The following is a 53,098-nucleotide window of genomic DNA, read 5'->3' on the forward strand; positions in this document are numbered from 1 at the left end:
AATTTCCAGACTTTATTGGGGAGGCGCCCGCTGCGTGAAAATGAGGCTTTGCAACTGGCAAAGGATTCAAGCAAATCCATCCATCCATCCATTTTCTGAACCGCTTAGTCCCCACGGGGGTCGCGGGCGTGCTGGAGCCTATCCCAGCCGTCATCGGGCAGTAGGCGAGGGACACCCTGAACCGGTTGCCAGCCAATCGCAGGGCACACAGAGACGAACAACCATCCGCACTCGCATTCATACCTAGGGACAATTTAGAGTCTTCAATCGGCCTACCAAGCATGTTTTTGGGATGTGGGAGGAAACCGGAGTGCCCGGAGAAAACCCACGCGGGCTCGGGGAGAACATGCAAACTCCACACAGGGAGGGCCGGAGGTGGAATCGAACCCGCACCCTCCTAACTGTGAGGCGGACGTGCTACCCAGTGCCCCACTGAGCCGCCCGATTCAAGCAAATCCGCTAAGCATTATATCAATATCGTCCGTCATCTCGGGAGCCGTGATTATTGCGTATTCAGACAATTTTCCAGTAACGTTTTTTACCCTGGCCTACTTTTTCTTTCTTGTGTAAAATGTCAACTTGCATCCATTTTTGGAAAGGCGCAGGCAGAACATTAGCTCACTTGGACAACATCAAACAAGAATGGTAGCAATGTGTACAAAAATGAATCGTTCTTTTAGGTTGATTTCTGAAAGGAAAAAAAAGAAGCGTGGCTTTAGTTCTGCTGCTCCAGTTGAGTTCCTCATCGGCTCAACTAGGTACAAGCATAGTTGTGACACTCGAGTCGACATTGGGTACGTAGGGAGTATAACTTGCAGGAAAACCGCAGCTATCTTGTAGGAATTTCAAAGTGGACTTTGGCGACACTGAAATCAATCCAATCCGTCAAGCAGTGCATTTTCCATTTCCACTAGTCCGCTTGTGGCTCTTTTATTCAGGGATTGTACTGAAGAGTGATATTCCTAGAATATGGGTCAGCCATGTTGTTTTCTTGACAGCTGCAAGCGGGCGGCACTGGTGCAATAGACTCTCGTAATTGTACAGGTCAAACAGAGGACAGGAGCAGAGCAGAAATCCATAAGCTTTTGGCTTACATTGTACATTATTATTATTCATTTGCCATGATGAAGTTTGTTTTCCGGTGCTGCCTAAAACGCTCCTGAAATTGCCATATTTGGTGCGTTTTGTATCTATCTAGGCCAAAGGTGCTGCGAATGCAAACAGCAGCAGCAGCAGCAGCTCAGCAGAAGATGATGGTCGTAGCACCCATCCAGTGGTTTCGGGTCAGTAAACACCGGAGCGCTCGCCGTTCCCGCGCAACTGCTAAATCGGTCAGAGCCTACAAAGAAAGCGGCGCTGTGGATGCGTAGTAAACCTGCAAAACCTACAAAATCAAGTACAAAATACAACCAAAAAAAAAAATCATCATCAACGTCATCCCTTAATAAAGTGCCCCTTTATGGTGGTGGGTCAATGAAAAGATCACAATGATACAAAAGCTTGGTAGCGGTTGTGGACTGCACCTAACCAAAGCCATTTATTATGCTTGGATTATAGTTCCTGATAGAAAATAAAGAAGCCTCATTCTTAAGATGGTTTGCAGTTCAATAATAAGAATAAGAATCATCTGAATTGACAGAAAATGTGCTTCCATCAGTGTAGAAGATTTTGTTTATTTGGACTGGGGTGGATCTGAAAAAGAGGAACGGTAGAGTGGGTGGGCGTGTAGGAGGGAGGGGGGAGAGAGGAAGGGGGGGGGGGGGTGAACTGGGAGGTGCGGCATCAACTGGCATACAAGCAGCAGCAGCAGCAGCAGCAAGCTGGCTTTAGGGCTGGCTCTATTGTTCCTTGTGTTATTGGTGCCAAATATCATTGTCCCTCCCTCATTAAGGAGCCAGGAAGGAAAGAGAGACACAGAGAAGAGCCAGTCCAGTCCAGTCCTCCGTCCGCCATCCACCAGGATTACCTCTTGGATACGCTAGGGTGGACAAAAGCAAAGCATAAGAAGGCACACGCGCAGCACACTTCACCTCGTGGCTGCCTTGCCTTCTTCTTTTTCTCTGCATTGGGAAGTACAGTGCCTGCCGAGCCAGCCAGCGAGCGGTGGCGGGCGGGCGGCAGTGGCCATCGGGCTGTTGGGAAGATGGGGGTGCTGAAAAGGGGAGCCTTGCTGTGGAGCTTCTTAGCGCTGCTCTTTCTCTCCATCTGGGAGCTGGATGCACAGGCAGCAGTGGGAATTAAAGCCACCTACATTTGGCAAACAGGTATGTTTCTACTACTGAGTCAATTTTGATTTTATTTTTACATTCAAGCGTAACCAAAAACTTTGTGCAATCTTTGCATATACGTAGTTACTGTGCACTTAGAGGAAATGGTACTATTCTCAAAGAGGACCAAGTTGGATCCCTAGTGATTCTGATGTTGCAGCACATGACACGACGATGTAGGTAGGTAGGTAGGTAGGTAGGTAGGTAGGTAGGTAGGTAGGTAGGTAGGTAGGTAGGTAGGTAGGTAGGTAGGTAGGATCTGATCTACTGCAATCAATCCCTCAGGTCAGCGCTCAATGTCTTGGAGCAGCTGGGACGCCGCTTCTATTGGAGTCATTTATCACACTTTGACACGTGTGCAATTGATGACAAATGTGTACGGGATGCATCGGAAAGCAAACCAGCCCAGCCCAACGTCTGTTTTGCTTTGGGGTGAAAGTCAAAAGGGCAATTTTCAAAGATGAAGGGATTGTGTTTTGAGTGGCAAGCTGTGTGATGCACAATTCCACTGTTGTTTTGGGTGGTGCCTTGCACCACTCAAGGCTCATTCACTCTGAGCACATGGTCAGATGGACACAATACTAATGCATGCTCCAATGAGCAGGAGGGAGGGAGGCAGGGGGATGGATCCCCCAACCTGGAAAGATGGGGGGGCGGCGTGCAGCTGGTTCTGGTTGGCGTCTGTTTCATTTCTCTGTGTTATGCTGGATCAATGTGCTGGTTTCAGCCCCAGTAGCAGCAACTGATCAATGCTTAGAGTTCCAGTCATGTAGTTCAGCCTGCATAGAATCAATAGAAGCTGTGAGTGGAGTCAAGTCCTTGGAAAAAAAAATAAAAATCCATTCATACTTGTTTATTCTACCATGCCAGTCAAATTTGAAAGAATGATGCTGATGATTTCTCCTATTATCACACGGTGGGCTTTGAATTCACATTTGGAGGTCACAATTGTTGTTCTTTAATTGACTATTTCGAAATGTAGTGCAAACAAAGAGCAATGCAAGTTGTGGGATTTGATGCTTCCACTCGTTGATGATATTGCTCCATTTTGATTTGGACAGACAGTCTTGCTTATATGTACACGTGGATCATTTTCCGATAGCGTCCATATGTCCTAGATCAATCACTTGATTGCTATTGAAAACAGCAATGGAGTAGCATTTACAAAGATGTCAACCAATTGGGAGCAAGTCCGAAAGAAAAGCCCCTTGGGTGCATCTTTAAATTGGATTGTTTACAAGCTGACACCAAATGCAAAGAAATGCGGCGATGCCTCCTGCTATTATGGGCTGGGCCTCCCTCTGAGTCAATGCAGGCAGGGGAAGGGATTAAGAGCAGAGCAGATTGGCCAGACAAAGTTAACCCAGATATGCTACGTATATACGTGCCACTCTCGGCTTAAGTCCATTGCCGCTTGTCTCGGTCAATCGCACCATTAGCTTCCGGTAGCCATAAGATTTTTTTAAACTTGATCCACCGTGCTACCTACCGACCCACATTCTGTCTTGTGCTTGTCTGAAATGACAAAAAGAAGGTTTGAGGGCGCTACGTCGTACATTTTGGGGGGCGGGATTGTGGTGTTACTTGTCCTCCAGAGACCGCATGCTGTTCCCAGCAGCAAGTGCCAAGGGAAGGAAGACTATATCAAATGCACAGAGGAAATATTAGCATTTGCTGCGCCAACCCAGAGTGGAAGGATTCAAGTATGACACCGTTCCTCTCTATTTGCCGAGTAAATTGTCAATCAATCAATCAATCAATCAATCAATCAATCAATCAATCAATCAATCAAGTCAAGTTTATATAGCCCTAAATCACAAGCAGTCTCAAAGGGCTCTGTCCTCTGCATTTAACCCATCCCCATGTGATTTTGATCCATCCCCTGGGGGAGAGGGGAGCAGTGAGCAGCAGCGGCGCCGCGCTCGGGAATCATTTTTGGTGATCTAACCCCCCAATTCCAACCCTTAAATGCTGAGTGCCAAGCAGGGAGGCAATGGGTTCCATTTTTAAAGTCTTTGGTATGACCCGGCCGGGGTTTGAACCCACAACCTTCCAGTCTCAGGGCGGACACTCTACTACTAGGCCACTGAGCTGGCAATGAAAAGACGCAGACAGATGTTGGCTCTTAGCAGGTTGGAAGCCTTGGCAGGGAAATCCAGGTCAATTACAGCTGATCCCCGATGGCAGTATTTGTGAAAGCAGCCCGCCTATTTAGGTATCATCCCTGTATTGTTGTCACTTTGTTCAAGCACGTGGCTCTCCCCTTTGTTCTCCCCCACCACCACCATTGTCCTCTTTGCCTCCTCCCACATTAGAATTAAAAATACCCCACTGGTGTTTAATGACGCCCTCGGCTTCCAACTGAGGAGGGTGGAAAGGAAGGAAGGAAGGAAGGCGCTGGCTGTGCGCTGTACGTATTTCTATTTGGCCAGCTGCATAGATTGAAATGGAATAGTTGCGTTGAGGAAAGGAAAGATCTATTTGGGGCACTTTTAGAGCAAGGCTCTTGTTTTGTGCGACATTCCTATTTTAGCTTTTGCTTGGTCATCCAACAATTGTGTATTCTGCGTGGACTCGTTGTTGTAGTGCCAAATGGTGCTTTTTGTTGTTGTTGTGGCAAATTGCAGCAATTATTCTCTGCGGCTTTGACAATGCTTCATCTTCGCAGTGGACTGCCCTGAGTCAAATATGCTCTGTAGGAAAAACTCAAACATGTATAGAGTAGCTAACTCTCTGCTGCCTCTTTTTAATACGAGCACATTTGTTGTTTTCTACGAAGGCATTCTATTGCAAGCAGGTCTCACAAATGTCAGGACTGCCGCTGAAGCCCGTAATTGAGTGTGCTAGGGTTGCCTCATTACATCCACTACATTTATAGCAAGTCAAGTATGGTGCCGTGACTCGGGAAAGATACTGAATACAGACACAAGATCAAACACTGTCATTTTCTTCCTTCAAATGATTCTACTTGTCTTCAGTCGACCACTGTTTGCTCAACACACCGGAACAATGAAAGCGAGGAAGAGCACGTGCGCTGCGGATGGCAGAACCATGTACAACGCGTATTGTTGAGAATGGGATTGAACCAAATGAGTTGTTGGGACAATGGTGGCGGTGTGTTTCTTGCTATTTTGCGCTTTAGCGATGAGCCGTCCTCCTCTAGTTAAAGCCTTGTTTTCCTTTGGCTAATTGATATTCCTGGAAAGCTTTATGAGATCCAGTGAACGTGCCGGAGGATTGTCCTAAGCGGCATTAAGGGCTTTGGTGTTTCTTCCTCTTCTTGTCTTTCTCTATGTAGCTAAAACAAATGAGCTAAACAATCTGGCTTTTCTCTCTCTCAGCGTCCTCATTGATGGAGTCCATTGGCCAGCCAATGTGGGCTGCAATGAGGGTCTCCTAGAGCAACAGACATTGCATATGATGTTGCAATACGCTATTGAATTTGCGTACTTGACTGCTATGTACAGCTTGCAGGCTGCAGATCCCAAATAGGTAACATTGCTTTCTGATCATAAGAATCATGATGATAGATGGGAATAATCATCATGAATTGCCTTTTTTTCAACAAGGACTTGCTGGGGGCAAGCAATTTGAAAGCTGGTCCTGCCTCTAAAGCTGTGTCCAGCACGGTTTTGACTTTTGAGATAGCAATCTCAAATATTCTCTGCCTTCTTACTGCTTCTATTTTGGAACGGTGTCGCAAACACGCCTGGCTCGCCACCTGTCCGATCCTGATGCCCGACTAAGAATGTTTGTTTGTTTGTTTGTCGTATCCAAGCGGACAAGTGGTTGGCCATCCGCCCGGCTAAGCGGCCTTTCTGTCTCCTTTCAGGTGCGTGGGGTCGATGCATGGGCAGCGAGTGCGGGCCGGGAGGCAGCCAGAGCCGAGCGGTGTGGTGCGCTCACTCGGAAGGCTGGACCACCCTGCAGACAAACTGTAACCAGACGCAACGGCCCGACAACCGCCAAAAGTGCTTTCGCGTGTGCGACGGCCACAAAGAGCTCTACGACTGGCAACTGGGCGCGTGGAACCGCTGCCTGCCCGTGTCCATGCGCGGGGCGGGGGGGCGCCCCCCCGCCGTCTGCGCTCGGGGCGAGGAGGGCGTACAGACCCGCGACGTGGGCTGCGTCCACAAAGCGGACGGCCGCCCGGCAGAGGACGCCATCTGCGAATACTTTGAACCCAAACCCCGGCTGGAGCAGGCCTGTCTCATCCCCTGCCCTCGGGATTGCGTCCTGTCCGAGTTCGGTCCGTGGACGCCCTGTTCCAAGACTTGCGGCATGGGCCTGCAGAACCGAATTCGCGCCGTTCTGGCGCCGCCCTTATTCGACGGCGCCGCCTGCTCCAACCTGACCGAGTTTCAGACGTGCCAGCCGGGACCCTGCCAGGGAGAGGAGAGCCCGTACAGCCTGAGAGTCGGGTCCTGGGGCCCCTGCTCTGCGCCCGTCGTCTCCAGACGGGCCAGACGAGCTGAGGGAGAAAGCCACGGAGCCGCCAAAAGGGGGGGCAAAAAACAAGCCGCCAGGAGAGAGGGGCTCCCACGGCCCAAAGAGGACCACGTCCAGGGGGATCAGCTTCCCAGACGGGCAGACAAAGCGCCGCCAAAGAGGAAATGGGCCAAGGTGAACGCAAAAGCCCACAGAGCGTCCTCCCGACAGCCGGAGAGGAAGGCCAAAGAGAAACGGGAGAAGAAAAAAATCACCCGAGAGCGCTTGAGGGAGAAGAAGGGAAAGGCGGGGGATCCCGAGACCCGAGAGCTCATCAAAACCAGACGCCACAGGAACCGTCTGAACCGACCCGGAGGGAAGTTCTGGGATTTGCAAATTGGTTACCAGACCAGAGAAGTCTCCTGCGTACACAAGAGTGGCGCTGTCGAGGCTCTGAGGTAAGACGCGCGCGTTGTGCCAAAAGAGCGAGCCCACGTCTGACCAGACTGCTTTGGCTTTGGTCTTTGGCTTTGGCCTTTGGCCTGGCCTCGGCCTCGGCCTCCGCCTCCGCTTCCGTCATTCCCTTCCAGCCTGTGCTCGCACCAATCGCTGCCAGTCACCTTCCAAGCGTGCGTGGTCACCAAAGACTGCAACGTGACCCAATGGTCCCAATGGTCAGCTTGCTCCAAGGACTGCTACGGGGCCGAGGGCCAGCGGAGCCGCACTCGAAACGTCAGCCAGTTCTCCGTGGGAGGAGGGGCCCGGTGTCCCGAGCTGGAAGAGAAGCAGCCGTGCAATCCTCAGGGAGAAGCGCCGCCGCCCTGCATTGCGTAACTTGTCGCTTCATCGCCATTTGCCACCTCTGTTTGTACAATTTCCAATGAGCCTGCACGTCTTTCCGCAGTTACAAGTGGAAGAGCACCGAGTGGTCCGAATGCAGGGTGGACGCCTTGCTGAGCCAACAGGACCGGCGGCGAGGAAACCAGACCGGCTTGTGCGGAGGCGGCATTCAGTCTCGAGAGGTTTACTGCGTCCTGGCCGATGAAGATACGCCGTCCCGCCTCGCCAGCAAAGAAGGTCATCCATCTCCTTGCAATTTCGCATATCCATTGCAAAATGCGCAATATTGCTATGATATGGCTTGAATATTTGCAGAGGTGCACAGGTCCATTTCAGTCAGGGCTTTTTGTTTGACCTCTATTTCCCTTAATATTGGATCAAACTCTGAAGTTGACATGTGTCAGGGCCAGCCAGCCATAGCGCAAGTCAACATGGGGGATGGGAAAAGGTAGCTGCTTGCGAAAAGCACTTTCATCAGCTCATGAATAACATCAGTGAAAGTTGTCGTGAGCTTTTACATCATCTGTTGGGGCCTAACGTCTGTTAAGTTGCCGCCCCCTGCTTTCCTGCTCAGGTTTGAACCCGAAATGGCAATTTGAAATGGGCCACTTTGACCAAATGCAAATGTGCGCGCAAAAGCCACCAAGAGCTGAAAAAAGAGCTTTCTGCTCAATTGGCGGCGCGGCGCGGCGAGTGGCTCGTGCTTATCCGTTGACACGGCTCCATCTGGAAGCTGAAGTGAAAAGGATTGCCGTCGTCTGCTCGCGAGCAGCCGGCCAGCCACTTTCAGGTGTCACATTTCGCATTGCCAATTCAGTTAACGGCCAGCCAGCGTTGAGTTTCGCACCTTTGCCGGCAGGAAATAGGAGCCGACCTGCTCAAGTGTGAATCGGAGAAGCGCTATGCCATTGAAGCAGATCTTCATTCCAATCAAAAGACGGACTATTTTAGGCAAATGGCATCGTCATCCGGACCGAGCTGATGACCTTGCATATGCACATGCAGCCTGGCTGTGTACCATTTTGTGTGTGTGTGTGTGTGTGTGTGTGTGTGTGTGTGTGTGTGTGTGTGTGTGTGTGTGTGTGTGTGTGTGTGTGTGTGTGTGTGTGTGTGTGTGTGTGTGTGTGTGTGTGTGTGTGTGTGTGTGTGTGTGTGTGTGTGTGTGTGTGTGTGTGTGTGTGTGTGTGTGTGTGTGTGTGTGTGTGTGTGTGTGTGTGTGTGTGTGTGTGTGTGTGTGTGTGTGTGTGTGTGTGTGTGTGTGTGTGTGTGTGTGTGTGTGTGTGTGTGTGTGTGTGTGTGTGTGTGTGTGTGTGTGTGTGTGTGTGTGTGTGTGTGTGTGTGTGTGTGTGTGTGTGTGTGTGTGTGTGTGTGTGTGTGTGTGTGTGTGTGTGTGTGTGTGTGTGTGTGTGTGTGTGTGTGTGTGTGTGTGTTTTCCATTCAGCACTGCGACCGGTCAACAGTGATCTGTGCGTGGGGATTCCCCCCAACAGCACCCAGCTCTGCCACATCAACTGTCCGGTGGAGTGTCTGCTTTCCTCTTGGAGTGCCTGGGGACCCTGCACCTATGAAAACTGCCAGGATCAAAGTGCAAAGAAAGGTATGTAGCAGGCTCCTCTCTTGATTTGGACAGCAGAAAGACAAAAAGAGAGGCAATCCTTAGTGACGGCGCCCTCTTCCTGGATCATGGAATGTCCTGCCCTCCAACACGGCACGGCTAGTCAAGCATCCGAAAAAGTGCTTGGGAATTGTTTCTTTTTTTCCCCTCCCTTCTGGTCACCAGGCTTCAAAATGAGGAGGCGTCAAATGCTCAACGATCCGACAGGCGGCGCAGGAAATTGCCCGCACTCGGCGGAGGCCATACCGTGCGAAGAGCCCAGATGCTACGAGTGGCTCGTGCTCAAGCTGGAAGAGTGCGTCCCTGACAATGACAGGGAATGTGGACCGGGAACACGCAATCCTCAAGTTCAGTGTGTCGACACTGACGGTTTGTTGCAGCCGGTGGTTCTTTTCGTCCCGGCCCGCCCGACGGCACGACGATAACGCGAGTGGCCTTCTTGTCAGGCCGACGTGCGGAGACGCAACTTTGCCGCGACGCCATCCTGCCCATGCCGGTCATCTGTGAGGTGCCTTGTCCAAAGGACTGTGCCCTCAGCACCTGGAGCCAGTGGTCCCTCTGTTCTCACACCTGCTCTGGAAAAAGTACGGAAGGCAAGCAGAGCAGAGCGCGCTCCATTTTGGCCTACAGTGCAGGAGAGGGTAAGCGCAAACAAAGTCAAATCCAATAGCCACACTCAAACGTGCGTGCATCTTGTTTGACATCCCGACCTACCGATGCTCCTCACACCAAAGAAGCTTGTTTTCTTTGAAGGAGGAAAAAAAAAACGTTCACAAGGAGAAGGACAAAGAAAGAGTTGCTTCTTGTCCTTCAATAGGTGGAATCCAGTGCCCCAATATCAGTAGCCTGCAGGAGGTGAGGAGCTGCAACCAGCACCCGTGCACGGTGTACCATTGGCAGACGGGCCCGTGGGGACAGTGCATAGAGGACTCCTCCGTCCCGGCGACCAACGCGTCTTTGGAGCGTTCCTCGTGCTCAGTTGGGATGCAGACTCGGAAGGTCATCTGTGTGCGGGTTAACGTGGGCCAGGTTCCGCCCAAAAAGTAAGTCCATTTCTGATGCTCATCATTGCCTCTGTGACTGAATGCTCGCTGCGGTTCCCAGCCGAAAGCCTTCTTTCTTCTGTCACATGACCATGTGGCAGAGATCATTAGCGCGCGCGTGTTGGGGTGTTGTTTGTTTTTTTCTTCACATCAGACCAGGAGCGCCAATGTCAATTGTTTCAGGTGTCCAGAGAGCCTGCGTCCCGACACGGTCAGGCCCTGCTTATTGCCTTGCAAACGGGACTGCTTGCTCAGCCCGTACAGTGACTGGAGCCCCTATCCGTCAACATGTCAAAAAGGTGGGCTTGTCCTTCTGCAGCCTTTTTCGGAGAAAAGCTCTCGAATCCTATTTTGTTGTCCTTGGGTCGGTCGCCTGCCCTCAGGTGGCAAGACAAAGACGAAGCAATACAGAAAACGCATCGTCATCCAGTTCCCGGCCAATGGAGGACAAGAGTGTCCAGAAGTGCTGACGCAAGAAAGAGAGAGTGATGCTCCCTCTGTCTGTCCAGGATACAGGTACAAGTCCCTTTTCATGGATTTTTGGGGGTCAATACAAATGCTTTCTTTCTTCAGATGGAAAACACATAAATGGCGAAGATGCCAAATGGTCCCGTGGTCAGTCCGACAGGACAGCCCCGGAGCTCAGGAAAGCTGCGGGTCGGGCCTACAGGTTCGAGGTGAGAACGCTTCTGGAAACATAAGATAGAGTTAAAAGCCTTGTTGTTTGCTTGATGAAGAAGAATAACCAATGCAGCGCTTGCGTCTCAAATTGACTGGGCATGAGGCCGGTGCTCTTTGGTGATGACTATCCGAGAATACTGGCAGACGTTAGCTCTCCAATTCCTCTCCAGTGAGGCACATCCTGCTCCACCACTTTGATGTCTCTTGCTAGGATTTAGCACCTGTCAAACAAAGTAGGCTTAATAGACAAGCCTCTCTCTTTCTGTTCACCATTGTATACAATGATGAAACATTTTTGGTTTGACCTGTATTCCTTTGCATGTCTGTATTTGCAACGGAGAGTAAAGCCTTCTCTGCACCGTCTCTCTCATCTGTCCGTCCGTCCATCCGTCCGTCCCCATAGCCGTGTCATGCCGGAGGCAGAATGGCGGGCAGGCGGATATCGAAGCGTGTCTGAAGTTCTCCAGGTCCATGCCGCCTCTCACCCAACTCTGCCAGCTGCCCTGCCAGGAGGAGTGCCAATTGAGCAGCTGGTCCAAATTTTCCCCTTGCACAGCCGACTGTGTGGGGGTCAGGGTCCGCAAACGGACGCTTGTGGGTAAGCACGTCGAGATAGACTGAGAAAGAAAACAACAGCTACAAGCTGAAAATGCCACTATGAATTTCCCCCCCACATTTTCCCCCCATGCTTGTATGGCTTGCAGGTAAGAGCAAGAAGCGAGAGCAGTGTAGGAACCACCAGACGTATCCCCTGAGTGAGACTCAGTACTGCCCGTGCAACAAATACAACGCCCGGCCCGTGGGCAACTGGTCCGACTGCATACTTTCCGAGAGCGGCCGGGCCGAAGGACAACTGGGCGTGAAGGTCCAGGGCGATATCAAGGAGTGCGGTCAAGGCTACCGATACCAAGCGATGGCTTGCTATGACCAGGAGAACCGCATTGTAGAGACTTCACGTTGCAACAGTCACGGTGAGCTGATCTTCGCTTTTCAAATGGAAAGAAAGAAAGAACAAAGCTGCAATGACTAATAGAGAACACAAAAAGTGGAACCAGACTGGCATATTGCGTACAGAACGTACGTAGGTAGTATATTTTGCAGTGGCTAGCAGATGTTGCCAACAAGTCCGTTCGTTATTGATACTGGAGCACAGATGGCACAGGAACAAAAGGAAAGGCTGACCAAAGGCCCTTTTAGTCTCTCTCGCTTGGCTGGCAGTTAGACTGACCTTCAACGACCACATAGGGCTGGCCGATGCTTGTCGAGCTCACATCTCGGATATCACCATTAGTCAGGGGAAAGCTGAAATCAGCCCCAATCTGTCAGCAGGCCCTTTGGATCTGGACCGATACACTGTGTGATTCCGATCCTTTGTCGTCCTATTGTTTCTAGGACACATCGAGGAGGCTTGCATCATCCCCTGTCCGTCCGATTGCAAACTCAGCGAGTGGTCCAATTGGTCACGATGCAGCAAGTCGTGCGGCAGCGGCGTTAAAGTTCGATCCAAATGGCTCCGAGAAAAACCGTACAACGGCGGGAGGCCTTGCCCCAAACTCGACCACGTCAACCAGGTGAGCCGCGGCGTCCTGGGATAAGCTCGGGCTGGTCTCGTAGAGGAGCGTGTCAGTGACGTGAGCCTTTTTCTTCTCTTTTCTTTGTCCAATGCGTTTCAACCACAGGCACAAGTAAGGACTTTCTTCATTACCCAAGCGCATACGTTTGCCTGTCCGGACTTTCAAATGTGCTTCAAACAGGTTTACGAAGTGGTGCCGTGTGTCAGTGACTGCGGCCAGTATATTTGGGTGGTAGAGCCATGGAGCGGATGGAAGGTTAGCAGCGTGGACCTGAAGAACAACTGCGGCCAAGGTGTGCAGACCAGAAAAGTCAGGTAAAGAGGCGGCTTTTAGCTCCTACCGTGGCCTAGCGTGGCGCCTCGCCTCATCCCACCTTGCCCCGCCTCGCCTCACCTCGCCCCACCTCGCCCCGCCTCGCTAGCGCCAACAGGCCGTGGTGTTTTGTATAACAGGTGTATGCTGAACACTGTGGACGGCCCCTCGGAGCAGGCGGAGGACTACCTGTGCGATCCGGAGGAGATGCCTATGGGCGCTCGCAACAGCCAGCTTCCCTGTCCAGAGGACTGTGTCTTATCAGACTGGGGAGCCTGGAGTCCATGCCCATTGGTGAGAGAGACTTTCTGTGTACATTTGATCTTTTTTGCCAGATGAGGGAGCCTAATATTCCTTCATCAGGGCAGCGGGCGGTGCGGTGGGAGAGAGAGCGGTCGTCGCCATAGTAACCTTTGTATAAAATGTGTTTTCCCCTCTGTACCGGTGCTGGCTTGCCAACTTTCTAAAGAAAAGATTTTTCATCAACCAAATTGCACTTTGACTCTATCACGTGTATTCAGTATATCGTACGTATTTGTTTGTCGCTCAGCCCTGTAACGGGAACACTAGGCGAGAGAGGAGGGCTTATCCAATCAGGCAGCCCGCAAAGGACAAGGAGTGCCCTTTGAGCACTCAAGCCGACTTTTGCAAACTCAACAACAATTGCTTCCACTACTCCTACAACATTACAGGTGAGAGCCAAGCGGCCGGCTGGCATCTTGATTGGCCGGACGGCTGGCTTCCTGGCTGGCCGGACGGCTGGCTTCCTGGCTGGCCAGCACAAGCCGGCCAGCCAGCCAGCCAGCCAGCCGGCCAGGAAGCCAGCCGGCCGGCTTGTGCTGGCTGCAAACCTCGTCGGTTTTCCTCCATTGATCTGAGCAGATTGGAGTACTTGTCAGCTGAGTGATCGAGCAGTCTGCGGAGATGGGATCAAAACCCGCATGCTGGACTGCGTGCGGAGCGACGGCAAATCTGTTGACCTAAAGTTCTGTCACGAGGTGGGTTAGGGTTGGGTTTTTTGCCGTTGTTTTGCTCAATCTCGAATCAAATCCTTGTAATTGTCTCAGCTTGGCCTGGAGAGGAAGTGGCAAATGAACGCCTCTTGTGTCGTGGAGTGCCCCGTCAACTGCCAACTGTCCGAGTGGTCGGCATGGTCCGACTGCTCGCGTACCTGCGGACTGCGAGGTATCTGGAGACTTGAGGGTCGCAGGTTCACCGGGAGAATGTCAAATTTGGGACTGCTTGTCACCAAGACGTGCTGATGAGGCAAAAAGCTCCCCCCCCCTTCTGGTCTTCAGGCAAGCTGTGGAGAAGAAGGACAGTCATCCAGGCTCCCCAGGGCGACGGGCGGCCGTGCCCGAGCCAGATGCAGCAGTGGAAGCCGTGCCTCGTGAAGCCCTGCTACAGCTGGAGATACAGCGGCTGGTCCGAATGCAAGTCTGAGGTCAGCCGCTCGACAAGTCTGAGGTGGCCCTCCGGCTGGATGTTACAATCATCCTATGAGACATTTTCTTCAAGCGCAGGGTGCGAGATGTGGCGAAGGCTTGCGCTTCAGGAACATTTCTTGCTCTGTGTCGGACGGAGGCCATCTCCCAGGAAGTCCGGTGGACGACGAGCTGTGTGGAGAACAAGAGCCTGTGGTGGAAGGCGATGCGTACGTGGTACTGCAGGAGTCCTGCACCGTTCCGTGTCCGGGTATACAAAGTCACTTGAGTAAAGCCATTCAGTCGTTTTTGGCAAAATGCAAACAAATACAAATCTTTTTTTCTTTTTCCTTAGGGGAATGCTACCTGACAGACTGGACAGTTTGGAGTCGGTGCCAGTTGAGCTGCGTCGGTGGGGATGATCTGGGTTTTGGCTCAGTGCAAGTCCGCTCTCGAGCTGTTGTGGCTCAAGACCCTGAGAATCTGCTTCAGTGTCCGGAACAGGAGCTGGAGGCCCGGCCGTGTACAGGTTGAAATGTCCACAATCCAGCATTGGGGTTGAAAGCGTCCTCCGTCCGTTTTCATTTGAACTGAGCTTGTTCTCCCTTCAGAGGGCCAGTGTTTTGAATACAGCTGGCGAGCGGCACCGTGGAGAGGCTCGTCGCGGCACGTCTGGTGCCAGCGCTCGGACGGACTCAATGTCACAGGTGGGTGAGGTGTGCAGACCAGACGTTGATTTCCTATCCATTGGCATTTGCGAGGGAGCCTTCTGCTTGTGGCAACGGTGTCAATTACAGGCGGGTGCCCGAGCGCAGCCAAGCCCACGGCCGAGCCATCCTGCGACCCGCCCTGCGCCGAGCCGCGTTCCTTTTGTACACAGGTGAGTGGTAGCCTTTGCCGTGCAACATTTTCAAGATCCTGTTTTATGTGCTTGATGTAAGGGATGTTGCCCGTCACCTTGGAAATCTCCTTGAGTCGTCCTTTCTTTCTTTCTTTCTTTCTTTCTTTCTTTCTTTCTTTCTTTCTTTCTTTCTTTCTTTCTTTCTTTCTTTCTTTCTTTCTTTCTTTCTGTGTACGCGTGTCAGTCGGGCGTTTGTGGCTGCGAGGAGGGCTACACAGAGGTTATGACCTCTGACGGACGACTCGACCAGTGCACCGTTATCCCGGTGCTGGAGATCCCCACTGCCGGTGACAACAAAGCCGACGTCAAGACCATTGTGGCCTTCAACCCCACCCGGCCGCCGGCAGTCAGCCTACCGGGCAGGGTGGGCCGCACCTGGTTCCTGCAGCCTTTTGGTCCAGGTAGACGCACGCACGCAAGCGAGCGTCAAAATGGCTGTCCATCCCTCCGTCCCTCCGTCCGTGTCTATGCTCTATTCCCACTCACTCGCTCCCAATGTTTGATCACAGATGGAAAGCTGAAGACCTGGGTATATGGCGTAGCAGCAGGAGTGTTTGTTCTTCTCGTCTTTATAATGTCAATGACTTACTTGGCATGGTAAAGTACCAGCGCAGCGCAGCACAACTCGGATCCCTCCCTCCCTCCCTCTCATTCATTCACATCATCACCAGTGATTGAATGGGGATCAGAAGAGAGAACGCTTCCAACTGGCAAATTCCACTTTTGATCAGATTACATTCAAATTTCACAAGTTTGATCTCCATGACGTCACTGTCCATGTTGAATCAGGGTTTTTGTGTCCATCGTCATCATTTTTTTTTTCTTTTTTCTCCGCCTTCACATTCTCTGTTTAGTCGTGGCTTTTGCCTTTGCCATGAGCCAAAGTCCAAGTCCCCTGCAGATGGGGTGTACTGGCTGGATCCAAACAGCTACACAGTGCCTTACATCTGCCCGTCGTGCCAGAACCTTGAACAGCAAGAGCTCTGGCAACTCCAGAAGCAGCAGCAGCAGCTATATGCAGTCCAGCAGCCTCCTCGAGCGGCCTCGCAGGGGCAGCGGCCGCAGGGGCAGCGGCCGCAGGGGCAGCGGCCGCAGGGGCAGCGGCCGCAGGGGCAGCGGCCGCAGACACAGACGCAGCCGCAGCCAGAGCCGCAGCCAGGGCCGCAGCCAGGGCCGCAGCATTCGCTCCACTGCTCCACACCTCACTTTGAAACGCTAATCACTTAATCAGGACAACGGCTGTTTGTTGGCTGGCTGACTTTGAATTGCGCCGTGCTGCCGTGCCGCCCTCCTCCTTCTCTGTCATTCATCTTTGATCATTTCATTGTCATCATTTCACGGAGGTGAGCTTCCAGCGTCAACATCTCGGTCAGCGTTTTGTGTTGTGGAAGCAGCTCCGCGTGTTTGCTAACTGGGCTTTGTCACGGGCGCAAATGTTTGCTTTTGCTTGTTTTTGTCCGGCAGCAAGAAGCCAAAGAAAGCACAGCGACGACAGATGAACAACAGACTGAAGCCACTGACGCTGGCCTATGACGGAGACGCCGACATGTAGGAGGAGCGTGGAAAAGCCTTGAGCTCCGCCTATCGACTCATCTCCTTAGCAGCTTTGCTTTCCTCCACGGTCCGCTGTTCTTGTTTTGCCTTTCTGTCTCGATTTGACTTTGGACGCACGGAGGTTTGCCTTTTTCAGGCACGTTTGGCCTGGTAAGCTCAACTCTCCGGACACGGAGCATTCTGAATTTCACAGCGACTATCTCATCTGCCTTCCGCGAGCGACTTTTTTATTTATTTGTTTATTTATTTATATATTTATTTATCTCTTTATGTATGTATGTACGAGTATTTGTTTTCGGGCATCGTTTTGCACTATATTAGTGCAGCCAGTTGTACTCGCGTCCACCCAAGAAATGGCTTCTCTCCAGAAAATGCGTTGAAGAAATGTAAATAATGATTCTCAACATCCCCTTGAAACATGTACAGCTGCTGTCCGGTGGTTGTGGAAGAGCAAATCTTTCGTCAGAATTCCTCACAGTGAAAAAGTTTGCACTTACTTACCGAGTTTGACTTTGGACACTGCTCAACCAACAACTGTGCTCAGAAAGGGGGACCACATCCTCACTGTTTAAGAGAAGATGGAAAAGGTCCTGTGTGATGAGTCTTAATGGCATCAAAAAGCACCACAGACGACGAATGGTCCAACTTCCTGCGCTGCCGCATCTTTTCACGGGATGCATGCCGCCAGATGCCTCGGATATTCTCATTTTGCCTCAAGGTGACCTTTGGCCTAGACCAGGGTCTGAGGGAGCCACTGTCCCTCCCCCCTGTTCCGTCCTCAACAGAGCAGGTCAGACTTTAACCTTTGATTTGAGGCCTTGTTTTCGATTGACCTCATTTGACTGCTCCTTTGGATGATTGGCACGAGTCAATATTGAATGGATATCAAAGAAGTGTACATTGTATTCATTATCAATGGCCCGTCTGCCCCCCCCCCCCCCCTCCAGCTGTTTTGCAAAGCTTTTTGCCGGTAACTTCGCGGAATGTTTCATTGAAAAATACTTTTTGAATTTTTGGCGTTTTTTTTTGTACTGAAACGTTGAACCGACCGCAAAAGGAATAAATGCCGAGCGAATGCGAGTATACCGACGTGGAAATATGAAGTTGCAGATGGACTCTGTTCTTTCCTACTCTTTATATGTCTTTGAATAATTACTGATAATAAACCCCGAGAAAAAATGATCTCGCAGAGTATCGTTGATGACATTTTGTTGCGGGTCATTCTTGGTATCCAGAGGTTTTGTGACGATAGTTTATTTAGCCCATTCTTAAGATTTGACACTCTTTAAATGCAGCCAAGCCATCACATGACACAAACTCCTAATCATACACTGTATAACTTGATTGGGACCTGCTTAAATGAGAGATGTGGTGCGATTGAGTCATGAGTAGCTACACTGTAGATGGAGGTATCCTTTAAGTCTCTTAGAAAGCATATTCATCTCTCGGGGGATTGACGCTGGTCACCGCCAACTCGGTGTCGTGGCTCTTGCTCTGCCTGAGCGTGTACACCTGTCGTCTCCATTTGCATACGATGAAGGCTGCCAGGAAGAGGCAAAGCACAAACAGCAAAACCATTGACACCAGAAAAGGTGGCCAAATGACACAAATCAACAGCGGCGAATGAGCTGAACTGCCGCCGCAGCGCTCACTACCGTCGTTGAAGAAATAGGCAGCCGCCACGCCGTGGCTGTATACGGTGTCTCGGGCCACTTCCGAGGACCGGCACGTGTACAGGCCCGCGTCCAATTCCGGGCTGGCGTTCATAATGACCAGATCCTGGCTGCACACGCGGTACTTGGCGCTGGACTCCAGCGTCTTGTTGCCAAAGCGCCAGTGGACCTGCGCAAAGTTGGAGCTAGCCGGGCAAGGCAGCAGCATGTTGAGCCCTGGAGCCAAGGACTTGTTCACCACTGCCACTGGACCTACAAATCCACAGCGACACGGAGATGTTTGGTGTGTCCTATTTCAGTCGGTGTGACTGATCATAACCAGTGGATGGATACATACCAGGTAAGGGACAGGCGGAGACAGCGTCCAAACTTTGGATGGCCATGGTAAGGTTGGACAAGGCAGCGAGCGCCGAACAGAGCTTTGTGAGCAGGTCCCAGGCACAAGAGGGATCTCTGGCCAGAAGGCAGTCCAGGCACGTGTCGTAGCGAGCGCAATTGCTGACTGGGATCTGGACCACGCCCACGTCCGAGCTGGCGTACAGCTGCCCCTACAATCCAGTCTCAGTGGCCAGGCGGACAGGAAAGGAAAGCAAATGTGGACATTTTACCTTCTCCGACAGGCGCATTGTCCTGAGGGCTTGGCCTCGGAACACTTGAATCTCCTCGATGACAAACGCCTCTCCGTCAGAAACGACAGCCTTCTGAATAAAACCGTCGGCTGGTGGGCGGGCCAAGAAGAGATTATGATTCACTCCTTTCTTTCTTTCTTTCTTTCTTTCTTTCTTTCTTTCTTTCTTTCTTTCTATAGCCTACTTCCTTACCGGTGCCAATGAACACCACATCCCGCGTCGCTCCGTCCAAGGCGCTCACACGGTGTCCGACTATCTGGCCCAGCGCTGCTCCCCCTTTTTCATCAGCAGAGGGCCACTGGCTTCTGGTGAAATCTTGATCCGCTCTTTGTCCCAAACATTCTGGAACATGGGGGACTCATGAGGTCAAATTGACGAGGCAAGTCCATTTCTCAAGATCGTGGCCAGAAAGTCTTACCTCATCAGAGGGTAACAATGAACTGACAAAATCCATATTGTATGCGCACACAGTCGACACTGCATCCCTGGAAAGAGCGAATGAAAACAATTGGCTACGCTACTTCTCTGGTGGATGAGATTGCAGCTTGTAGTTACAGCTGTGAGGTGAAGACTGCGTATAATCGACTGTGTCGCTCATCCTTCAACAGGTATGCGCTCTCCACCACAGAGGGCAACTTCTGATCGGGCAGAAAGCAATCCAGCCGCGCTCGGGGCAAGGACTCGCTGTGACCTATTTTGCCCTAAAGCCATAAATACATACATAGGTATGCATGCATACTTGCACTTGATTGCAGTTTGGATTTTGCAAGTGGATTTTACCGCGGGGACTCGAGCCAGCTGCGATACTCAAACTGCGCCGTTATCATCCTTCACAACATCAGAGAATACTACATAGACCCAAGTCCTTCCCATCTCGTACTCGTACAAAGAGTCCGCGTGGACAACGTTCATAGCATTTGGAAAACAAAGGGGATCGGGGTAGAAAAAAAAAAAGACATTCATTGATGTAGTCGCCCAATTTGATCGATACAATTTGTATGGAGCGACTGCATATCTGTTCTTGTTTTGATTCAAGCACAAGAGTTGAGTCGGTGTATGTTATTGTATTTGTATACCTAGCTGGGCATCCATGTATGTGCTACCTACCTTTCATCCATTTGCAATCAATATCACGCCGAGTATCATAGTCGCTGATTTGCCTTGATTCCGCATACAGTTCCTTTTCTGTCCGACACATAGCAGAAACTTTGATCATTTTTTTTTAGAAACAAATTCATACATTTGCTTCAACTAAATTTGGAAATAGGTTTGCAATGGGGTGCCTGCCTGCCTGCCTGCCAAATTTCCCAATTGGATTAGAATACAGATTTGACGTTTTCACCTTTATTTTGAAGAGCAGGTGGTTATTGACTACTTCCCATTTGGCGACGCTTCCTGCTCACGCACGTCTTAGTTTGTTTGCCACACGTTTTCAAGAGTGCTCGCTCCTCCAACAAGTACAGACTCGGCGATGTCAAGCGAGCCCAGCTTTTACACCTACGTTGCCCTTTGTCCTTTCATTTTTTGTACCTTCTTTATTTCCTTTGCCTTCATCAAGAAGTCAACACTAATGATGTCACAATGCTTTAGAAATCTCAAAACTTTTGCCAAAGATGGCAGTCACCATGGCGATGACGTGCATGCATATTATGCAATTGCATTCAAATGACAGAGAACCCCCCCCCCCCCTAAATATCAGACTATATAGCAAGCTTTGTCTTTTTTTAGGTCAGTTAAGATGATCAAAGTATTTACTTTTGATGTGAATGACCCATTTTATTTGGGGCTCAAAAGTGAAAAAGAATGAAATGTTTTTGCTCCAATAGCACACTATAGTTCTCCATCTCTTGTAACAATTCATATTTTCATCATGAAAGCTTTGAAATGTTTTTGTTTTTTTCAAATGTCTTTTTCAATGTTTGCATTTCACATCCTGTGTGGGATTTTTTTAAGGAAATGTCTCGGTTTCCAAATAGTCATTGGGTCATTGAATTTACAGGCACTCGGCACGGCGTGGAAAAAGTGTGGGTGGGCCAGGCCTCCGGGCCTCCCTCCCTCCGATCGATCGGGGACTGCCTGCCGTCTGAAAGCCCTGCAAGTTTAAGGCCGACAACACTGCCCTGCCTTCCATCCATCCATACGGTATGTACAGGACAGTACCTCCGTCCCTCCGCCCCTCCCTCCGCCCCTCCCTCCATCCATCCATCCATCCATCCATCCATCCATCCATCCATCCATCCATCCATCCATCCATCCACCCCTCCATCCATCCCTCCCTCCCTCCCTCCCTCCATCCATCCACGTTCATGACAAAGTGCTTTACGAAGATAGAAAAGATCCCATTCAACTTTGACAATAATCCAAAACCTAAGGACGATTTTCCTTGTTTTTCTTGTTTGTTTGTCAAAGTGTGCTTTCACGCTGCACGCCATTTCTTCCAAACGCCAGCGAGTTGTTGGCACATGCAAAGGTTCAAGAAGACGTTTGTAGTATTTCATTCGTCCACTAGATGTCAGTGCTAGACCCAATCTAAAAGCGAGTGGCAGTGGCAAAGCAGTTCAGAGTTGAAACACAATGACCAGAGTAGATGATTGGTCCAAAACCTCTTGTTTTCTCCATTGATCTATCATCACCAGGGGAATCAAAAGGCACTTGACCATTTTGTTTTGAATGAAATGAGGCAAAGGGTTGATTTGATTTGATTTGAATGTAACTTGGTAATTATCCAACCTTTTGACTGGTCCTCTGCGTTTGCATGCACACCTATGTTATGTTTGTATACTTTACCCGAGAGATAATCCAAATGATGCTGTTCCAAAAGCCAATTCTAATAATAACTTGCAACCGTGTGGCTCACATCATGACGTTTCAATTTGGTTTTCTTCCATTCCTTAAATTGTTGTCCTCTGCTTGTTGAAGTCTTGTAATTGCCTTCATCATCAGCGCGCTCCTAATTAAGATCAGATGGAAACAGAGATTGCCTTTTTTGGTCCTCTCATTTAATCCGCACTTCACCTAATCATGTCTCAGTTAACTCCCCGCTGCCAAGAAAAGGGAGTCCGCCGGGCCAGGCCGGGCGGGCCGGGCGGGCCGGGCCAATCAATTAAGGAAAGCTGTAAAAGCCACTTCAATCCGGTCACTTTGCCGCAACCTCAAGGAAAGAATCCAAATGTGATTACGCACGTCTGCCCAAATTGTTGCAGGCAAAAGATGGCTTTTTCCATCCAAATGCTCTACGTCAACTGTGATTAGCTGTTTGAAAGCAGCATATAGTCTCCATGAAAATGGATTTTTAAGAGGGAGGTCCCATCAAATAAATATGCTCACTCGGATGGCTAAAAAAACCAACAACAACAACAACAACAACAATTTGTCAATGCACTTCTCAATTAGCCCTCACCAGTATTTTTTTTTTAATGTAGTATTATTTATTTTAACATGAACTTGTGCAAAACACAAGTGAAGAAATCCCAAGTTTCTGAATCACATCACAGCACACCACTAGAACAGTTCATTTGCGACGTTTAGCCCCACCAAAAACCCCCACCTCTTTTCCATTGTCAACGGGCCAAACGGAAACTTGTGTTTTGCAGTCAGGCTAATTGCAACCAGGAAGCAATTGATAGATACCCGGCCAGCCGGCGGGCCGGTGGGCGGGCCGGCCAGCCGGCCGGCCGAGTGGCAGGCAGCCGTGCACGCAGGCAGGCAGCTGCATTTTTTGGCCGGGCCTCCAGCGCTACTCAGCCATTCATCTCTGTCAGCCCTCCCTCCATCCTGGTTGGTGAAAAGCGCTGGCTCCTGCCGGGCTTTTTGTTGTAGGCACATGGCGTTGAAGTGCAGCCCTTGCGGTCAGGCCTAGTTTGACGGATGCCGAGCGACGCTTGACACGGCAGCTGCTTGGGCCGCAGCCAGCCAGCCGGCCAGCCGCTGAGCGAGGGAGCGCCTTGCCTGAGGGCCCGCGGCAACATCTGCCCTCACAATTGCAAAATGGAGCCGAGCCGGCGGAAGGTTTGCGTGCCAGCTCGGCGGACACTAACTCTGCAATCATGGCTCTTTCTTTCTGAGGAAGCGCCTACGCTGTCATTTCCGCTAATGAATGGCCACTAAAAAGGTACGCTGGAAAAGTCGGCAAATTGCTCTGGCGAAAGAGGCAGCCCAGCAGGTGTTTGAAGCGAGACGCACGTGCTGCGTATTGATTGGCCAGCCGCAGCTGCAGGCCTATTGCTTCTTGTAAAGGGGTCCTTATTATACCACAGTGATACTTCTTCAAACATTTGGAGGATCAGCCCCTGAAATGTGGCTTCATATTGTGGCGCCGCAATGGAAGTACGCAGGCAAGCAAGCAAGCCCTGGTGATTTATCCTCCCTGGTTCAGGCTCTCCGTGTCACGCTGGGCCCGTGAAGGCTATCTGGACCATTCAGTGCAGGAAGCTATCAGCCAGGCTGGCTGACTTATGGCCAAAATACAAGAAGAGCACTCCAGTCTTGTAGCAGCAGCAGCGAGGCTGGCTGGCTGACTGTGAGGATTTATGAAAGTCTTTTCTTCACTCTAGTGTGACAAAAAGGATGCTATCTATCTATCTATCTATCTATCTATCTATCTATCTATCTATCTATCTATCTATCTATCTATCTATCTATCTATCTATCTATCTATCTATCTATCTATCTATCTATCTATCTATCTATCTATCTATCTATCTATCTATCTATCTATCTATCTATCTATCTATCTATCTATCTATCTGTCTGTCTGTCTGTCTGTCTGTCTGTCTGTCTGTCTGTCCGTCCGTCCGTCCGTCCGTCCGTCCGTCCGTCCGTCCGTCCGTCCGTCCGTCCGTCCGTCCGACCGACCGACCGACCGACCGACCGACCGACCGACCGACCGACCGACCGACCGACTGACTGACTATCTGTCCCCAACCTAGAGACAAACTTGACTGTGCTCACAAGGTGGGCAGATGAATGGAGCAGCAGCAAAGGTGCATGCAGTGAAAAGGAACACATAGTCCAGCAAACATGTAGTGCCGTGGTCTTCCCGTTCGGTGTGTATTGATCAGACAATGTGTCCCCCTCAAATAGTGGTTGCAGATTGTATTAGTTGAGGAGCAATCTATTTGCGTTTGCCTGCCCCCATGCACATCTATCCGCTTTGGAGCGAGACCCCCTCCGATTGTGCTGAAGGCCAAACGCCGCCCATGCACACGCGCGGGCGGGCGGGCAGGCGCTATAAAGGGGAAGGCTCCCTTGTGTCCCTTTCACATCAGCGGCAGCTGCTCAACTATGAGCGCAACTCCCGGATTAACGTTGCCAAGTACGTAACTGTTTGTAGCGGCAATCTTTGCTTTTTTTTTTTTTTCTGCTTTTTTTTTCTCTCCCCTCTGTCTCTCTACCCCCCCCCCCCCCCCTTCAACACAGTGTCCGTCAGCGTCTCCTTTTTGCATCTTCCATCAGCCCGCCCGCGGTCATGGCTCGCGCCGGCTGTTTGACAACTTGAGCGCGCAGTGAGGTAGACGCACCTGGCTGGATTTATGCTACCATAGAGTCAGTGGCACGTAGCATCCGAAGGAAATTTGAGCCAGCCAGCGAGCGAGCAGCCGGAGGGAGGATGCAGGGGACGTGTTGGTGCGCCGTGTTCCTCCTCATGCCTGTACTAAACCTGGTAAGTTGGACGAAGAGAGCTTCATCCATTTCACGTCATGTGGGGATGCATGGGCAGCGGGAGGGACTTTTGGACTGTGTCATTCGTCTCAAAAGTCCCACGAACTCACGTTTTGCTTTATATTATCTTCATGAGCAATATGTGAAAAAAAATCTTCTTCTTCTTCTTCTTCTCTATTTTCATTTGATGCTATTTTGTATTTACTTTGTGAGACTTTGTAAAATGCACTTCAATAATAATATTTCAATAATTAAATCTGAAATGGTTACAAAACACAAACGTGTTTCTGTGGGGACAGTCTCCCTTCCTCCCTTCTTCCCACCTTCCCACCTTCCTTCCTTCCTTCCTTCCTTCCTTCCTTCCTTCCTTCCTTCCTTCCTTCCTTCCTTCCTTCCTTCCTTCCTTCCTTCCTTCCTTCCTTCCTTCCTTCCTTCCTTCCTTCCTTCCTCGCTTTCTCGCTTTCTCGCTTTCTCCCTTCCTCGCTTCCTTCCTTCCTTCCTTCCTTCCTTCCTTCCTTCCTTCCTTCCTTCCTTCCTTCCTTCCTTCCTTCTATCCTTCCTTCCTCACGCCAAGAAACTCAATGTCGCTTGTCTTTGCATGAATAGACAGAGGAGAGCATATTAGAGTGGAATCCAACTTTTGGTGCTGTTTGTATTTTTTGAACTTGATAAATTGTGACAGAAACCCCAGTTGCTGTTTGGTGGAGGGCCTGTTCCGCACAAAAATAGGCTATTCACAATTGATAATCAATCCATTTCAACGTGCCTTTTACTTCCTGTGAATTGTGTTTGGTGTGGTTTTACAAATGAAGAAAATACATCTGTTTGGATGTCTTGATAGTTTTTTTTTTTTTTTTTAATCCACGCAAAACAATGCACTCTGGACCGGTGTGTATTTTTCAATCGATGAAAACCGTCTTGAAATAATCGCCAACAAATACAATACTTTTCCACATTAAAGCGCACGTTGATTGCTATGGAGTATAGGGCAATTGAATGCGCTTTCTTAGGTCAATGTGAATGGATAGGACCCTCTCAAGGCTTCCAAAGGAAGAGGAGCAAGAGAATAGGCTGACTTCTGATCACGCCTCATATCCAGGAATGAAATGAAATTGAAAAAAAAGAATCCTCGGTACTATTCACCCCGAAACCCGAGTAGTTCAAAATGCACGCACGCACGTAAAGGGAGCCTATTGTGCTGCGCGCTAACAAGCTGCCTTATCCGCAGCGGCAAGGATTAATCCTGAACTTTGATGCTTTTACTTGGTGTTAAAGACACTTGTCTCTCCTTAAGCCTCTTGTCTGAGATACGTGTCTTGACCCGGATAAGAGCTCAGGCCCAGGTAGGCAGCCAGCCAGCCAGTGAGCAGTCTATCAAATGGAGCGGCGCGTGGGCTCACTCACCTACGGATTCACCATTCAATTAACGGGGGGGGGGGCTCTTTATTCCTGGAGAGCAAAATCCCGTCTGGCGTTGCTCCATCAGACCATTTAACAAAATAAGAGCACTTGTGATCCTATTTTCTATTGTCATTGTATTAACGCCACCAAGCTTCTTCATGAAGTCTTTGGAATCCTATCTTTACATTTTTTAAAACCAAAGTCCATGCTTTTGTAATTGTTTTTCTAAATGTGCCTGTCCATCCCTCTTTCTGTTAGGACCACAAATATTTGTACGTATAAATAAACATTGAAGACTTTCTGTCATCCAGATGAGGGCAGGAAGGGCTCCCACTGCAGCGCTATCTGCTGGGGGGCATCGCTGATGAAAGCTACATTCAATTGTTATTATCAAAGGCAGCAAATGTAGCCTGCCGGGCCGGGCCGGGCAGAGCCCAGCAGCCAGGCCAGCACCGCTGCATGTGCAGAGCGGGGAGGTCGCGCAGACTTGTAAAGCACCGTGAACCCCCGCCGCCCTCTTTTTTAATTTTTTTTTTTTATTAACATGTCAATTGAAGCATTTTCATCTTGCTTCAAACACACAAGCGTGCACGTGCTGCAAATGCAGGCTACAAACACTAAGATGACTTTGTGTTTTCTTCTGAAGCATTTCACGCAAATAGCTCCGTAGAAAAACTTCACCAAAGTGTTTCTTTGCTTGATGACTGCTCAATGAAGTGAATTTGGAGTCCATCCATAGTTTGGGAATGCGCTGGAAGGCAAACGGGCAGAGGGAGGGAGCAATTGTAACGGCGTGAGCCGGATTTGCACGCACAACCTCCAAAGTGTGAGGCAAGTAACATTTGTCAAGTTTCCCACCGCTGTGAGCAGAAGGAACGGCATTGCCTCGTGCTGTTTCTCCCCAGCCGTCCGTTGGACGAAATCCATGAAACAACGGTACACGTGATTTGGATGTTTGCGCTGAGAAAAGAAAGACAAAATAACATTAAGCGGTAATGAAAAGCAAAAACCCCCTTGACGGAAGTAATAATGCATGAATGCTAATGACAAAATAATCAGTGAGTGTGTTCCCATTCCGCACATCACACCATCTGTCAAATGTTTTATTGCGCCCCCTTCGCTAAATCAACTGCTATGCTACCAAAGAAGCCCCCATGTTAATTATTAGCACGGATGTATGATTCATCACTGAGGTATGGAAGCTTTGAACCAAATGCTGCTTTTTAGTAATCATTTGGAATTGACACATCAAGGTGACTCGGGCATGTTGCGGTGGGTGCTTGAAGCCTGACCTGCGTGATCTGCTGGCTGGCTGGCCGAGATGTGAGCGCTGCCTCCCTGCATCTCCCCGGGGGGGCATTGTTTGGCATCCACTCGCAAACAGCCAAACGCAACATTTGACCTCGGTGGCTGCCTATTAACACAATTTATCAAGTTCAAAAAATACAAACAGCACCAAAAGTTGGATTCCACTCTAATATGCTCTCCTCTGTCTATTCATGCAAAGACAAGCGACATTGAGTTTCTTGGCGTGAGGAAGGAAGGAAGGAAGGAAGGAAGGAAGGAAGGAAGGAAGGAAGGAAGGAAGGAAGGAAGGAAGGAAGGAAGGAAGGGAGGGAGGAAGCAAGGAAGCGAGAAAGCGAAAAAAGCGAGGAAGGAAGGAAGGAAGGAGGGAGGGAGGGAGGGAGGGAGGGAGGGAGGGAGGGAGGGAGGGAGGGACGGACGGAAGGAAGGAAGGAAGGAAGGAAGGAAGGAAGGAAGGAAGGAAGGAAGGAAGGAAGGAAGGAAGGAAGGGGCATCTCCTCCCAAATGTAAGTCAAGCCAAGTGTTTGTGCTGCGCTACGCTAGGCTGCGCTACGCTGCGGGATGATTAATGACGCTAGCCAGGCTCTACTCCCTCATCCGTTTGCCGCTCGAGATTGTGTTCACAGTTCAGAGGTCAGAGATGGCGCTTGCCGTCCAAGGCCATTTCAAAATCTCAGGCAACCTATGGCCCAGTTCCAGAGGCTCCAGAAATGCTTCCCTCCAATTGGGCCCCTTGATAACACCCGATGGTGGGCGGCTAATGCCGGGATATGCTTCAATATAAGTTTGACTTTGGCAAGCTGTGGATGAATCATTTCAGTCCTGAAATTGCTTTTGTAGGTAGCAGCAAGTAAAAATGACATGTAGAAATGGCAAAACAAAACATTGTGGCTGAGGGCCACAAAAGACGTTGTTTGTTCCTTGAATCACTTGTCTTCCCCCGCTAAACTTGGAGCACCTCATTGCTCCCCATGATCCATACGAGTGTCATAACGTGAAGACGTGAAAATGGAACAAGCTTGTTTTGTAGAAAACACAAAGCGAGAGAGATCTTCAATAGTGTCAGGACATGAGCCATGCAGTGAATTTCAATGTAGCCAATGTTGTCCGTTATGCTTTTGCGTGGCTGCTACGCTAGTGTCGTGGAATTCATCCATTGCTGCGCGTGCACCTAATATTGGTTTGGTATTGGTGGCAATTGGTGTGTATTTCGAATGTAATTAGCCACAATCAAGCTGACTGATTCTGATCCAAGCTCATTTCCTATCTGTCGATCATTTGAAATCCCGCCTTCAAAATCTAAATGCAAACTCCTCCCTTCCTCGGCAAGGCGAGGCGCTTGATAAGAAATACAATATCGCTCGCTTGCTTAGCGATCAATAAATTGGAGCGCGGATGGCCGTGCCCTCCCCCTCGTCGACGATTGACTCGGCCAATTTGAGTCCTTATCAGTTTCCCATTGTGGGGACACGACGGGGCTCTCAATTGCAGCCGCTGCTGCGCTGGCTGGCTGGCTCGAGCGATTTGCCGAATTCCAATTCAATTTTGCATTTTGCTGTGTGACACCTGTCAGTGATGCAGCCAGGGAGTCACTCTTCGCTTTGCTCATCTGCAAAATGTGTGTTAACCATAATTGAGGACAGACAGCAAGTAGTGTAGTTGTATTGATGTGTGTTGATGTGCTTTATTTGGAATCCTAACTCCAAGTAGGTGCCCGCCCAGAGGCCCAATTCCCGTCTTCTGGTAGCGGCCGCAGGCTAGAAAAGCGTGCAGCAACGTCTAACGTCGTAAGCGTCTTCCTTTGGAAAGCGCATCCATTGAATGAATCAATCTACTATCAAACACGTCCTAATCAAAGAAGGAAGGAGGGAAGGAAGCAAGGAAGGCCTGCTAAAGCACATTCAAAGAAACTGACATGCCGTAAGAGGAAGTGCAATTCATCTTTCATTCTGCTCATACATTGATCAAAACAATCCCGGGTGAAAGGAGTACTTCCTTTAGTCAAGTGTCTCACCCTTCATTTCTCCTGTCACTTTGATGGATTTGCTCCCTTTTCTTCTTCTTCATGCAGCTGAGCTCAGCTGAGCTCAGCTCAGCCCAGCTCAGCTCAGCTCAGCTCAGGGGGACGTGTGGGACCTTCCGGTCGCCATTGAAAACATGAGCTACTCTGCCGTTGGAAAGTGCTTTCTATGCAGCAAGATTGGAGAAGAGGAAAGGCGCGACGTATCAGATGATATGCCTTTATCACGCCTTTCCGCTTGGGTTTCCTGCGCTTCTGCCGTGCTGAAAGTTAGCGGGATCCACACTTGACTCGGAGTAAATATGAAGTGTTTTGTCGTTCCAATGTTTCCATGTCCATTTCCGCTCAAAAGATCAACTAATGTTCCGACCGACTCTTTTCTAGAGTTCAAACGAATCAACCAAAATTGTATTCAATTGATGGCCGTGGCATCCGTGTGATTTCCAAATTAGAATGGCAGCTGAGCAGTAGTGGCAAATCCTAGAATGCAATTCTTTTTCGAATCCATCTCAAATAGGTTTTAGTAGCAAGACAATTAGCCCATGCCTGCGTGGCTGCCTGCCTGCGTGGCTGCCTGCCTACATGGCTGCCTGCCTGCATGGCTGCGTGGTGTGTGCGCGCACAACATTTGGGCTTGCTTTTCTTACAAGTAGCATATTGATGTATATGGCTGTTTTTTTTTGGGGGGGGGGGGGGCCTTCCAAAAGAGTCGAGCTCCTCAGCCGCCCGCCCGCTTCCTCCCTGGCATCAGTGAGCACGTCAGTCGCGATGGATCAGTGTTATATAGCATCAAGCCGAGAGAGAGAACAATAAAGACTTGTAAGTGGACATTATTCTTCCAAAAGCACCATCATTCAGCCAGATAAAAGACAAGGTCTCGACACGAGCAAAGTCGACCTGTATAGCTTTTGTTTGGATAGCGGCGCTCTTTTCTCTGGAGCCTGACAAATTGGAGCGCTCGCTCACTCTTGTAAATGACCTTTACAACAAAGGGCAGACAATGAGACGGCAGATACTGTAGCTTTACATTCTAAATAATCACCTGCCTGCGTGGCTGGCTGGCTGGCTGGCTGCCTGGCTGCCTGGCTGGCTGCGTGGCTGCATGGCTGCATGGCTGCATGGCTGCATGGCTGGCTGGCTGGCTGCCTGCCTACCTGCCTACCTGGCTGGCTGGCTGGCTGGGCTCGGATCTCACTTTGCATTTCCACGGAGCCTGCATACACGCACAAAACGTGACAAAAAATGACAATTGAAGATGTAAACTGTCTATGATAGCAATGTATTGACTCGATGGAGTCTGGAATGTCACGTTCATCTGTGGTTAATACCATTTCAGTCTATGATTTGCAATCTTGTATTTGTGGGCTGGGCATAAATTTGAAAGCGCCGTTCTTTATCATTCAGATTGCGGATGGTCGGTAACCCGTGTGTAACAATGCGTGTCCACCCCCCACCTCTTGAAAGGATGGCTGTCTGGCTGGCCGGCTGACGGGGCCCCCCGATCAAATGTTGACAACGTGGCACGGTCGGAGGCGCTGAAGTGATCTGATAGGAAACGAAAGGGCCAATTAGGCCTCGGCTAACGGAAAAGGGCTCGCGTTTATCGGCCGCTCCGCTCCGCTCCGCTCTGCTCTGCTCTGCTTTGATGAGGCGGCGAGAGAAAGACGGACGAGCTATCAGCTATGAGTGTCAAGCGGGCGGGCGGTCAGTCACTTAACAGCTTTGGCCCCGGGGCGGGCTTCAGACTGGCAGCACAAGCCTTTGATTTTCCCATTAGGTGGGAGCACAGGATCCTAAAGCTAGCTGACTTGAGATGAGCGCTGTGTGTTCGTTCAGCCTTATCCCACACATGACTCAAGGGCTCCAGATAAGCGCTAATCTGCTGCTAGCTGCTGTCCGTTTACAAGCAAGCGTATCCACAATCTACATTAGCGTCAGGTGCCGGGGAGGCCTGGGGGGGGGGGGGGGGGGGGGGGCTTGCCAGCGGGGGCCAGTTTCCCACTATCCCTCATCCTGACAGAAGCTCCTCTGAGATGAAGGTGACCAATTGATTGACTGGATTGGAACAAATCATGACTTCCGCAAAGTCGCCCGTGGCAGCTGGTGTCGATTGAATTTGTAAGCATACGGCTAACTAAAAGCCACCTGTTGAGGGAATATGATCATTTTAAACATGTCACTGTGTTCCATTGGAGGTAGAGAAAAAGGAAAATAGCATCGTCAATCACCATCGCTTGAACCCAAAGAAATGATCTGAAGTAATACAAACACAAAATAACCAAGACTTTGTTTCGTCTTCATTCATTGAATATTTAGCACATCAAGACGTAGTATATAATGAGTCGTTATTGGCTATTGTCTGGAGATGAGAGGAAAGAGAGAAATTGCCATTAAACGGCTTTCTATTTTCACACTGACTCATTTCATGCCATTTGTGCAAATAATCGTCCTCAATTTTGTACCCATCAAGGCAGAATAAGATGCAGAGGTGGCTGCTTAAAAGCATTTGAGTGCTGAAGGTAGAGTGGCAGGGAGCCAGCCAGCCAGCGAGGAAGCAAGGAAGCAAGGAAGGAGAAGCGGCTCCGTTGGCCCATTTTTTTCTCTTTGCAAAAATCTCATTAAGCGTGACAGTGCAGATTAGTTGAAAGAACGGGACCAAAGTGGGAGTGAATGGAGTCGCAAAGGGGCTGCGAGCGGGCTGTGGCGTTGTTTGCAATCATTTAGCTGCTCTTCAAACAGCTCAGGGGGAGCTTAGAGCAGATGATCACAATATCACGGGATATTCTCCCATTTGGACCATCTGCGGGTTACTTTTGCAGAGTTAGGCCTCCGCTACTCGCTCCGCTTGGAATTCCAGCTGTCGCAAACAATTCTTTTTCCAATAGATCCTCATATCGATTATCCCAGGGATCAATGGCCCGTCGTGGGGATTGGCTTCTTTCTTTATTTTTACTTGAGTATAATTTCAATATTGATTTTCGAGGGCGCTGTTCACCAGTGCCTCTCTTTCCCATTAATCACAGAAAGAAAGAAAGAAAGAAAGAAAGAAAGAAAGAAAGAAAGAAAGAAAGAAAGAAAGAAAGAAAGAAAGAAAGAAAGCAAGCCCCCCCCCCCTTCCCCAGCACCAGCATCCCCGGCACGCACAACTCTGCCTTGTACGGGGAAGGGGATAAAATGCCCATCTGGCATCCGGGCTCTGTTTAAGCAGGTGATCCGCTATGTGCAATGCCACCATGTGCTAATTGCTGCTAATGACTCGCCTGGCAGCCTTACAGCGTCAACATGACTTTGCGTGGACATTCCAGAAGAAGACAACCTTGTCAAATTCTTTAGCGAGCGGATATGTGTTTGGGCTGTCTCAAGAAAGAAAGAACAGCACGGCGCTTGCTTGAATTGCTTGCTTAATAGACGGCCAATTCTCAATTGAAAATAGATGTTAGAATTTGCAGGAGTTCACATCAAGAAGCAATTCCTGTTTCCCCACTTGATGTATTGGAACATAGCCTGCAGCATCCAATCATTTTCATCAGGTAAGCCTATTTTAGGCCAGAGATTGTGCAATGCTTGCCACAGAATCCTCCACGTTGGCTATGAAATGTGACACAATCCGTATCGGCCACTTTCTTTACTCCTCGTGTTGTCCATTTACATAGACTGTGATGTTTGCCGTGGGCCACGTATCTTCAGCTATCTATCTATCTATCTATCTGTATGTGCGAGCGAGCGGGGCTCTCTCTTCTATGGGTGGGAGCAGATGTAGCCTTCCCCCAGGTGAGTGCATTGCAGACGGCAAATCAAGAAAGGTAGCGAGCGAGCAGCTGGTCGTCAGCCCACAACTTGCTGTGGTGTGTGTGTGTGGACCGCAAAGTCCAGTGCAAGGAGCCCCCTCTTCCACAGCAGATCAGCGGGCCATGTTTTCATTTTGGCCCACGCATTCTGCCTCGTAAATTGCCCAAAAAGCTCATCAAGACTGATTGTGTGTCACAAATCAGCCAATCAGCGCCGTTCTTGTCTTTATCTTTGATCGGGCACTTTTCGTGGCTCACCCGAGGCGCGATATTAACCCCGCTCTCGTTTTCTCCGTCTCTCTCTCTCTGAATCAGATTGCAAGCGTGGGCTCGTCGAGTTCCGGGAGCCCCAAATGGACTCTCAAGCGCACGTGGACAGAAAGCGGCAAGGAGGCGTCCATAAGCAGGCTGCTGTTACAGACTCTGCACGGCAAAGAGAACGAGACGGCGCTGGACCTGCGTTACGACACCCCGGAGCCTTATTCGGAACAGGATCTGTGGGAGTGGCTGAGGAACTCCACGGAGCCGGCGCAGGACTCGCGGCGGCCCCGGGCCAAACGGCGGCCCATGGTCAAGACGGGCAAGTTTAAAAAAATGTTTGGCTGGGGGGACTTCCACTCCAATATCAAGACGGTCAAACTCAACCTGCTGATCACGGGCAAGATCGTGGATCACGGCAACGGCACCTTCAGCGTCTACTTCCGCCACAACTCCACGGGTCAGGGCAACGTATCGGTCAGTTTGGTGCCTCCGACCAAGATCGTGGAGTTGGACGTGGCGGCGGCGCAGCAGTCGGTCATAGACGCCAAGGACTCCAAGTCCTTCAACTGCCGCATCGAGTACGAGAAGGTGGAGAAGGGCGCCAAGAACACGCTGTGCAACTTTGACCCCTCCAAGACGTGCTATCAGGAGCAAACCCAGAGCCACGTCTCCTGGCTCTGCTCCAAACCTTTCAAAGTCATTTGCATCTTCATCGCCTTCTATAGCACCGACTACAAATTGGTCCAGAAAGTGTGTCCGGACTACAACTACCACAGTGACACTCCCTATTTTCCGTCCGGCTGACCGCGACGACAGCGAATTTGGGTTGAGCGAGACACCCGGGAATCAAACCCCTCGCCGTTGGGATATGGAGATATCAGGGCTGGATGGCTGGCTGGCTGGATGGATGGATGGATGGATGGATGGATGGATGGATGGATGGATGGATGGACGGATGGATTGGTGGATTGATTGATTGATTGTTTGATTGATTGATTGATTGATTGATTGATTGATTGATTGATTGATTGATTGATTGATTGATTGATTGATTGATTGATTGATTGATTGATTGATTGATTGATTGATTGATTGATTGATTGATTGATTGATTGACTGACTGACTACTGACTAACTACTGACCGACTGAGTGACTACTGACTGACTACTGACTGACTGACTGACTGACACAAAAGTAGGTATATGTGCATAATCCAATGAGGTCTAATATACAATACTGTAATGTTTTAGAGCATCGTTAGATGATATTTTTGCTTGAATTGATTTGCTACCTGGCAACTTTGCAATCAATATATCCTAGATTTCTGATTTCAATAAAGCAGGTATGAAGACAACACTTGTAAAAACAAAGAAAATGGAGGATTTTTGCAGTTGAATATGCTGCCGTGTGTTTAGTGTGTGAGGTGGCAGGCTGGGCGCTCTGAAATGGCTTGGAGCGTAAGCGCTCCCTCCGCTAGCCGCTGAGAACATTTCAATGCGGAACCCGAGCGCTCCTCGTTTGCTACTAGTTCAAGGAGATTCTCTCTCTCTCTCAGCTACTAAGTTAACACATGTTGTAGAAATGTCATGTATTGAATTCTCTATCTTTGGTTTGTATTGTAAATACGTTTGTTTTGCTCCTGCTGCTTCTTTCTGTATCCGCACCCTGTGAGCTGTTTGTGCTGCTACTTCTACTCCTTTCCTTTCTGGCTTAGTCCACTCCTATGACGCTTGTTTGTTTGTTTGTTTGTTTGTTCTGGGATGAAAGCAAAGAATGTCGCCGCGCTGACGGCAATCCTAAATACAGGCTGCCCGTGGCTGCCCGCACCCACCCTGTACACCACACCGATTGGTTAGGATTGTTGTCTTTCTTTGGAGATGTACATATTAATAAAAATAGAGTACATTTTATTGTCTGACTGAGTTGTGTTGGGAGCCCCGATTGGCCAGTGCGCGCAAACAGCCCAGCCCGCGTGACAAGAATCAGCTGACCAGCGGCTGACCAGCGGCTGACCAGCGGCTGACCAGCGGCTGACCAGCGGCTGACCAGCAGCTGACCAGCAGCTGACCAGCAGCTGACCAGCATGACTTGTCATAATCTGGCTGGCATCGCGGCAGCATGCCACATTTGCTTACTAACCAAGCATCCTACAAAGCCAGGCAAACTTGGCTTTTTTTGTTTGTTTGTTTGTTTGTTTGTTTGTTTGTTTGTTTTTTGCAATCCCACAGAGATGCCAATGTGATGGCGTCTGTTCGGGGACGTCACAGCGGCACCTGCTACGGAATCCTCCGACTCAGCAGCGGGTTTAAAACAGATTAGAGCCACTGGGGCCGCCGCCGCCTTTAGCTGGCTGCTAATTCAGGCGGATGGCGGGTTGCTTGGTGCTCCTCGCTGGTTAAAGGGCCGGCCGCCTCCAAACGTGTCCCGTCGACCTGGAACAAGTCATCTGTGTATTCGTCTGAACTCATCACCGTTCAAATGTACACGCCGATCCAAAAGCATTGGAAGGTGATGCCATTAATTCCATCATTCTTATCGTTATGAAAACAAGCGATCAACGCCATAGCTCTTGTTTTCAGGTATCGGAACGGTTATTCTCAAAACCACGGATCAACGTGACGTCTCTTGTTCAGGTATCGGGGTCGTTAAGTGCAGCTGTTGAAGGTGTCACCCAGGTGTGTCCCATTCGAATCCGGAACAGGCAACTTTGTTTTCTTCTCGAGAAAGCTTTTTTTGGGAGTACCCACACACACACCAAATAAAAGGTGCAAAATTGCTGATTGTTGGAAAACAAGCAAGCAAAGGGCTGGCTGAATTCCAAACCTTCTTGAAAGAGTCTCCTCGCGATCCCCATCGAACAAGCTCATCTGTAAAAATCCACTGAGGTAGGTCTTGGGCTTGCTTGCTTGCTCGGCTTCTTATTAATAGTCTCCCCATGTAGCGGCAGGTAGAAAACAAGCTCCAAAGTGGACAGCGACATTTTGTCTGGCAATTTCAAAACAGAAGCAGCGTAATGAACCGGTGGCAAAATGAGCCGGCTGGCCGGGCGGGGGACAAGCAGTGAGAAAGTCAGTCCTTAGTGCTCCTGTGCATTCCAATTTTTTTCTTACCTCAATATTTGGAGTCACAAATTGTCCAGACTACGGTGCATATGTATGTATAAGCTCAGCTTTTCTAAAGCAACCTTTCCCCGCTATTTCCATATTGTGTTGCTTTTGAATGGACGAGAAGTTAAAAGCCCCGAGCTCCCAGTGAGAAGTTGGACACGGTCCCGTTTCTTCCACTCGATTGCCTGCCTGCCTGCCTGCCTGCCTGCCTGCCTGCCTGCCTGCCTGCCTGCCTGCCTGCCTGCCTGCCTGCCTGCCTGCCTGCCTGCCTGCCTGCCTGCCTGCCTGCCTGCCTGCCTGCCTGCCTGCCTGCCTGCCTGCCTGCCTGCCTGCCTGCCTGCCTGCCTGCCTGCCTGCCTGCCTGCCTGCCTGCCTGCCTGCCTGCCTGCCTGCCTGCCTGCCTGCCTGCCTGCCTGCCTGCCTGCGTTTGTGCCGAGAATTCAAAAGGACACTTTCAGAAAAGCCCGACTGACCCGTGACGGAAATGCTTCATACTTTTGAGAATTGTCTTTGTTTCTGCTTTTTTTTGTTTTTTTAACCACATGAAGGAAAACGATGCATGCAGCGCTATTTTACTGATAATAAATAAGCATTGAATGAGCAGTTCTATGTGACTAACAGATGAGGTTCCATCCAAATGAATGGACGACGTAGCATTTATTGAAGCGCGTGCCAGCAGCAGCTTCCCGAAAAAGAATAAATAACCGCATCCTGGTGACGGCCGCGCGGGCTGACTTTAAAACGAGCGAGGCCGTGGACCTTTGACATTTCCTGTCTGTGTATGTATATTCATCCCATGCATCCGTGGAAGCCTGCCTCCTGCATCTGCACTCCCATTTGTTGATGACGTGGAAAAAGCGCACTTGTGGATGCCCATTAGTTCCTGACAGTAAAATAGCCAAAAGAGCCTACCTTGGTTTGATAATGATCATGAAATGATTGGAGGTTTTTTTTTGTTTTAATCTGGCCACTATTTTGTCCAGTTCAAATGAGAGCCAATTATAAGGAGATTATACCAGCAGTGTTAATTCTTGATAAAAGAATTCATCCCGTGAATAAATGTGTGGGTTCATGCAAATGTAATGCCTTAACTTGCCCAGCCCAATTAAAAATACAATTACAAATAAAATTAGGAGTCATCATTATTATTATTAACAATCATTTTTCATCATATACTTTTATTTCTGAATTAGGTTTGACATTTTTTTTAAGAAGCCAAGTGTTTTAAACCTAATGACTTGCAAGGAAAAAGACTGTGGCATCAAAACAATGCGTTCGAGAGGCTCCTGAATGCATGTTTGCCAGTGCCAGCCCTGCCCTGGCCTGGCCTGGCCTGGCCTGGCCTGCCCAGCCCTGGCCTGCCCAGCCCTGCCCTGCCCTGCCCTGCCCTGCCCAGCCCTGCCCTGCCCTGCCCAGCCCTGCCCAGTCTCACCTAATCCACGCTTTGTCCCAGACCGGAATTTCAGCTTTAATCAAAATCCAAATTGGAAAAGACCCAGCCGGCGTGGCGTGCCTTTGGGATATTTTTCCATTAACCATTTTGACACATGACTGACTGTAGGGGATTATTGGTTTTTGAAGAACTATTAACAGCTCGACATTAGCATTTTAATACAGTTCTCCTCGACATACTAATGCAATTTACTTCTCAGCTTTGTTGCCAACTCATTCCTGCAGCAATTCAAACCAACAGCAATAAGCCCTGAGCTTGAATTATTTTTAATTGTCATGGAATATGATTTATGAATCACTTTTAAATCGCAAGCCAATGCAACCGGACTCTGACTTACGTAGAGTAAGTCGTAGAGACCGCAGGTCGAGACCGAGGCTACGGAAAAAGTTGTTGTTGTTGTGTTTTTCCCGTGAACTTCTTTTTTGTTTCCAAAGCGCAGCAGACGAGTGAACAAATTCAACAAGCAAAAAGCTTGAATTAGGCATTCGAGAAAGATGAATGAAATAATAAGTCCAAATTGTGTGCGCCAACCTGTCTGGCCTTGCGGGATTGCTTGCTGAAACGTTTCCAGGACATTGTCTGATTGAGGTCCCCAAAGGTCTCTTGAGCCTCCCGTCACTTGCGTAGTTAGTTCTTGCCGTTGCCTGCCGTGCCATTTTGGTTTGTAATTTCTCCCTCACTTTGGTCTCTGTTGACCATGATATATACTATTGTTTTTACAGCCCCGCTTGTGGAAGGAATGGATGGATGGATGGATGGATGGATGGATGGATGGATGGATGGATGGATGGATGGATGGATGGATGGATGGATGGATGGATGGATGGATATTTCCTATTGGCCCTGTCAAACCTTGTTGATGGAGTCCATGGCTCCAAAAGACTTCTCGACTGTAGAATATGGGCTAAGAGTGCGGTGCGGGTAAAGGCATTCCAAAAAGCAGCACGGCACGCTCCAAATTGCTTGGCGACCGGTTGAGGGTCTACTGAGCCTGGTGACCACGAAGCGGCTGGCTCAGGTCATGGACGAATGATCAGTCGATCGATCGATCGCCAGAAACTGTTGTATCTTTGTACTCTTTGTTTTTGCATGATGAATGAATTGGAGGCAATCATTGGAAAAGCAGCGGATGGGGAGTGTGGCTGACGAGGGTAAAAGAGCTTTTTGGATTTCTCCAGCCAGCCAGCCAGCCACACTTGAGGGTTTCAATAACAGGATTAATGTGGCCCCCGGTGCCGCTGTTCCAGTTGGAATGGGATCAATGGGGAAAAAGGCAAAAGCCTTTTAAAAGGATTAGAGATGAGCAATTAGATGTCTTTTTGACTGCGCACAGTATCGGTAGTACTTTCAGGTGCGATTTCCTGCCGCGGTTTCATCGTCTTACTTTTGCATCGTCCGCTATGAGCACTTTAGGCGCCATTTCTGTTACATATGTCGACTGAATATACAACCAATTTGTTCAAATGCACTTTTTCTTTGGATTGTAGTCCACTGCTACAATCAAATACGACGTACCGCTGTAAGATGGCTTCATTGGTATCAAGAAGCAATTGAAAGGATTGTACATGTCGACTGTGTACTTAACCATGGATTTTCTGCTTCAATAGGTGTCCTCTACAAAAAAGAAAATACGGAATATCCTTCCAGAAGTGACCTGTGAAATGCTTCACCGTAAGCTGTGAGCGAGCGGGCGGGCGAGCGACTCTGCCATCCACGGTAAGCTGAGTGTCCAAGGTGACCTTGCAGGGTTATTGAGGAAGGATCTGGGTGCAACAACTGACATTTGACTGGCATGGAAACCATTTTTTGCCCCAAAAATCCATTGAAGAAAAAATCTCAAATCCAATTTGTTCTACAGCTAAAGTTGAGTGTTTGCTACTGGCAAAAATAGCACTTTTGCACACAATTGTTGGACATCAAATGAGAAGACCAGGTTTGTTTTTAAGATGGATGGATCTGTTCAAAGGGTTTTGCTGAGGTATCAGGAGAATCAATAGGTCAAGTCAAAGGCCGTAATATATCAAGTAGCGTGGCCCACAAAAAGGAGTTGATCCAATTTCCATTTGTTTGTCGTCATGGTCGCTGCTTTTGATATGAAAGGATGGCAAAAGGAAAACCATTGTGGCCTTGCGCGTTCTTGGCTTCATTTGAATCGGCTGCTGATTGATTTGCTGTTCGGGATCACGTCAACTTGGTCAATTCATTTGATTGTATGAGATACTTTTTGTTTTGCTGTACGTTTGGATTACATCGTTCACTCTTTGAAAAAGACACAAAAAAAGGCTTTGGCAACTGTTGTGCAACCTGGAAAGATTAGAATTTCGTTGGAACGGTCACTAAGATTGAGATGGATGAAATCTGCTTGTCAGAGAGAGGAGCAAAACTGCTTGTGACAGAGTAATGAATCCAGGATTCCCATTCTGATGAGATTTTGCCCATTGGAATTGTATTTTTAATGCTGCTTGCATTTTGACCCATATTGAGTGCCCCGCCGCGGTCAATATTGTAGTTGTGACGAGCTCCGCGTAATGGCTTCTGTCACAGCAGACCAAAGTGAAAGCATGAAGAATTTCCTTTCCGCCGTTAAAATGCTGTGGCGTTTTGTTCTTAGGCCTGTCACCTGTAATTAATGTCAGACGGAAAGTCGAGTCGAACTGACACCGACTTTAACTCCATAATGGGCTGTCGGATCATTTCTGGCAAGGCAAGGCAAGGCAAGGCGGGGATCTTCATATTCACACTGGACACGACAACGTACGCAGCTAAGTCGAACTGGCCTAGTCGCAATTGTCCTGCCCGTTTGGCGTGCGTGCGTGCGTGCGTGCGTGGGGAAGGTTGCACTGCCGCTTGCTTTCGGCCCACTGGAATGAGAAGAAGTGAAGCAAGAACGACACGTGTCTTCAAAGGTATACAAATCAAGAAGATGCAATCGCACATCATTGATCACAACGGAGACCCGCAATCAAATTCTTTCACTGGTCGACACAATTGCAAGAATAGTAATATTAGATGCTCCAACTTTGCCAGCTGTTTTCCATAGGTAGTATGGAATCATCGTCCATATCAAAGGAATACCCGAACAAGAAACAAAGTGGAGGCTACACGTATAGTAAGTAGCTGTGCATCCTTTCCCATCCTTTTTAGCAAAGAAATGTGCATTGCTCTTTCATTAGGCGCACGCTGGAGGCAGGCAGGCAGGCAGGCAGGGAGGCAGGCAAATTGGGCCGAACTAATTACAATTTAAACGAAAGCATAATTGGACATTTTGCGCTTGTCATACGATGAGAGACAGATGGCTATGTAATTACATTACAAGTCTGACATCACTGCGCCGAAATACATGGCAACTCCCCGTGCCCTTCATGGAGCGAGCAGAAAAGTGGCCTAAATTCAAAAACAATTTGCCCGTGATTTCCGTCATCAGTCACGCTTGACGCCGGGATACAAATCAGGATAAATGGCCACGCTTATCAACATCCCCTTAATTGCATTTCAAGCTAACGTGGCACAATTTAGAGGCAAAAATGCAAGGCTATACATTGATTGAATCAATTCCTTTGTGCATTGTTGAATCCATCCATACCTAGTGTCTATGGAGCACATGGGATGAGAATCGGGCCCCTCTTGCCTGATGTGCTACCGGCGATGTCAGGAAATTGTTGACTATTTCAATCTCAATTTAGGTGAATCTGAAAATCCCTTCGCTAACTAAATGAAAGTGCTAAGCCCCAAACTTCAATTCAACTTGGAGCTCATCCTTTGGCAAACATGAGTGGATTTGCTTTTAATAGCTTCCTTCAATCCCTCTGATGTGATTTAACTCACAGCAGCACAGGTCAAATATCAAATATGATCAAATAATGATCAAACCCCCCCCCCCCCAAAAAAAATCAAATCAAATAAATAAAATAAAGCTGATCACGTCATCCAGAAATGTTTGCAAATTCCCTGTCACAGCCTGCCAAGAGGGGATGAATAGTCCAAATTGTTATTTGGAATTACATTGTGTTCCTTTGTATACAAATCGGCTTACTGGTTGTTTAGACGGATTGAAGAACAATGGTGTTAAAACGCACTTGCACCCAGGCACTGTTGGAAGATTGAAACGTCTACATACCGGGTCTCGGACAACACAGACAGAAAAAGGGCCAGGCGTAATTACATACGTGCTTAAGCTTGCCACCCGGGCTTAAGCTTTTCAGTCTGAATATTACGAGCTTGCAAGTCAAAAGTGAAAGCATGGATCGTTCTTTGACTCAGTCATGTTCCCAGATTATACGCATTCATTCATGAGAAACAGCTTGAATAAACAATCATTCTATGCGTAGACCTACATTTATTTCAAAACCCTTTTCGATGTAGGCAAATTGTACGCTTTGTGTTTTTCATGCCGAGCGCAAAAAGAGAACACATCCATCCATCTTGAAAAATCTCTTCCATGTCCATAGGTGGTTCAATTCATGTCGGAGCACCACATTTATTTGATGACTTTGTAGCTTAATGGGTTACACAGAGGAAATAAAGCCCCCCTCCCCCTACACTGGAAGCGGCGTCCAATTAAAGGAAAAAGTTGCAGTCATCAGGCAGGCTTTTGTATCTAATGATAGAAATTTCACCCCATGTAGATGAAACACATCAGCATCTTGACAACATTTTGGTTCCGCATCATTAATCTGCACAAGCTTCCTGAGTCTGAAAACCAAAATGGAATTAATTAGGAAGATGCAGGAAAAACCCAGTTGAGGAATTAATAAAAAGGCATTGCTTCTTAATGGACACAAAACAAAGCATGCCATTATTCTTTAAAAGGCCACTTGGCTGGCTGGCTGACTCAATTACAACGTAGCCACAATGCTGTTCACAACTTCTCTGAAATGAGCTTTGAATGAGAAAATAGAATTAGGAATGATACATCTTGACACCTTTTGGAAAGACCAATCTTCATTTGGAAAAGCAACGTGTCAGTGTATTCCAAAGAACATGCTTGAAATTTCAGCTCTTTTTCCGGCTTGTACCAAGAAATCTAGCAAAATAAGGCCCCTGATGTCCTCATGGCATACGCTTGGCGATTGGAAGGAAGCGCAAACCTCTGTCTGGATATTTGGAAAAAAATCAGTTTTCAAATTGAGCCTCTCAGTCGCTGGACAATATCAGATGTCTGCATTCAAGATAAGGCCTTTGCTGTTATTCTTCTGACGGCAGCCAACAACACACACACACACACACACACACACACACACACACACACACACACACACACACACACACACACACACACACACACACACACTTAAAGCGCAGCTCGCATATTTGCAACTCAGGATAAAGATAATGCTCCTAATCTTGCTGAGAAGATCCTGCTCGTACGGCATCCCCAAATATGCCACGTCCGTTTGACATGTCGTCATTGAAGGCCAACGGGGACGTGTAAGAAAGCGCTCGTGTGCCACCAATCTCGCTGCTGCTGCTGCTGCTGACTTGCGCACAGCCACGGGGGGTGGCTGACCTGGGTCAAGCAGAGGACCGAGTTCGAGGGGCCCAGCCTTACCTGAGGACACCGAGGGAGGGAGGATGGGAGGCCTTCCTCTCTCTAATCTACTCTGTGGGGAGAAGGGAAAAATGGGGAAAAAAATTGCAGAGCTCAATTTAAGACCTAACCCATGAAATTAACACCTCCAGCTCTCTTTTCTGATACCAAGTAGTATAGCAGCCTCTTGAAAACTTTTTTTTAAGTCGGAAACACCCTTGAATTTATTTTGGGACTCGCTTTATGTGCATCCTCCTCTTCCACATGCAAGTTCAACACCGAAGAAATGCGCTGAAATTTGAAATGAGGAAAGCCAAGGAAGAAATTGAACAGGTCACCTACTTTTGGATTCAAGCCGCTTCCGCTGCAGCTTAGAGTTGTGTGGCTCACTGCGCCTGAATCTCCAGACAGAGTAACAAGTCAAATCAATGAAAAGACTCCGTAGCGGCGAGCACGGACAACGTTGACGCCACGGTGAATGGGCGCCCGCCCGCCCGTCCGCCCGCCCGCCCGCTCGCTGGGTCTGGCTGATTGCTTAATTAGGATAAGGCTGAGGACTAAATAAAGAGCCGCAATCGTCAATACGGATGGAGCGTCGGTTCATTGATGAAGCAATCAAAGGTTCATCAAATGACACCTTTCAAAGCGCCTCTGGTGTGAGGCCAAGCCATGGCTGATTAGGGTGCCAATTGCGGCAGAATTTCAATTATCCATCCATCCATCCATCCATCCATCCATCCATCCATCCATCCATCCATCCATCCATCCATCCATCCATCCATCCATCCATCCACACGCGCTCAACTCAAGATGTTGCAAAAGGCCACTCGCCGCAATCAGGTTAACTGATTGGCCGCTTTTTAACCAGGCTGTCTTTAAACGCTCAATCTTTTCTTTTGCCCATTCTTTCCGTTCTCTCGTAAAGCGCAAGACGACAAATGAAATGGAGGAGAGCTTCCGCAAAGGCGAAGCTGTTTAGTAACTCGATATGTTGGGAGCGGAGCGTGCTAGAAAATGAAACGTTTGGAGTCCCTTCCCTTCATTGGGTAGGGGGAGAAGCAGATGGCAAAAGGGAACGCCACCTCTGGCTCGGCCTTGAAGAAAAGAATGGGGAACAGATATGAAATTGTTCCGCATGCTTTAGGGAGGCTACCAACAGCCTCACTACACACCTATTTACAAAGTCAATGTATTGCGCTGTACAGCGTGAGCAAGTTGCTGGCTGCCTGCTGCAAATGTCAATGTGAATGCTTGTTTTTCCTCTGGCTGGATGGTTGGATGCCTGGCTAGATGGCTGGCTGGATGGCTGGCTGGCTGGCTGGCTGGCTGGCTGGCTGGCTGGCTGGCTGGCTGGCTGGCTGGCTGGCTGGCTGGATGGCTGGCGGGGAGAAAACAAAATACTCATTCCATCCACCGTTTGAGATTGTACGATGAGAGCCCAAGCTGAAGCCTTTCTTGGCAAGTTTACGTTTGCTAATTTGCTAGCAGACTAAGCATTAGGAATTAGACTTAATGGAATCACGCTTCGTTTCTTTCTTCTAATTAGATTCACTTTTCCACCTTCTCATCTTCTTCAGGGTGCTTCTGCCTTTACCGGCGTGGTTTTGGTCAGAACAATATGGGCCTGTCTCTTGCATGCTTGTTTGTATATCTTGGGTCAGATAAAGACTTCCTTTTGCCACGTTCTTTGCCCATCTCCCAATGTCATCAGAGATGCTGTGACATTGTAAGCAATAGCAGAATAGCAATGCTTTGGTTCCCTTTTGTTGATTCCCAAAGTCATTTGAAGCTTGAATCATTTGGCCGAGGTCTGCCTGATGTTTGCTCTCGTCTGTCTCCATCTTCTCTCCTCCTCTCTGAGGACATCAAGGGAGATTTACTCCAGCTTATCTGTAAAGGGCCAGGATGAGCCTGGCAAAACAATTCCCCACAGCTGCTCCCTCCCTCCCTATCTGCCCCAGCGTGAGCAATTCTACTTGCTCAACTCGAGCCAGCCGGCCAGCCGACTTTACCGGCTTTGGAGAGAGCGACTTTGCGTCGGCAAAATGGCCATCTGATTTTCCACGTCGTTTGCTAAACGTGGTGTCCCGCTGACACCGAGTTAGTTGCTCAATGTCATTGTACTGGCTCCTTTTGCTTCTCATGTTGAATGTTATCATTTAATGGTAAGATAATTGCTTTGGGACAAAGTGAGTCAAGTATTCAGGGAGGACTTTTGGAAGGCCGCAATCCATAGCATTCAACTCTAGGAAGGGATCGCTCCAGCAGAACTGACACTTTGTTTGCAAGCCAGGAGATTGATGGCGTCGGCTCGGCTCGGCTCGGCACGGCACGGCACGGCACTCCTCATTCAAATGGCTCGCTACGTTTTGGATGAGTGAAATCCTCCCAATTGAAGATGATGGATGGGTGGAGTCCATAGTGATGGCTTCCATTTGACTGAGAGCGGCCCTTTTATAGATTTGGGACTTGAACCGCTCGCTATATGCGCACAAGAGACAATGTGCCAATTGATCCGTCCATCCATGTGGCGTGGCGTGGCGTGGCATGGCGTGGCGTGGCATGGCATGCCAACCTTTGGCAAACAATGTCTAAGCCACTCTGCTGCTCTCCTGCATTCCAACAATCAACACCAGTGTGAGTAAGTACCAATTGTTTTTTGCCATGTTTGGACCTGCCTCCAAAGGTGACTGTATATTGTATTTCTGATTGCGTGATAAGAACGTGTGAGCAAGTGCCTCCCCCCCCCCCCCCCCCCCCAAAGATAACAGCGGATGTGCAATCTATAACACCTAATTCATCAGGCGCTATCTCGGACTCCTCAGTTTACAGTCCAGCTCGATCCGCCCCATTTTCCCAGTGGGATGTGGAGGACAAGCAAGGGATGTCGGAGCCATGCCCCCCCCCACCAGACAACGAGGACACGATGTCAACTCTTGCCTACGCAGGTCCCCGTGTTCTATTCATCCCCCATGAGATAAGATGGCCTCGCTTTATCCGACACAAACACTGGCCTCGTGCGTTGTCTTCCTTGCTGCTGCTCCGTACTCCTGAAGGCAATCAAATCCAATAAGGATGAAGCTGTCATCTCCAGTATGTACCATGACAATGGGGAAGATGAATTTGAGGATATTTTTCTCTGCAGAACACCGACAAGGCTGCTCTGCTCTGCTCTGCTCTGCTCTGCTCTGCTCTGCATGTGTGAGAAAACAGAAAGATATGAACGCGCTGAGAATCGTTCTCATCTTAATCTGGAAAGGAGCTGATAAAAGGGAGCCCAGTGAGAGCTGTTTGAGCGATAATGCCAGTGCGTGTGTCCGCACTCTGGCGAGTAAATGAAGACTTTGAAGCTCCTGGCAGCACTAGGAAGGAAGCAAACGCTCTATCGACAGCGGCACGCTCTGGGCGGCCAGCCGGCCGGCGGAATCCTGATAAACGTGGGCTAGGGAGGGAGGCAGAGTCGCTGCCAGCCAGCCAGCCGGCCGGCCGGCCAGCCAGACAATAGCGCTCTGATCACAACAACGATTATGCCGCTTGCCCCGTCGTTGGCAGGCCACTTTTACCTATCCTCTCATTGGAATGAATTCTCTGATATTTCCAGAGACTGCCTAATGAGAAAGCTCGGCTCATCAAAGGACACACAAGCCGGCCGGCCGGGCCCTGGCTGCAATGCACTTTCAGCCTTCAAGCCAATGACTTGCTTTTCTTTCTTTTCTTTGTCACTTTTGCCCCTTTTGGACCGTTTTGATCGGCTGTACTCATCAATGACTCGAATCAGCTATCTATCCATCCATCAATGTGACAATGCTGGGAGAAGAAAGCTTTCCAGACGCCAGCTAATTAATCTGCCACCCCGCCCGTCCTGCTCAATCATGGCAGAAAATAAAGGCAGTCATGAATGTAATTGTTTGTTTTGTGTGCATTGTTTGGAAAAGAAGGCACTTTTTCAAACCAAGGAGCTGTGGAAGTGCCCTTTCTCTTTCATTTGATTTTGCAGCTACATCATATTGGTACACAAATGGCATGCCGCCGCCGCCGCCTCCTCCTTCTTCTGCACCCAATTGATGCACGTCAACCATTTGGACTCCGACAGTCTTGCCACTCGCCGACTCGCCGACGACGTGGTCCTCCCCTGGCCGAATAAGTCGAGGCGACGCCTTGACGGCCGTTGCTGGATGGCGTCAAATGCGGCTCCCGCCCACCGACCACCAGGAGCTAGTCTCGAGCTCTATAATCATTTTGATGATTGCATATTTAATCAGTGGTGAAAGAATAGCGTTTGCACGCCTCCAGCAGACATTTAATATGCTGCCTGCGTTAACTGGATTGCTTTTACTGCCTCCAGATAGCGCCAGCCAATGTACGTGGCGCTTGTCCCTCCCAAATGCCTTGCTTTCTCCATTGCTGGCTTAGGCTCTGTCTCTGGGGATGCAAAACCATTGCAAAACCTGCAACAAGTCCTCAGCCCGAGCCAGCCGTGAGTGAGTGAGTGAGTGAGTGAGTGAGTGAGTGAGTGAGTGAGTGAGTGAGTGAGTGAGTGAGTGAGTGAGTGAGTGAGTGAGTGAGTGAGAGCGAGTTAGCCGTGGAGCTCCTCGCCTCGTAGCTAGCCTCTCTCTCTCTGCCAAGCGTGAACGGGCCCGGCCGGGCCGGGTCCTGGCCCAGACAGAGACGGCCACAGAGGCCGCTAGCTGGTGATTCGCAGCACGGGCCGGCCAGCGTCACCTTTCTGTCTGCTCGGTTCAAGTGAAGCGAGAAGGGAAGAAATCCGTTTGTCAAATGACGGCATTCTTTACTTTCACTGCAAATGTTGCTTTGTTTGAACAAATGACTAGTCCGAGCCTTTATCGCAGCTATGAGCAACGCTCGCTCTGGGACTGGAAACGGCATATCAAGACGCGTCGTGGAAAACGCTGCTCCGTTTTATCGGCGCTCCGAGCAAAACGCTGCCGCGTGCCGAGCTGGCTGTTGGTACCTAATTGATCTGGCAGCCACGCTAACTAACCATCTGGGCCGGGGTGTCTTTGCAAAATGCATCTGCAAGGCCACTGGGCACACAAGTGTAGACGGCGCAATAACACGTGTGTTTGCACGCTTGCTATGAAGAGGTCACCTGCTGTTGGCATGAGCGCGAGGGCACGGCTTTGGAAAAGCACCGCTCCCTCCCAGTCTGCCAGATGTTTGCTTCCTTTGGGCCATGCGTGGTGAACTGGACAAGCAGAAGACAACGTTGGGAAAGGAAGAGCCACACCACCACTTTGCCGGCCGCCCCGTTGCCCCGCCCCGTTGCCAGCTGGAACGCTCATGGTAGGAACAGCATGCATCTCGAGCCCGGCTGTACGCTAAGCCGTGTCTTTGGCTATGCCCTGGTTTGCTGCTTCCTTCTGTCCTCCCCGCTCACTATTGCTTTGTTGACATGACAAGCACTTGAAGACAAACATCCAAATGCAATGTTTGTTGTGACCATCTGGCAGTTGGGTGTGGTGAGAGCGTTGATCTTGATTCCATACAGCTGAGACTCACCTGGAGAAAATAAGCAACCCATACACACACACACACACACACACACACACACACACACACACACACACACACACACACACACACATACTGTCATTTTGTTTGAACTACAAATAATTGGACATGATTGATTTTTATCTGCGATCCCCTTGAAAAGTAGCCTGAGGTTTGTGGTCTGGGAAGGTTAAAGAAAGGACTTGGTCCTCTACTGCGGTGCTTTGGACTGTGCCCCATCTGCCCTGACCTCTTTTCCACTGTAATGGCATTGGATTACAGCCAGTTCCACTTTAGTGAATTCCAAGATTGAGCCCTCCTTTCCACTTCATACAGGTGGGACATGCCGTTTGCTTTTGTCCTTGGCCAAAATGCCTTGTGTTGCTTTCCAAAAATCATTGGGCCGCAACAATCTTCTTTTCCGCACCCTTTTTTGCCTGGCACTAATGGATGGATGATTCCATTTGTTTTATGGTGCACTTGAAGATGGCCATGGGTGGGGTTCACGTTTTGCTCGTGCAAAGATCTCAGCAAGGTGGCTTTGTCTTTCGCCTTGCTGCGAGACAACCGAGGATGATGACGTGCCCGATGTCTGCCGTCCCGAGCTGGCGTTGAGAACTCACTCGCTCGCTCCCTCCCTGCGCATCTTGACCGTCGTCCCAATCCTCGCTGTGCATTTAGCATAATGCAATGTAGGAAACAATCAGTGAGAAGAGTGACTCGATTCAAAGTGACACACAGGTTATTTCCATCTCATGAGCTTGTATGTTGTCTCATAAGTGCATCAATGAAGATTGGACAGAAATGCAGATGCTACCCGTCTCCGGCACGGCGGAGGCTTCCACACGCAAAACATTCGAAAACAAAGCGGCCTTTTTTGTTTTCTTCTCCCAAAAGCCGCTTGTTTTGATTGTTGTTGTTTTTTGGGGGTGATCCAGCCAGCCGCTAACTTTAACGCCGCCGCTATCTATTGTTTAAATAGACTGGCAAAGTCAATGTGCACATTCCTTGGTATTTATTCACTGTACCGATATGATTGTTTCCTCGTCAGGATCCGTCTCCCGGCACGCCGCAAATATTGATTCTTCAGATTGTTTCTTGTCTCCTATATAATAGTGTACGCAGAGCAGTACGATCTGGATACTATAGCCATACATAAATGCTATTGTTTGCGTACTGGCATGAATGTGGATGGAAGGATTTGGCCCAGCCATGCGGCTCATGGCAAACTAGTGGCAGGGGGTGCCAGCAGTGCTGCCCCGCTAGTGTCAGTCAAAGCCACAGCGTAGCGAAAGCAAAGTGCAGCTGTTTCATTTCCTCGGGGCTATTTCCTGTATTCTTCAAGTGCAATTCTTCTTCTTCAGGGAAATGGTGTGAACGTGGCCTAAAGACGGACGAGAGCGGGCAGATGCTCACAACCGGCTGTCCAAAGCTGGAACCTTAAGAGAGGTAAGACTGGATAGGACGGAACGCAACTGGAAAAAGTACCTGTGCAGAGGTCTTTTTGCTTGATTCTTGTACGGACGCCCGACTCAACATTGGATCTCGTTTCTAACCTTTGCCGGGGACTTTCCCAAAGGCCATGGTCATTGCTGAGAACATATCAAGTGTATTCAAACAAAGCAAATGTAGAGTGAATAAATAATGAGGCGATAAAGCTTACCTTTTCTTGCCCTCCCTCCCTCCCTCCCTCCCTCTCTCGCTCCACATAAGTGCGCCATACTCAATTTCCAGCTTGAGTGAGAACGAAGAAAGATAGGGGGAGGAAATTGGAAGTTTGCTTTAAAATGCAGACAGTCCGGGCTTTCCGCTTGACGGCCTGTGACATCTCTCCAAACCACATTTTGCATGGCACGAGAGGAGCTTGTAATAGAATTTCTCTCACTGAGAAGGTTAATTACATTCTTTTTTTGTTTGTTTGTTTGTTTTTTTCCTCCCCCTCTCTGACTGCAAAATAAATGGGGGCAAAAATGCATAGCTTTGCTTCTCCGTCTGGTGCAAATTTCTCCCATCTTTATTTCAGATTCAATCATTGTAGCAAAAGTCTGTCACTTATCACAAGATGCGGTGCTGAAAGTACGCAATGGGATTTGGACTTGCAAGTCCGTCATCCTCCTCCATTCTGGTTTGATTTGTTTGGGAAAATCTCCACGTATTGTTTTCCAATGGAAGCGTTTGAGCGCTCGTCACGCGATTGCGCCATTGAGGGAGGCGTCGGGTCGGGTCGGCAGCTTTGAATGTCCCCTTGATGAATAGCGGCGGGCGCTTCATTATCCAAAGGCAGTCTTTGGCCTCTGCTGCAATCAAGCCATTGATTGGAGGACAATTGATGTGTATGAGAAATAATCAAACTAATTTGCCCTCGAAGGAAAATCAGGGCGCTTTTTATTTTATTTTTTTCCCCTTCCAAATGTTTGAAAGAGGTCAAAGGAGTTCTTGTTATTATCTGCTGAACTTGCCTGGCGTTGCGCTCTCAAAGCAGCTCCGGAGACAACGCAACGCAAATGTTCATCTACTAGCGCCACTTCTGTAACTGGCTGTATGCTGAAGAGAATGCTCCAACGCCAGCTAGCTACGAGGTCTCGCTGTGACCGAGCACAAAATACGGCAACAGCTTGTAGGTAATTGATCAGGCAAGTCAACTGTAAAATATTCATTTTCTACTTCAACAGCCAGATAAATCTCCAGGGAGGCTTTGAGGAGGAGGAGGCTGCCGCCGCCGGTGGGCCGGTGGGCCGGTGGGCCGGCCAAAATATTGAAATATTGCTTATGCGCCGGCAGGTGGCTGCGCTGGGCGGCGGCACGATGGCGAGGAGCAGATAAGACGGAAAGCGTGGCTGCCTTTGGGTGTAGCTGGCGGCGACGGCCGCTCCTGCAATTCCCCGCTTGGCTTTAGACCAGGAAGCCAAATCCGGCGCTACAGCCCCTGGATTTCAGCCCGGGATTGCTGCTGGCCTGGAATGGGGGGGTTGTTGCTCATCAACCGCCATGACAGTTAGGCCAAAAAGCAAATCCTTTGCCGCTTTCCTTCATATTGTGACTGACAGCCATCAATTAATCACCTATTGTTAAAGGCAAATGCAGTAGTAGAATAACTTTACAAGTTCCATTTGAACCCGAGGCTATTACAGCCATAACAAGAGCAGCCCTTTTGGCTTTACAAGAACACTTATCATATTTCAGATTTATGAAGCATCTGCATAGCAAAGATAAGCTTTTCAATTAAGAGGCTCGTAAAACCTTCACGTCATCAAATATACTCCACTAATTGCTGTGGTTTTTAAACGGACTGCGCGAGATCATTTCTTCTTGAGGAAGAAAATCCAGTCATGCGTTACCACCACAGACTGATGGACAAACGGCCAGGTCAGACGACGGGCGGGGACAAAAAACAGGTGAAAAAGATGGACTTGAGGAAATGGGGCTCGCGCCGTAACGGATGGATACGTTCCGTGTTGTTGCTACGGCGGTTCCCGCAATCCCTTCCAAACAACCAGACAATGAATTGATTGATCAAACTAAGGCACGAGGTGATTTCCATACATCCTAGCCATATGCGCTAGCTTTGGAACATTTCTTTTGTCCATTGAGGCCTGCTGGACATTGCTGCATTGATGCCAACGTTTTGCTTCATTTTCAAGCTGAGTTTGCTTACCATTTGCCATACGTAATGGATGCAGTGATTTTAGTCATTAGAATGCTGAAGTAGACTCTTCTTGTGTCATTACAATGGCAAATCTCTCAAGTCAAAAGTATCTGAATGAATAGAAGAGAAAAATCAAAGCAGTCAAATAAAAAAACTTTAGCACCAAGCAGAAAATATGCACATTTTATGTGCGCAAGTTAATTATGCCACTTCAGAGGAGCTTGTTAAAGGATAAGGAAAGCTGCATAAATTTAGCAGTAATCCAGGCAGGCAGAACTCATTTGCAGGGATGCTCTTATCTGGCCACTGCAGCTTTCTCACAAAATTAACCTTGGATATTTGGGCCCAATTGAGCCGTTTGATTCTCCCTTTGCCTCCCTCTGTCTCTCGCTCTCTCTCCCAGCCATCGGCTACACGCATTGTCTTCCTTCCTTCCTTCCTTCCTTCCTTCCTTCCTTCCTTCCTTCCTTCCTTCC

General features: G+C 49.1%; 2 protein-coding genes, 2 long non-coding RNA genes and 1 pseudogene across 5 annotated transcripts; 3 read left to right on the top strand and 2 right to left on the bottom strand.

The window, feature by feature from the left end:
• Positions 1–1,202: 1,202 nt before the first annotated feature.
• On the top strand, positions 1,203–24,350 carry LOC147036953 (thrombospondin type-1 domain-containing protein 7A-like). Its single transcript, XM_085905207.1, has 29 exons — positions 1,203–1,283; positions 1,892–2,264; positions 6,100–7,153; positions 7,286–7,525; positions 7,600–7,772; positions 8,977–9,132; positions 9,316–9,519; positions 9,597–9,791; positions 9,968–10,193; positions 10,377–10,492; positions 10,577–10,709; positions 10,767–10,870; positions 11,278–11,472; positions 11,579–11,845; positions 12,267–12,445; positions 12,629–12,762; positions 12,901–13,054; positions 13,311–13,452; positions 13,643–13,758; positions 13,828–13,945; positions 14,059–14,204; positions 14,284–14,455; positions 14,540–14,713; positions 14,796–14,891; positions 14,982–15,064; positions 15,270–15,486; positions 15,595–15,682; positions 16,550–17,429; positions 20,941–24,350. Exons 1-28 carry the CDS (start codon positions 1,215–1,217, stop codon positions 16,635–16,637), a joined length of 5,412 nt encoding a protein of 1,803 aa, XP_085761333.1. The 5' UTR covers positions 1,203–1,214; the 3' UTR covers positions 16,638–17,429; positions 20,941–24,350.
• Positions 1,475–17,373, bottom strand: LOC147036954 (uncharacterized). The gene is made up of 3 exons (XR_015064823.1): positions 17,141–17,373; positions 2,047–2,212; positions 1,475–1,978 (listed from the first exon to the last, which is right to left on the bottom strand). It is a non-coding gene; the product is annotated as an uncharacterized LOC147036954 (long non-coding RNA).
• On the bottom strand, positions 17,763–20,449 carry LOC147036955 (semaphorin-4E-like). 2 transcript variants are annotated; one of them, XM_085905205.1, is made up of 9 exons: positions 20,284–20,449; positions 19,722–20,126; positions 19,497–19,642; positions 19,360–19,426; positions 19,134–19,283; positions 18,921–19,030; positions 18,650–18,860; positions 18,295–18,564; positions 17,763–18,180 (listed from the first exon to the last, which is right to left on the bottom strand). In XM_085905205.1, exons 6-9 carry the CDS (start codon positions 18,936–18,938, stop codon positions 18,065–18,067), a joined length of 615 nt encoding a protein of 204 aa, XP_085761331.1. In that variant the 5' UTR covers positions 18,939–19,030; positions 19,134–19,283; positions 19,360–19,426; positions 19,497–19,642; positions 19,722–20,126; positions 20,284–20,449; the 3' UTR covers positions 17,763–18,064. The 2 variants fall into 2 exon arrangements, with proteins under 2 accessions (XP_085761331.1, XP_085761332.1); XM_085905206.1 differs by lacking the exon at positions 19,497–19,642 and having other exon boundaries at positions 20,049–20,126.
• Positions 24,351–33,305: 8,955 nt separating the features above from the next.
• LOC147036956 (neurexophilin-1 pseudogene) lies at positions 33,306–35,273 on the top strand (annotated as a pseudogene).
• A 364-nt stretch (positions 35,274–35,637) lies between these two features.
• On the top strand, positions 35,638–36,734 carry LOC147036957 (uncharacterized). The gene is made up of 3 exons (XR_015064824.1): positions 35,638–35,886; positions 35,958–36,263; positions 36,610–36,734. It is a non-coding gene; the product is annotated as an uncharacterized LOC147036957 (long non-coding RNA).
• The last annotated feature ends 16,364 nt before the right edge of the window (positions 36,735–53,098 follow it).

This window comes from Syngnathus leptorhynchus, unplaced genomic scaffold (assembly GCF_054491065.1).
Source record: "Syngnathus leptorhynchus isolate UIUO unplaced genomic scaffold, UIUO_Slep HiC_scaffold_356, whole genome shotgun sequence".
Taxonomy (NCBI): Eukaryota; Metazoa; Chordata; class Actinopteri; order Syngnathiformes; family Syngnathidae; genus Syngnathus; species Syngnathus leptorhynchus.

Bases quoted from the DNA above. Each gene is read 5' to 3' on its own strand.
- LOC147036953 (XM_085905207.1), top strand. From the start codon at position 1,215: ATGCAAACAGCAGCAGCAGCAGCAGCTCAGCAGAAGATGATGGTCGTA. The intron at 1,284-1,891 runs GTCAGTAAACAC...TCCCTCATTAAG, and splicing joins CACCCATCCAGTGGTTTCGG to GAGCCAGGAAGGAAAGAGAG. The intron at 13,055-13,310 runs GTGAGAGAGACT...TTTGTCGCTCAG, and splicing joins CCTGGAGTCCATGCCCATTG to CCCTGTAACGGGAACACTAG.
- LOC147036955 (XM_085905206.1), bottom strand. The intron at 18,565-18,649 runs GTATGTATCCAT...GTGGATTTGTAG, and splicing joins CTCCGCCTGTCCCTTACCTG to GTCCAGTGGCAGTGGTGAAC. The intron at 18,181-18,294 runs GTAGTGAGCGCT...TCTTCCTGGCAG, and splicing joins TGCCTATTTCTTCAACGACG to CCTTCATCGTATGCAAATGG.